A 72,089-nucleotide genomic window follows, 5' to 3' on the forward strand; every position below is an offset into this window, starting at 1 on the left:
CCTTGTCCCAAGAGTTCAGGCTTTCTCTAGGTTGTGAGTCCAACTATGTTCTAGCTCTGTCTCTTACAGCAAAGGGGAAAAGCATAAGTCTGTATACCTCGGGATCAACCCCATTGGTCTTAACAGTATCACAGATATGCAAGAATTCAGATAAGAACTGATGAGGATCTTCTTATAGAAGTCCATGAAACTTGCAGTTCTGCTACATTAGAGAAACTAATTGAGGCTTAAGCTTAAAGTTGTTTGCTCCAATGGCAGGAATTGAGATGCTTCTTCCATAGAAGTTGGAAGTTGGTGTAGCATAGTCACCAAGCATCTTCCTTGCATTGTTGTTATTATTTTCGGCTGCCATGTCTTCTTCTTTTTCGAAAATTTCTGTCAGGTCCTCTCCAGAGAGTTGTGCTTTAGCTTCTCTTAGCTTCATCTTCAGAGTCCTTTCAGGTTCAGGATCGGCTTCAACAAGAAGATCCTTATCCTTGTTCCTGGTCATGTGAAAAAGAAGAGAACAGAAAAGAAGGAATCCTCTATGTCACAGTATAGAGATTCCTTTATATGAGTAGAAGAAAAGAAGAATAGAAAAATGAGGTAGAGAGAAAATAAAGAGAATTCGAACACAGAGAGGGAGAGAGGGTTCGAATTTTAAGAAGAAGAGAGGCGTTAGTAATTAAATAAATAAATAGAAAGAGATGAGAAAGAAGAGAAATTCGAAAATTAATTACAAGAAAAGAAAAATATTTTTATTTTTATTTTAATTATTGGTTAGTATTCGAAAATTAAGAAAAGGAATAAAATAAAATTAGAGTTTAAAATAGTTAGTTAATTAAAAAGATTTTTGAAAAGAGGAAGGTGATTTTCGAAAATGAGAAGTGAAAAAGCAGTTAGGTGGTTTTGAAAAAGATAAGAAATAGTAAGTTTTGAAAAGATAAGAAGTTAGAAAAAGATTTTGAAATTAAGTTTTGAAAAAGATATGATTGAAATCTAATTTGAAAAAGAAATTTAAAAAGATTTGATTTTGAAAATCAAAGTTGATGACTTGACTAACAAGAAACTAAAAGATATGATTCTAGAATTTAAAGATTGAACCTTTCTTAACAAGAAAGTAACAAACTTGAAATTTTTTGAATCAAATCCTTATTTGTTAGCAACGTTTTCGAAAATATGATATAAAAATAAGAAAAAGATTTTGAAAATCAATTTTTAAAATTTTTGAAAATATTAAGAAGAAAAAATGAAAAAGATTTGATTTTTGAAAAAGATTTGAAAAGATAGAATTTTTAAATTGAAATTTTGACTTGACTAACAAGAAACAACTAAATTTTAAAAAATCTTTGACTAAGTCAACCCAAAATTTCAAATTTTATGAGTGAAATAAGAAAAAGATATTATTATTATTTTTTTGAATTAAAGATGAGAGAGAAAAACACAAGATTGACACAAGACATAAAAATTTAAGATAAAAAATACATAATGCATGCAAGAACACTTTGAATGTCAAGATGAACACCAAGAACACTTTGAAGATCATGATGAACATCAAGAACATATTTTTAAAAAATTTTTAAGAAAAGAAACACATGCAAGACACCAAACTTAGAAATTTTTAATGCTTAGACACTAACAAATAAAAAATGCATATGAAAAACAAGAAAAGACACAAAACAAGAAAATCACAAGATCAAACAAAGACAATCATCAAGAACAACTTGAAGATCAAGAAGAACATATGCATGAGTTTTCGAAAAATGCTAAAAAAAATAAACACATGCAATTGACACCAAACTTAAAATTTGACTCTAGACTCAAACAAAAAACACAAAAAATTTTTATTTTATGATTTTATTAAATATATATATATTTATATATTTTTTTTTTTGAAAAAATTTCGAAAATTAGAAAAAAAAAATTATTGAAAGATTTTTGAAAATTTTTTTGAAAATAGAACAAGAAGAAAATTACCTAATCTAAGCAACAAGATGTACCGTCAGTTGTCCAAACTCGAACAATTCCCGGCAACAGTGCCAAAAATTTGGTACACGAAATCGTGAGTTCACACTTTTCTCACAACTCCGCGCAGCTGACCAGCAAGTGCACTGGGTCGTCCAAGTAATACCTTACGTGAATAAGGGTCAATCCCACGGAGATTGTCGGCTTGAAGCAAGCTACAGTCATCTTGTAAATCTCAGTCAGGTGGATTCAAATAGTTATGAGGTTTTGATGATTAAAAAAAGAAATAAAACATAAAATAGGATAGAGATACTTATGCAATTCATTAGTGGGAATTTCAGATAAGCGTATGGAGATGTTTTGTTCCCTCTGAGCCTCTGCTTTCCTATTGTCCTTAACCAATCATGCGTACTCCCTTCCATGTCAAGCTGTATGTTGGTGGATCACCGTTTTCAATGACTACCATCCGTCCTCTCAGTGAAAACATATCCGCTACGATTTCCCACATGGCTAATCAGCTGTCCGTCTCGATCGTATTGGAATAAGATCCATTGATCCTTTTGCACACTGTAACTGCGTCCAACAGTCACGAGTTTGAAGCTCGTCACAGTCATCCCATCCCAGATCCTACTCGGAATACCACAGACAAGGTTTAGACTTTCCGGATCTCAATGCTGCCAATTGATTCTAGCTTATACCACGAAAACTCTGATCTCACAGAATGGAAGGCTCTGTTGTTAGGAGAGGCAACCATGCGTCGTGAACCAGGAGGCCAAGAGATACACACTCAGGCTCTTGCAGATAGAACGGAGGTGGTTGTCAGGCACGCGTTCATAAGGGAGGATGATGATGAGTGTCACGGATCATCACATCCATTAGGTTGAAGTACGAGTGAATATCTTAGAACAAGAATAAGCGTGAATTGAATAGAAAAATAATAGTACTTTGCATTAATTCATGAGGAACAGCAGAGCTCCACACCTTAATCTATGAGGTGTAGAAACTCCACCGTTGAAAATACATAAGTGATGAAGGTTCAAGCATGGCCAAATGGCCAGCCCCCAAAACGTGATCAAGAGATCAAAAGTGATCCAAAGATAGTCTCAAAAATGATCTAAAGATATGAATACAATAGTAAAAAGTGCTATTTATACTAAACTAGTAAATTAGGTTTACAGAAATCCACTTCTGGGGCCCACTTGGTGTGTGTTTGGGCTGAGCATTGAAGCTTTCACGTGCATAGGCTCTTCTTGGAGTTTAAACACCAGTTTTGGTGCTAGTTTGGGCGTTTAACTCCAGCTTTGGTGCCAGCTCTGGTGTTTTACGCTAGAAAAGGGTCTCTGGTGGACGTTTGGCCGCCAGTTTGGGCCATCAAATCTCAGGCAAAGTATAGACTCTTATACGTTGCTGGAAAGCGCAAGATGTCTACTTTCCAACGCAATTGAGAGCGCGCCAATTGGGCTTCTATAGCTCCAGAAAATACACTTCGAGTGCAGAGAGGTCAGAATCCAACAGCATCTTCAGTCCTTTCTCAACCTCTGGATCAGATTTTTTTTCAAGTCCCTCAATTTCAGCCAGAAAATACCTGAAGTCACAAAAAAATACACAAACTCATAGTAAAGTCCAGAAATGTGATTTTTACATAAAAACTAATAAAAATATACTGAAAAGTAACTAAAACATATTAAAAACTATGTAAAAACAATGTCAAAAAGCGTATAAATTATCCGCTCATCAATAACAGCTGCTTACACGTTACTCTCTTTCTTCCTCTTACTCAGGGAAGAGCCTTGGAGCTTATCATATGATTAAGTCATGGGAAGAACAAGCAAATGTCACTCGTTCTTACCTCGACAAAGCTGCCAAGAGGATGAAAAAATGGGCAGATAAGAAGAGGAGGCATGCAAGCTATCAAGTGGGAGACAAGGTAATGATCAAATTTCTTCCACAACAATTCAAAGCCTTTCGCGAAGTTCATAAGGGTTTAATCCGCAAATACGAAGGGCCATTTGAGATCATTGGACGTGTTGGAGAGGTTGCTTACAAAGTACAACTCCCTCCCTCTATGAAGATCTACCCAGTCTTCCATGTGAGTATGCTTAAACTATATCATGGAGACCAAGACGAATCGAGTGGAGGTGACTCGAGTCGTGCTCCGCACGTGGTAATTAGATCCTTTGATAAAGAAATCGAAGAGATCTTAGCTAATCGCATCGTGCGACGAAGAGGGGTACCACCAAGTATCCAATACTTAATCAAGTGGAAAGGGCTCTTGATAACCGAAGCTAGTTGGGAAGCTCATGAAGATCTGTGGCAATTCCAAGAACACCTAGAGCGCTATCATGAACGGAACGCGACGAGGACGTATGCACATTAGGTGGGAGAGAATGTCACGGTAAATTTTAGAAGGTTAAATTTAACAGTGTTTGTAGAGTTTTCTAGAATATTTGAGAATGCTCTAAATGATTCCGGAACGTTCTACAATGTCCTAGAAGATCCCGGAATACCCTAGAAGGTTCTAAAAGACTCTAGAAGATCATAGAATATTCTAGAAGAGTGTGGATGTATATAGAAGTATGAAAAGTAGTATGGAACAATCTAGAAGTATTTAGAAAGTAGTGGTAGGATAGATATTTGTAAAGAAGGTTCTAGATGATTAATCTAGACAGTTGATTAGATTTAATCTTAACCATCCATTGAGGAGGTGGATGGCTATAAATAGGAGGTGAGAGTTAGTGTGAGTCATGGATGAATCATTTGTAATAAACACTTAAGCAATAAAGTGTTTTTCCACCAAAACTTCCTTTCTCTTGTGTTCTCTTGTATTCTTAACTTTTTTGCTAAGTATTGAGGGTTAGGCTGACTTGGTCTTAACTCAAGAAATTGAATAAGTTCGAATGCCGGCACGGTAGCGTTGGAGTGTGTCCAAAGCCGTGACAATATGATATCTACAGTTATCACCAATTATCACCATTTTGCCACCATCGGCCGCCACCAAACCAACATCATACCACCACTAACTGCCGTCGGACAAGCACCTGACCTCCGTTGACCACGTCTTTTTCTTTTCCCAAAACCCTTCTTTCATATTAAGGCTAAACATCTCGTCTTTGCAGACCTATTTTGGTAGCCAAAACCCACCTATTTAAGTGGTTAAACAGGCCTATCCAACGGGCTCGACCCATTTTGACAGCCCTAAGGGAGCCGAGAAAAACTGCTCATTTAGGCCCATCTTGCCTGCAACCGTTAGTAACTTATTTACATGGCAATACAAAAAAAAAAAAAAAACTTATTTACATGGCAATTATATCAGTTATCTGGGACTAGCTTAAGCTGACGAGGACGAGGACGAGGACGATTGGTTGTTGTTATTATAATATTGGTTGTTGGATTGGTGTAAGAGAGGTCATGGTGGGTAACCTTTCATAATAGGAAAAGTCTAGGGGACCAGCAGTTTTGTTGAATTTTGGCCAGCATGTAACCAGCAGAGGAAGGTGAGCCATTGGATGAAATCTTACACCAATCTCACACCATCAAATCATTATTGATGGCTAATTGATGGCTAACAATCACAAAAATTGCTGGCCCCCTAGCATTGCTCTTCATAATAATATCATAAAGTTTTGTTCATATCAATTGGATGCAGCACTAACTCGCAAGCCTGTTTCCAAACTCCTTACTATATACATGAATCAAACCACTGTCATCTGCCATATGAAGCTTATCATTCAACAATTTCTTGTATTGATCATCTCTAGCCTCTAAACAACGCACCAACTCAACCTGCAAAATCAAATTAACCAAAAGAAAAAAAGGTTACAATTGACAAGAGAGGAGAATCAGCTAGCTTTATGGCAACAAACCAGAAAATGGTATTTACGTAGAAAGAAATATCCATTCACAAATGATCTATTCACCAATTAGTATAATTGTCACAATTTTCTGAAAAGGGCACGAAGATGCAAAGAATAACATAGAATAATCAAAGATTTCCCTATTCATGAAAGAGTATGAAATCACCTGCTTTTGGAACATATGGAATTCATCAGAGCTCAGGGAGCCATCACTGTTTGAATCAAGGAGTTGCATCATCTCTCGGGCATCTTCTCCTGGTGCACCGAGCTCTTCTATTACCTCTGTAAGTTCCTCTATGCTAATTTTACCATCTCCATTCTTATCAAGAAGCCGAAACACTCTATCCCTCTGGTCAATCTCAATCCCCTTATGGTTTGTGTTTGGAAGATCTTTAAGTCGCAGAGCTGCCAGCTCAGCTGCAGCTAGCATGATTGTCTTCAGACGCCTTGCCTAAGCACCAACAAATAACTTACATGAGTTCCCAAATAGTTCTCACAGTAAATTCTTTTAGTAAGTAAAATAAGTCATTTAAGTTTAAAGAATCCATGCAAAGTTACATATTTAATTATTAGACGTGCAAAAGACACCGACCTCCACCGGATCAGTAAGTCCTGCCTTGTATAATGAATGTGATGCCGTTCCGCCAACAGCTAACCTGTCCATCTGAGTTGTTCTGATCTGTATTTCCATCAATGGTCTGGTCCTACCATTGTCACTTGCATCTACCGCCATATGTAAGCTTTTATATCCATTAGGTTTGGGGCTGGCAATATAATCTTTTGTCCGATGAGGAATTTCTTTCCACATAGATTGGATGATTTGATGAGCTCTGTAGCATGCCCTCTCACCAGCTTCCGATGCACTATCTCCAGCTCCAGCTCCAGGCTTTGGATTTAATATCACTCGCAGGCCAAGCACGTCATTTACATCTTCTGGCTTCCGACCATCCTTCAAGAGCTTCTTCATTGTACTGTAACGACTTTTATACCGACCTTCAACTGATATATCATCAACCAGTGCTGTGAGCAAGGTATCGGCTTTTAGCGCTTGGAATAGCTCTTCCCTATATATATCAATAATTGATCTACCCCCTGTTTCATGACTTTGCAACCAGGTATCAACATACAGATAAGAATAAGGAAATAGGTACTGAAATGAGAGATCTTCCAATTCAAGTGATAAGTGATTAGTTCCCACAGCATGAGCAAGAGGAGCATATATTTTCATAACCTCCAGAGAAAGGATCTGCTGCTTATATCTTGGTAGATAATCGAGATGCCTCATCATGTCAAGCTTCAGAGCCAAGTCCAAAATCAGGGCCCTAATGTCATAGTAAATCAAGCAGAACTTCCTCAACGCAGCAGCATTATCATCATCCAGAACATCAACTCTGTATGGGATGTTCTTCAAACGCAAACTCTCGTGCAGCAGGTGCGCAGTGCCAGTACCGATTTGGTTGCGGATTTCATGTATAGTCACTTCACCCGCCTCGAAGACCTCTCTCAAAATCCCAGCAGAGATAACCTCAGCATCCATCTGTATTCACATTAACTATAAAGAGACAATAAAAAGGGCAACGATATAACAGATTGCTCAAAAACATAAGTAGTCACAACTCAGCTAAAAGGGAAATAAATGCACTGATATGTAAAATTGCCAAACATGTTCACCTCAGCATTCCTTAACCGAACACATTCGAGAATATTGCTAAGTCCAAAACAAAGAAGTTCAATCACTATATCGATTTAATTTTGTTTACCTGGAGATCGGCGAGGACGATGGCAACGGATAAGGCTTTGGAGAGAGGGGAACGGCCATCAGGGGAAAGAGGGCAATTTTGCAAGATTGGAATGGAGAGTTTCAGGGACTTGAACAGCACACGAGATGAGCTCGTTGACAACACGTTCATCCTTTCCGTCAGCTCATTGAATGCTCCGATGAGTTCCACCACCATCTTCCCGCCGGCGTGCTCGGGCACCGCTATCGACGGAAGAGGCAGGGCGGCGTCAACGTCGGCCGAGCATGCTTCCGGAGGCGGGAAACGGCGGCGGCGGAGGGAGAGTAGGTGGTAGGTGGGGAGAAGAGAGGAGGTGGAGGTGGAGTTGGAGAGACAAGAGTGAACGGGGACATCACGAGCAGGGTGCAGGTGCAACCGCAGTAGCTCCATTAAACTCGATCTCTCTCTCCCCTTGAAGAAGATGATTACAGTTTCCGATTACAAGTTATGTGGTGGCTACCGTTTCCGTTTCCATTTTCGTTTTCTGGCTTCAGCTTCGGTTTATTGGTTATCTCAAAATATTGACGTTATACTGGGCCATACTGAATTCTCTTTCCATGGTCTGTTTTTTACCTCATAAATAAATATACTTTTTTAAATAAATCATATTTAATGATGTATGAATTATAAATATATATTTTTGTATTTGATTTGTTATCAAGTTTGCATAGCGCCTGAAAAAAAAAAATTACACGTATCTTGTTTTTCTTTTTTGGTGACTTTTCTAGTGATTTTTCTTTTTTACTTGCATATCTTGTTTATATGGTAAACATGATAAACGATAATTTTATGTATTTTATTTGAAAACAAGTAATGGACAGTTGCTACTTATCTTATTGTGATTGATAGCGAAGAAAAAGTCAAAACTTTTTCATTTATAATGATACTAAAATATCAATGGTTAAATTTTTTTAACCAACTCAGCCAAAATTACACACACCAACTCACCAAATTTTTCTCCTCCTCATTCTTACAAATGGTTAGTAACGAATATTATCCTAATAACAGCAGACTTTAGGGTTAACGAGGATAGAGTTTTATTTAAAGGGAGAGTCTATGGTGTTTATTCTAAAAATTAATATATTATATTGTCACTATATGGTATATTAAGAGACTGCTACGTATATAAATTTTAGAGCTATTTAAAATGTGGTTTATAGTTTTAGTATGATGGATCAAGAAATTATTTTTTCTGTTAATTATTAAATATAAATTAAAAACTAATATTTTAAAAAAATAAAATAATAAATTATATAAATTATACCTTTGTAGTTATGTGAATTTGGGCTACATTATAGAAATCATATGTAATTATGTATTATTTTTTTAGATACGATTAAATATAGAAAAATTTTTTTGAAACACCAATAAATAAAATCAATTTTAATAGTTTGAATTAGATTTATTTTAAAATTATCTCAAATTATCTCCAACGATAGCTTTCTATTTTTTTTTCTTTTCCTTTGATTTTGCCTTTTTTTATACTTCAAAATTACATTTTTTTTTTTTTTTGCTTTTGTTGGTTTGGACTTAAAATCAAGCATTATTTAATTGAGCTCCGTTAGAAAACCAACTAGAATCCAGCCAACTTCTGCTAACTTTCTAATGGATTGGATCTTGAAATTCATTTTAAAAAAAATAAGTTGATATATATGGATGTTTCTTCTGCTAAGCATTATGATAGTTTCTTTTTCATACTAAATAGATATTTTTTAATGTATTTTTTGAATTTTTTGTATTGCAAATGTGGATATTTATATTTTTTTAAGAATTATATAATTTTTTTAATCCTATAGCTGGACATTTCTTTTGTTAAACATTATGATGTTTTTTTTATATTAAATGAATTTTTTTATATATATTTTTGTAATTGTTTAAAAACAGCCCGTGCTCCACCATTCCTTATTTTTTGAAGGACTCCTGAAGCTCCGCAAAACTGCACCACTGCAAAACTGCACCATTTGTGGACAGATCTTGTGAACTTTGAATGTGGTAAATACTAATTCAATATCACAATTTGGTGTTGTTTATGTTCATTGAGTACTCTTTGATAGCGGGACTATGGAGGTGTGGTGATATCATTTGCTTTTCAAGTGAGAAAGCCAAAAGAAAAGAAAGTGAATTGACATCATTGACTTTGAATCTATGTTATGGAATCAATGCCATTGCTTTGTTTATTGCAGTTGCAGATTTGATACTGTGGAGACAGAAGAATATTAGTGTGGAAATATTATTAGTCAGAGAATAGGAGGAAGGGGATTGAGAATATTGTTACTTAGTGTGGGAATATTGTTACTTATGTGGGACCGGGTTAACCGGTTCAACCAGTGGCCCACCGATTGAACCAATGACCCAGTGATCCAGTAGTCTGACCGGTTCGATCACCGGTTCGGTTCTGACAACTATGGTTTGAATGTCAGTTTGCGTCGTCAAAACTCGAGCAAAGTATAAACTATTATATATTGCTGAAAAGCTCTTGATGTCTACTTTTCAACGCAATTAAGAGCGCGCCATTTGGAGTTCTGTAGCTCCAGAAAATCCACTTCGAATGCAGGGAGGTCAGAATCTAACAGCATCAGCAGTCCTTTGTCAGCCTCTGAATCAGATTTTTGCTCAGGTCCCTCAATTTCAGCCAGAAAATACCTGAAATCACAGAAAAATACACAAACTCATAGTAAAGTCCAGAAATATGAATTTTGCATAAAAACTAATAAAAACATCCCAAAAAATAGCTAGATCCTACTAAAAACTACCAAAAAACAATACCAAAAAGCGTATAAATTATCCGCTCATCACAACACCAAACTTAAATTGTTGCTTGTCCCCAAGCAACTGAAAACAAAATAGGATAAAAAGAAGAGAATATACAATGAATCCCACAGTATCAATGAAACTTAGTTCTAATTAGATGAGCGGGGCTTGTAGCTTTTTCCTTCTGAACAGTTTTGGCATTTCACTTTTTCCTTTGAAACTCAGAATGATTGGAATCTATAGGAACTTAGAATTTTAGATAGTGTTATTGATTCTCCTAGTTCAGTACGTTGATTCTTGAACACAGCTACTTTATGAATCTTGGCCATGACCCTAAGCACTTTATTTTTCAGTATTACCACCGGATACATAAATGCCACAGACACATAACTGGGTGAACCTTTTCAGATTGTGACTCAGCTTTGCTAAAGTCCCCAGTTAGAGGTGTCCTGAGTTCTTAAGCACACTCTTTTGCGATTTTAACCACTCAGTCTCAAGTTTTTCACTTGGACCTGCATGCCACAAGCACGTGGTTAGGGACAGCTTGATTTAGCCGCTTAGGCCAGGATTTTACTCCTTTAGGCCCTCCTATCCATTAATGCTCAAAGCCTTGGATCCTTTTTACCCTTGCCTTTTGGTTTAAAGGGCTATTAGCTTTTTCTTCTTGTTTTTTCTTTTTCTTTCTTTCTCTTTTTTTTTCGCCAAATTTTTTCACTGCTTTTTCTTACTTCAAGAACCAATTTCATGATTTTTTAGATTATCAATAACATTTCTCTTTGTTCATCATTCTTTCAAGAGCCAACAATTTTAACATTCATAAACAACAAGATCAAAAATATGCATTGTTCAAGCATTCATTCAGAGAACAAAAAGTATTGCCACCACATCAAAATAATTAAACTAGTTTCAAGATAAAATTTGAAATCCAAGTACTTCTTGTTCTGTTGTAGTTAAGCACATTTTTCATGTAAGAGAGGTGAAGGATTCATGGAGTTATTCATAGCTTTAAGACATGGACACTAGACACTAATGATCATGTAGTGAAGACACAAGCATAGATAGAACATACAGCATAAAGCCGAAAAACAGAAAATAAATAGACAAGGAGATTAAGGAATGAGTCCACCTTAGTGAGGGTGGCGTCTTCCTCCTCTTGAAGAACCAATGGTGCTCTTGAGCTCCTCTATGTCTCTTCCTTACCTTTGTTGCTCCTCCCTCATAGCTCTTTGATCTTCTCTAATCTCATGGAGAATGATGGAGTGCTCTTGGTGTTCCACCCTTAATTGGTCCATGTTGTAACTCAAACTTTCTAAAGAAGTGTTGAGTTGCTCCCCATTAATTGTGTGGAGGAAATTGCATCCCTTGAGGCATCTCAGGGATTTCTTGATGAGGGACTTCCTCATGCTCTTGTTGAGTGCCATGAATGGGCTTGTGAGATGAATCTCTCCATCTCCCATGACTCAGAGGTGGAAGCAATTGCCTTCCCTTTCCTCTTTTCAGAGGTTTCTCTGGCCTTAGGTGCCATAAATGGTTATGGAAAAACAAAAAGCAATGCTTTTACCACACCAAACTTAAAATATTTGCTCGTCCCCGAGCAAAAGAAGAAAGAAAGATATAGAAGAAGAAGAAAATAGAGGAGATGGAGGGTGTATAGGGTTCGGCCAAGAGGGGAAGAAGCTATTTGTGATGTGTAAAAATGAAGGAGTGAGGGGGATAGTTATAGGGAAGAGGTATGGAGGTGATTGGTGAAGGGTATTTGGGGAAGAGTGTTGTAGAAAGGTGTAAAGAGGAGAGAGAGTGAGTTGAGGTTTGTGGGGATCCTGTGGGGTCCACAGATCCTGAAGGGTCACTACAAGAAAAATACCCATTCAGCCACACTTTTTTTAGGCTACATTTGAAAAGCGTAGCCTATTCATAGAATAGGCTACGCTTTTCTCTGTGTTGCCTTTTTATAAGAGAAAAGGATACACAAATGCAGCATCATTTAAAAAGCGTAGCCTTAGGTATTAAAGATATCACTTAAAAAGCGTAGCCGTAGGTTGATATCTATAGGTTCACTTTTCATATCAAAGGAGACGCTTTTAAAAGATAGCCTATTTGTTAAGTTTTGGGTGCGTTTCAAAAGTGATGCCTAATGTCTCTAGAGCCAAAAACTTTAACACTTAGTAATTTTTTTCCTTGTTTTTCCTGAAAGACCTTATTAACACTTAGTAAATTAAAACTAAGGAAATCAAACTTCTGAGTCTCAGTCACCTTCATCCTCGAGCAACAAACCCTCCATAGCACCCTCTCACTCTCGGTCTCGATAGCTAACCATCGTCGCCCCCCACTCTCGGTCTCGATAGCTCGCCATTGACCCTCTCACTCTCGGTCTCGCCATTCACCCTCTCAGTCTCGCCATTGACCGCCTCACTACAAGCGGAAACCCTCTCACTGTCGCCGTTGAGAGTCATCGCCTCCCACTCACGACTCACCTGCTCTACTCTCCACAGTGACCATCGTCATCTCCTCTTCGCCATCACTTGCACTGATCGTCGCTGTGCGACCCTCACCATCGTCGGTGTGCGACCGTCACCATCGTCGCTGCGCCGCTCTCACCATCATCATCTCCGTGCTTCTCATCATCGTCTTCGCTGTGCTCACATCATTGAATAGGTATGTATTGATTTCTATTTGCTTCTGAAATTGATCAGTGGCTTAGGGTTCCTATTTTAGGGGTTTTAATTTGGGGTTTTTAATCTCTGAAATATGGGTCTGTGAACTGTAATTTGATAACATGCATGCTGTTATTGATGAAGATGTGTGGTATTTTAGGGTTTGTGAACTGTGATTCAATATACAGCTTGTCTATTTTCTCTGTATTTTTGTTTCTGAGACTGAATCCAAATGCAGCGTTAATAAGCTTTTGTTTCTGTGATTTCTCAATGAATAAGTTGGCTTTCGTTTCTCTGTTTTCAGCTTCCTGTTTTCAGCTTCCTGTTTCCAACAGAGTTCTTACAGTTTGAACGGTTTCTTGGTTAGCCAGAAACAGAAATGGTGTGAAGAATGTAAAGAATGAAAAGAAGACAAGGAGTAGAGAAGAAGTAGAAGAGGAAGAAGAAAGGTGAGCTGAATTGTAAGTTGAATTGAAAACTCACATATACATGCTTAGAAGAATTTCTTAATTCGTCAATTTCGTTGTACTGCAAGGATCTGTTTTTGGATAAGGTATAAGTTGCAGCTTTTTCCTCAGAGTTCATGCTTTTATTAGTTATATGTCTAACAGGACTGATAAATAGTCTTTTGCAATCTCCTAGGTAATTCTGCTGCACAACATACCTTGTAGAAAACCTTTTAACTACTGAATTTATTGACTTTGTCTGCACATAACCATTAAAAGAGCTCAAAATACTTAGCTAATGTGGTCTAATCTGGAGAGAAAATAACTCAAGTTGTAGAGTACTTCAACTGTATCTATATTATCCAAAATTTGTGACAAAATTTTCTCCGCAAAGAAGGCTTGGTTTTGGAAAGAAATTAACCCCACTCAAACCCTCAACTTTTCACAAATTAACAGGCCATGAATATTGTTGCCAATAACTTTATAGTTAGAGAAAAAACGTCATTTATGCTTAGTCCTACTATAGTGTTATCTCTATATTACATATTAGATGCGTAGATCCCTTTTCCTAAATATAATCAATTTGTCACCCACCGGTCATTTTCAATATTTTTCCAAGACGATGCTAAAAAGAACCAGCAATATATTTTATAAGCTAAGCATTAATTTCTACTAAAGCTAGTTATAAACTAGCTCAATTGCCAACCTATATTCTCAGTTTTATAATGGGCAGCTTAATAAGTATTTCCCCAGAATAAGAATAAGACAAATAAAGCCAAGAGACTAATTTAAAGTAATGGACATAAGAGTTTTCTTACACTTTTAAATCCTTTATGCTTCCAAGAAATAGCCTAATATGACATCATTATTTCATGAAAGAAGACAAACCTTGTGTGTATTTGATAAGCTGCCAAAATGTTGCTTAAACATATCACTGTCTTCATCACAATTTAAACTGCCAATGTTAGCTTCAAGAATCGGTTTTGACTCACTTACAGATTCATCTAAATTGAGCTACTCTGCTTTTATATCAGAAATTTCTTCAGAAGACAAAGAAGAAATACAACTATTATTGAAGTCAACTTGCTCTTCTGAAACAACACCCAACTCTTCTGAAACAGAAATGGTGTGAAGAATATAAAGAATGAAAAGAAGACAAGGAGTAGAGAAGAAGTAGAAGAGGAAGAAAAAAGGTGAGCTGAATTGTAAATTGAATTGAAAGAAAGAAATCTGATTAACATGAAAACCAATCATATACAATCCTGGTAAGGTGAACAAAGAATGAAAGGGTTATGGATGGGTAAAACTATATAAGAAAATTGAGTTTTCTAAGAGTAAATATTTATAATTTACTTTTTTAATTTATCAATTTCTCCACTTTAATTAACAATCAAATCCTTGTATACACACCTGTATACACACTTCTGATATGTCAAGCTAAACTATATAATTATTTTAAACATGTTTTGAGACTTCACTCAATAATTAATTTTAAGTATTGGTTGTTGAATAGCTTAAATGTTATTAGATTAAGAAGCAGTTACGTTCACATGGTCATAGCCTCCATTTTTCTTTGTTTGACTTCATGACTTTTATGTTAGTCCAAGTCTTACACACGGTCCATTTCTTTCAGATTAATATAAAATAATATGAAATATGAACATGAAACGTTTTTTCTTTTCATGATGTCACCGTTTTTTATAAGATTATATTCATTCATGCAATCATCTATCTATATTATTTAATTAATTAATGAATTTGTGTGGTTTCTTTGTAGGAAAGGGAGATTTAATAACATGTTCTAAGCAAAAGAATTCAGAGTTATTTCACACGGTTCTTGGAGGCTTAGGACAATTTGGAGTTATAACAAGAGCAAGAATTTCTCTTCACCCAGCACCCACAAAGGTACGTTTTCATTTTAAAAAATATAAAAAAAATCATTTATTTTTAATTTTATCTTTTTTAAATTAAGATTTAAAGCTTAAATTTAAGAAATTTAAAATTTAAAGTTAAAAATAATTTCAAGAAAATAATTTATAATTAATTGACAGAAAAAATTTAACTATCTAATTGACAGAAATCTGATTGTTTGACATCTCCATTGTAGAAATCTAGGTAGTCATCTATAAAAATGGGGACATTGTAGTTACTTATACCCCTTTTGAGTAAAACTACAATTTTTCCCTCAGTTGCTGATTCTTATGGTAATATTCTTCTGAGACTGAAGTTGATTTCTTGAATAGGTGAATGATTTAATGTGTTATGTGTTTAATATTGAAACACTTTTTGTTTTGAAAGTTTTTGTAGATAAATTTAACTTTGATGAATTTTGAGTTTGTGCTATTAATGCTGCTGCATTCTTGTACCAGTTACATCAATTTCTGAATGTGATATATGCTCAATGTGTGAGTTTAAACTGTGATTGCTGCTGAAGCTTTATTCCTATTTGCACTTCATGGTTGGAGTCAGTTATGAGTAATTCATTGAATTAATGCTACTGCAAGCATAATAGTTGTTGTTTAGAAATGATCATTGCAGGTTGAATTCAATAAAGAAATATTGATTGAGTCCATTATTTTTATCCCTTTCTGCTATCGTAGTGCTGTATTGTTGCTCTTGCTAAATTTTAGCTCACTTTTTGAATTCCTATGAAGCTATGTATATGGTTTTTGTGAGTTTAAGTGTATATGGGTTCATAGGAAAGTTAATTTGTTTGACTGCGCTTGCTGCCCCTATTTGAATATGCATATCAGCTCATATGAAATTATAGTTGCTGCTTTGTCTGAAGTGTTTTGAACTCATATGAGCTGTATATTTCTGCTCTGCTACTCTAGCTTAATGTTATCTGAATCATATGAATTTACTGTTCGCTGTATCTGTTTGAATTTCTCTAAATTCATATGAATTGTTGTTTGCTGCTGTTTTAATTTGGGAATGCTCAATTTACTACCGGAATGCTGTCAAATTTTTCTAAAATCTTTATGGTATCAATTTCCAATTGTGAACTGAATTTGGCACATTTTGACTTTACACCTACTTTATTACGGCCAAATTCAATTCATGAATTGGTCGGCTAGCATTTCCACCTCTTCTTTGCTTCCCTTTATCTTAAATACTTGTTTGATGGAAACAAGGAACTATTTGACAAAATTCTGTGTCAAATAGATATAAAAATAGACATCTGAATAGCGGCCATGGATCAACACATTTTCCGAACTTAGATGTGGTATGTCCTTATCTATTCCTTATTCCATAGTTTTTACTTGCATTTACATTAATTGCTATGGCTGAAAATGTTTGTTGGCTTTATTAACACTAAAGTTGTATTGCTATGGCTGAAATTTGTTTGTGTAATTCTGGTGGTTGTATCTTTGATTTTGTGCACTTGGTACATATGAATTTGTCCCTATATCTAATTTAAGTGTGAAAGTCTGGTTAATTAGTGCATGAAAAATGCTATAGGGACATATCAGGATTGTGTTAAAGGAAATGGAAGGAAGAAACACCAGTAGATTTTCATAGTTTGAATGAAACAAGATAATACATAATTTCTTGAATTCACCTCTTCTGCCGTGACCATGTTATTTTTTTAGTATATATGCTTTCTTGGCTTACTATGACTACGTGTTCCATTTAATTTTTATAATTACGAATGTCATTATGAATATTTTTTTAACTACTTATCTATATAATTATGCAGGATAACAATGAAGATTAAGCAATGAAGAGTAAGCTGACTATTATTGTGGTTTTTTGGCTAAGATAGAGTGCTATTTAGGATCTTTACATGTATGGTTGACTAATGATTTTTATTAGAAGATACCTTTATTGGCCAAGTGATATTATGGTTTTGATATGGCTATGCTTACTTTAATTTGAGTTGTATGAATTTTTCCAGTTAATTTCATTCTAGTACTTTTGGATCAATGTTATAAATATATTTTGGTTTGAGACAATTTTTATTATATAAAGAAATTATTTAGTATAATTATGTTTTTATTTTTATTTTGTAATATTCAATTCATTTATACATGTAATCATATTAACTATTATGTTGTATTAATAATTATTAGATAATTATATATATATACAGAAGAAAAAAAAAAGACCAAAGGCTACACTTATATGTACAGTAGCTATAGTATACAGAAAAAAAAAGAGACCTAAGGCTACGCTTATATACAGTAGCTATAGTATACAGAAAAAAAAAACGAGACCTAAGGCTACGCTTATATACAGTAGCTATAGTATACCAAAAAAAAAAAAGAGGGACCTAAGGCTACGCTTATAAAAAGTAGCTATGGTATACAATGGGCTACGCTTTACAAGTGATGCAGTAGCATTGAAAAGCGTAGCCTATTCTGGAAGAATGAAAGCTGAAAAGCGTAGCCTTTGGTCCTGAACAGCATCACTTGAAAAGCGTAGCCTATTCCCAAACGCCAAAAGCGTAGCCCTTGGTGTAGAAAAGCGTAGCCTTTGAGAATAGGCAACGGCCGAATAGGAATCACTCCAAAAAGCGTAGCCGTAGCCCTAAAAGCGTAGCCGTAGCCTAAGGCATCATTTTTTTTCACTTTTGGCTACACTTTTCAAGTGTACTTGAATGGGTGTTTTTCTTGTAGTGGGTCAATGAATTCTTCATCCCTGCTCCAATTGGGCGTTCAAAACGCCTTGGAGTGCAATTCTGGCGTTTAAACGCCAGTCTGTTGCCCTGTTCTGGCGTCTAAACGCCAGTTTGTTGCCCTATTCTGGCGTTTAAACACCCAGAAACGTGCCAGATTGGGCATTTAAACGCCCATTTTGCTACCTTTACTGGCGTTTAAACGCCAGTAAGTCCTTCCTCCAGGGTGTGCTGTTTTCAATGCTATTTTTGATTTTTTCTTTATTTTTGTAATTGTCTTTGTGACTTCACATGATCATCAACCTAAAAGAAAACAAAATAATATAGATAAAATTAAAATAAAATTGGGTTGCCTCCCAATAAGCGCTTCTTTAATGTCAATAGCTTGACAGTGAGCTCTCATGGAGCCTCACAGATGATCAGAGTATGGTTGAGATCTCTCAACACCAAACTTAGAGTTTGGCTGTAGCCTCCCAACACCAAACTTAGAGTTTGAATGTGGGGGCTCTGTTTGACTCTGTAATTGGAGAAGCTCTTCATGCTTACTCTACATGGTTACAGATGGAGAATCTTGAGTCTTTACTACAAGACATTCTTCATTCACATGAAGGATCAACTCTCCTCTGTCAACATCAATCACAGCTCTTGTTGTGGTTAGGAAGGGTCTTCCAAGGATGATGGATTCATCCTCATCCCTCCTAGTATCTAGGATTATGAAATCAGTAAGGAAGTAAAGGCCTTCAATCTTCACTAGCACGTCCTCTACTAGTCCATAAGCCTTTTTCATAGATTTATCTGCCATCTCCAATGAGAATTTGGCAGCTTGTACCTCATAAATTCTCAGTCTCTCCATTACAGAGAGGGGCATCATGTTTATCCCTGACCCCAAGTCACACAGAGATTTTTCAAAGGTCATGGTGCCTATGGTACAGGGTATTAAGAATTTACCAGGATCCTGTTTCTTTTGAGGTAAATTTTGCTAAACCAATGCATTCAATTCATTGGTGAGCAAGGGAGGTTCTTCCTCCTAAGTCTCATTACCAAACAGCTTGGTATTCAGCTTCATGATTGCTCCTAAATATTGGGCAACTTGCCCTTCAACAATGTATTCATCCTCTTCAGAAGATGAATAGTTATCAGAGCTCATGAATGGTAAAATGATATCCAAGGGAATCTCTCTGGTCTCTGTATGAGTCTCAGATTCTTTTGGTTCTTCATTAGGGTATTCCGTACTGACACTTAATTGAAAGTAATTTCTACAAATTTTATGACCAAAACTAGGAATAAATTCATTGATGACTCGAATTGTCGCACAAGCACAAAACAAAATATACATCGACACATTTTATATTTGTTTTTTATTTTTACCTACCATATCATACACAATAAAATAGCAAACATTAATTACACAATAATTTTTTTGGTATTGCCATCAAGATAATTGTGAATTAGAATTTTATTACTATTCACCACGTGAATTAGAATTTTATTACTATTCACCACGTACAAAAACACCATAGCTGAGGTAAAATAGAAAATCCAATTTCTAATAGAAAATCCAATTTCTAATGATATTACGTGAGAAAAACCAAATACTAAAGGCGTTAGAAAAATAAAACTAATAAGAAAATAAATAAAGAATTAATTGCCTAATCAATTATAATCTTAATGATTAAGTTATGTAAAATCAACATTATTTTCATATCTATTTCTTGTGTAAAAAAATTGTATTTTTTGAATTATTTATCCAAATCGCTACAACTTTAAAATAAGTATTTCTATAACAAAATCCAAATGTAAAATAATTTATTTATAAACTACTATTAATAAAAGTCCTTATCATTTAAACTCTTCTTCCAAAAGAACTTATTTAAGTTATTTATCCAAATTGGACCTAAGTAGAAAATGAAGAGCTGCGTTTTAGTCTAGGTAGACAACTTGTGCCTTGATGGCCTCCGTTTGAAATGCCGCTCGTCATCACTGGACTCATATTCAGAAATCGTGCTGCTCTTCCTGCCTTCATGGTAGCCTTTCGGTGCTGCCTTGAGATGCGCTGAAGATGTGGCAGTGGGACCAGCTGAAGCAGCTTCATTTGTGGGAAAGGCAGATATCTTCCTCTTCTTGGCCATTTCTTCCTCAGCGGGAAAGCTTATGCGGGAGAAAACACTGGCCTTCTGCTTGCGGTCTGCAGCTGCAGCTGCAGATGATGGTGCAGTTGAGGAGGTTTTGGTCACCGGTTCAGATGACATCCAGGAAGAGGATTCTGACCGGTGGTGGCGATGGTGGTGATGGCCTCTTTCTCGATCACGGTGGTCCCTCTGGTCACGATCATGATCATGGTCACGTTCACATTCCCGTTCCCGTTCCACATGATAGTCAGCTTTTCTCTTGATAGGACGTGGAGGCTCCACCTCACGTGGAGACCGATCAGGTGACACACGTTCCGCACGGTAACAATGGGGTTGGGGATGATGGTACTCACTACTTGGAGGTGCTGGAAGTGATTTCTGCATTAGAAAAAGAAACAAAAATTATTGTTTGAAACATGTACGGTTTTAGTTTTTTTAATCATTATTATTATTTTGACATTCCTCAGATCTATGACATGACAAGAATGACAAATAACACATTTAACTGCCACAGAACAGACTAACAATATACTGACCCCATTTGTTTGTTTTATGTTCGAAAAATAAATAATGCAGTATAGACCATGTATTAGTTATTAAAACCATATAGACAAAAATTAGGAATGTTAAATTTTAATCACTATACCCTGCCCTCATTAGTGGACAACAATTATGAACAGAACCCTTACAACCAGGATAAAAGGCACAAATCTAAAGATATCATGCGTCAAAGAATATCGAAAAACAATAGTCCATAAATGATCGCTAAAGAGACTCTGAACCCAGGGAGAGCATATAAATTTAATCACATTACTGTTACCATCCAAGTGCAGCAATGCAACTCTAATCTATTTATACCAATTTCCTTTTAATCAAACTTTAAACCAACCGGTGGCTGTTGATTAGAGATATATGGTTCTGAGTGGGCACTGCTCCCTCAACCATATATGACCAACAAGAATAGTAATCTGTAAAACAAGCAAGACTAACTGCTAAAGACTACTATCATCATTTAAGAAGCCAAAACAGTGAATGGCATCATCTAAAGCAATTACTGTTCAAGCTCAAGGTTCACGTTTCTACCAAAATTTAGTGGGAAAAACCTAGAAAGGTAAATGATGCATACAAGTTCACAGATAAATGAAGGCAAAATAAGAGAACAAAAAGCACATACAGTTTTTGATTTCATAGGAACATCCCCAATACTGCTCGCTTCCTTACCAAAATCTCGATCTTTGGAGAAATCCCTATTTCATTAAAGAAACAAACTCATTAACAATGATAAACAAACTACAGAAATACCTCGAAAATAACCCACATAAAATTACAAGCAACAAGAACCACAATAACATTGGAAATTTTGGCAACAAAAAATTCATTAGACAACGTCAATAAAAAATAGATTATCTTGTAAACCAAAGCTTTTGCTAAGATTAACATGCGACCCTTGTCCTTTATTAACCCAAGAAAAAGGATAGCCGTACCCGCTACAAATCATAACTATTAGAAAGTAAAATTATATTAAATCGTAAACAAAACAGAGTCAAAATACAGAAGAAATATGCAAAAGATCACATAGACGAGCAATCATGTCTAAAACAGTTATAACCCAGTGGTAACAGACATTTCACTTTTAAGTTCAAATTCCATATATATATATATATATATATATATATATATATACACGGAATGACATGGGTGTCAGTTTAAATGAAGTTACAGTGATCATAACTATTTGTCTCTTCATTGCATAATCTAATTCATTTTTTGGAATATATCCAATGGCATAAATCCCTTATCTAGAACTTCCGCCCTATTTAGAATTTCATTGCTCAGGTTTTTTCCCCTTCATTTTGAGAGTTCCAACAATTATTGAATTCATCATAGAAGATTTTTTCTCTTGTTAAAGAGTCTATTCTTTTTCCATCATTTTTAGAGAAGTCGACAAATTGAATGGCGCTCATAACTATTTATAGGATATATATTTTTCGATCCAACTATTGGATCACACTAACAAATAATAAAGATCATCTATAAGACATTTTACCAAAATCAAACATTAACAAACATGTAATTGAAGACCTCTTTATCTATGTATATTTTGAACAAACATATTACATTATTTTCAAGTGCATAAAAGATATAACAAATGATTTTAGATTGACAAAATGTTTTTAAGATGATCTATAATATATAAGTTTCTAATCCAATGGTTGATTTTTTCAAAAATTACAAGAATAAAAAGTTGAACAGTGAATATTTACTTAGATCGACACTGGTGTCAATTGATTATATATATATAATGAATCGCCATCCAAGAGGAATTCTATTTTACCTATCAATCCGTTTCTCATTTTCACGCTTTCTCCAACGATCAGCTTTCCGAGCTTCAAACTCCTCTCTACTCATAACTGGAGGTGGAACATTCATCCCCATGCCATACTCAGCAGCAAGATCCCTAAACAATAATTTAGCTTTCTAAAATAGTAATTATCTAAATATGCAAGGCAAATTTTGATAATCAAAAAAGGTACATACCTATGAGGTGGAACAACAGGCATCATGTAACCCTGCATTCCAAATGGATCATGAGGCAGACCACCTGCAAATGGCATGTCCAATGGGCCCAGGCCATAACCCATCATTTGCATCGGGCCACCATATGGTCCCATAAATCCTTCCATACAAGGTTGCATGCCATTCCAGTATGAATTGTAACCAGGTGCTGGGCCCATTGGCATCATGTAGCTCTCAGCCCCAAGGTCGTGTGGGGTTTTCCACTGAAAATCTGCAAGAGATAAAAATAATTTGACATTGTTACAAATAACATAAATAGAGGTAAAAAACAAAAGACCTCTGTATTGTACTCCTCCCCCGAATGTTCAAGCAGCAATTCGTTTTGCAAAGTTTAATATAAAGGAAAAGTTACAGATACATGTCCAGATTTGAACATAAATATATAGATTCGAATGCAGGAGAGTAGATTTACCATTTGCAGGCAAACGGACTTTCTTCCTTTTTTTCTTCTTTCCTGCAAAGTTGAAAGTTGAAACTACAAATGAGATTGTCATCAAAGAAAATAAATTATTACATGTCTTACACACGATGACATAAGCAATCTACATTACCTGCCTCGGCAGGAACCATTTTTTGCTGGACTTCCTCCTCAACCAACTGAGCACTCCCTTGTGAGGCTGGTTCCTTTACACTCATCGACTCATGTGTAGCTTCACTTACATCAGGCATTCTGGGCTTCACTTGCTCGGATGTTTGCAATGGAGCTGGAGCAGAAACTGTTTTTTTATCATCAACAGTTTCCGGCACATTTGTCATTCCTTCATGAACAAGTGAAACCTTTGGTTCTCCCTTAGATGCAGCTGATGAGGTTGGAGATGGAAGCTTCAGTTGTGGACAACGAGCAGACTCCATATCTGGAAAGGAGGAGAAAACAATTGCAATTTGCATGTTAGTTTCAATAAATTTTTAACCAAATAAAGTCCACGTAAGAGTCACATGATAAATAGTTTCAATAACCTTGAACTTGAAAGGTGCTCCCAGCGTTTTCAGCACTACTATTGCCTGACTCCAATATACGATTAATAGTATCTCTTAGGGTCTTATTTGGTAAAAGATCATCTGCAAGAATATTTGTTGCACCACATATGCACATGGACTTGGAGATAATATAGTCCCTAATACCTGAAAAGAATTTTCAGAATGATATTTACAAAACTTCATCTGAGATGTTTCTACATCGGGAAGAAATGCTGAGGAGAGATTATATCATCTAAAGCATTCTTTACTTGCTTAATGAAGAATTATAAGCTTAAAAACGTAAGTATTTACTCAAATTCTAAGAACCAGGACTTCTTCAGGAAGACGAAGAAACATACATTTGTCACAAAAACTTTTAAAACAGCACTTGCTTGTCAGCACAGCATCTTTCATCACATCATTGCACAAGGGGCAGTGGAGCTCAGGTGGTAGATCCCCAACAGAACGTGTGGTAGAAGGTAAACCTTCTATTTCTTTCTCAAAAGCAGCCCTGTTTAGCATGATTAGGTGAGAAATACATTAGTCCTACATGTGACAGAATGGAGAAGAAGAACCAACATGTACTCACTCATTTGGCTTCAATACAGCTACTGAACCATTTGGTAGTGCATAGGAACCTTGTGGGTTGACCATCAGCATGGATCTCGGAATACCAGTAGGTTGTTTAACTCTCTTGATGTCATAATTTGGATCACCGTTTGTAGGGCAGTGCTGAATAAAATGGCCTACAAAAAAATTTTCATAAGTAAGCTAAGCATAACCGACAATGCCATCCAGCAATTTAAGCAGATTTAGAGCCCCTTTTTCTCCCTGATAATAATAATAAGAGTCTAGGAAATACCAGGAACCTTGCACCTGTGACATACATAGCCTTGGGGAGGTGTTTTCCGCTCCAGCCCTGCTCAGTAAATGAATAAGCATTAGAACAGCAATATCAAAATCTGTATTCAAAGCAGGCAGTGACTCAAACTCGTATAGAATACGAAAAGGAGACTCACCAAAACCACGACCACCCCCCATCCGTCCACCCATACCTCTTCCAAAACCTCTACCAGCACCAAAGTCCGATCCTTGACTGCATGCCAAAAGGAAACTTTAGATATGGCAAAGTCTAGAGTGACAATGATTTCACCAAAACAAAGCACATTTGGTATGTGAAATGAAATTTTCTGCAGAAATCCTTATGCAGGAATGACGGTAAATAAGAAACAACTGCTCCTCTAGTACAGGTGCTGATTCCAGAATGAGCAATCGCTTCCACCAGAGATTATTGACCATATTATTGCTCCAGTAATGCATATTCATATTTACAGTCATCATCCCTTTTTATGCTGATTCCAAGAATAAAGAAAGACAACTGAAGGAAAGTGGATAGTTTACTCACCGTTGCCAATCCAAGGCAGGAGTATCAATCAAAGCCTTTATCTTACTTTCTTCATCAGCTTTGTTGGTTGGAGGAGCTTCAGGAATTAAGTTGCTTGATTGAATGGGTGGTACATCAGGAATTGCATACAAATCATTTCCAAATTCATCCCAATCTGAATCTTCTGGCTGTCATGTTATGAGAAGGTAAATAAAATAGGAATGAAGTGGAATTGTTTATTAAATAAAACACATGAAAAGCAAAAAGGGACTTACATATTTTACAGCAGATGCATCTTCAGCTGGTAAGCTGCTGTTTTCTGGTTCGGCTTCCGTAGCCGTATTTTCCACCTTTTTTTGCCTGCAAAAGCCAAGGAAAGTAGCAACTCAACACAGAATTTTTTTCACAAAACAAAAGGGTAGTTTCTTGGGAAAATTGTGTGAATACAACGTGAAGTATCAAGATGAGAATAGCAAGCCCATGACTGCCCATTTCAAGAACCAACATGCATGATGCATGACAATAGTCCAAAAACCAACAACAGTAATAAGATTAAAGGTTAGAGATAATACTCTAGTTCAGTAACAATTGGTAAACGTGGCCGACCAGGAACCCGACGAATTAACACTGAGGTATTTTTAGGAATCAGCATTGCTTCATCAAGATATTCTGAAATTCCAAAGAGACAGAGCAGCTATAAAACACTGAATATGCCATTCATCAAGGCAATTATATATATTAACTACCATGCTCCAAATCCTGCAAGGTTTGGGCGCTTGTAATTCCTACAACTAGCTTACAACCTCCCTGGAACTCAAATTCTCAACACCCTGGCCTACATTCTAAGCATTTTAACTTTGAGGATTTCCTTTTCTCTCGTTGTCTTTTCGTTTGATATTTGCAATAGAAGAGGTGGAGGCTAATGTTAGTCAAATAAAAAACACTACAAAACCAAGAATTTCATCGTAAAGTAATTCTCATGTACTGACAGTGTAATCTTATATATTTATTAACCAATAGAATTCATGAGAATTGCCTATTTAACTGTCAATCACAACACAACAATTCCCTGATTTTTATTGGACATCAGTGTAAAACAACACTGTCAGTGCATGAAAATAAAACATCAAACTCAACTTCAACACCATGAACTCCTGAAAGCCAAGACTAGCAAAAATGTTTACTTTGAGAGGAACATGATAAACACTGAGAGTTTAACCACGAAAGCCCTTCTCAAAGGCAAAGGGAATGCAATAGTTCCATATTTTAATTTTACAATTAACCCCCCAAACTCATGGTATCGCCACCCAAACAGCTATCTGAATGAGAATAACAATAGTTTTAATTAAAAAGTCTCAGAACCAACCTTCATTGGTCTGGGCGTTGGTTACCACGAGATCAAAATCAGTACCCCTGCCTAAATGCTTGGATTCAAATATTTTTTCTTTCAATGTACCAACAGAGATGAAAGGACCGTCCATGGGAATTGAATCATAATCTCTTGCACTCTTAAATTTATAATACACCGCCATGGTATATTTATTCTTTCTATTTTAAAAAAAATTAAGATCAATGATAACAAAAATAAACGATGAATTAAAAGGGCCTATGAAATTCCAAAACTAGAATGGCCCTTGATATTAAAGAAATCAAAACAAAACACAGTACAATACTATATCCAAAGCTCTATTTCTTTTTTCTTCTTTTCTCTGTTTTTGTCCTCCACTTGCAAATTACTAGGGTTAAGATCGATCAAATCAAACCCACAAGGCCGAGGCCGAGGCCGAGGCCGAGAGCACGAACACTACTAGAATTCTCTTCTGCCAGCAAAAATCAACGCGGAATCTTGAACTTCTTCACAAAATTCCGTTACGCATTCAGAACCTCCGCTAATTCAGATTCCGTTGCAGCTGCTCTCAATGAAAACCATCACAAATCAGAGTATTCCAAATACGACCGATCCAAGAGAAGAATCTCCGTCGAAGCCCTCTATGGAAACAGAAACCACCGTAGCACCGGCACAGCGACAGTTAGGAGCTGAGCGATGCAATCGTCGAATCGATAGCAGGAAGAACAGCAACAATTTCCAACGGTCGCGCTTCGACAACCGACCCAACTCGGGGAAGAACGTGAAGGAGGCGAAACTGCTAACTCGGATTTGGACGAGCCTCTGCGATCGAAACTCTCGAATAAGAGAATCACGAACAACTTCGCGTGCGGTTGCAGAGCTGGAATCGGAGATCGATGGTGGAGGATTGAAGGAGAAAAATCAGTGGTTAGAGAGATTGGAACAGCTTGGAAAAGGGGAAGGAGAGAATGATTAATTAGGGTTAGGGTTGGGAAAGGTTTGGCTTTGGGGTGTGGAAAGAGAAGGGCATAATCAAGTGTAGAAAGAATGCAAGGAGATGAAAGAAAAGCAATTTGGGATGGAAATTTTGGGGATTTCTGAGACAAAGGCCGAGAAATCGCGTGGCTTGATTTTGAGGTTAGAGAAAATTGTTTTATTATTATAGTATATAGTACGCTCTTTCCGTCTATCCGCTCTAGCATGGACTATGGAATGGATCCTCTAATTTATAGTATAGGAAGTGGTTCTGGTATGCGGTGTACGAAGCAGAACGTGATGTTCCATTAATATCGGTCCATAAAGATATGATATAAATTATGTGAATGGTCAAGATTTTGATTTTTGATACGGTATTTTGAGTGTACAAGAAGATTAGAAGCTCACAATAGGTTTGCAAGGGGTTTAATAGTTAAGAGGTATATATATACGCTGACAAAAAAAATAGCTGTTTCAAGGCGTAATCTTTAAGCGAAGCTATTTTGTTGGATTAACCATTTTTTATATGTATGGAATGAAATTTTGTTTTTGTTAGTAAAAAACAAATATATATATATATATATATATATATATATATATATATATATATAAACAAGTATATACACGCTGATAATTTTATTTATAAAGAACAAATTTTTTTATAAGGAAAAAAAATCAGGTGAGGTCAATCCAAATTTAATTTTAATTTTGGTTGGACTTTACCCATACAATTTTGTTTTATTTTTGTTGTTTCTAAAATATATATTTATATTATTTAAATATATATTTTAGAAACAACATATATATATATATATATTAGTAATTTTTTTATAATGTTACTTGATATATAAATTCTTTTTTTATTGTATATTTGCATAATTTGTAAAAAGTAAGAGTGATATTATTAAAATAGAAGTGATAATATACTTTTTTAAATTCAATTTAATAATTTAACACGTAAAAAGAATTTATTAAAAATAATTTAACAATTACCTGTTAAGGCAAAATATCATCAATCATAATTAATTAAAAATTGTTGTCCATGTCATATGCATAAATTTTTTTTCTACCCTTACTGTCTTTTATCTTTTTTTATTATTTTATTCTTAATATTTAGATTAAATTTTAATTTAATTTTTAATATTTTAAATATTTTATTTTAATTTTAAAAAATTTTAAACAAATTTAATATTGTCAAGTTTTAAATTTGACATAAATAATAAATAAAGTGAACGACATAAATATTAACAATATTATTAGTTATGTCATATATTTTTTATTTTGCTTATTAGAAAAGCAATCCAAAACTGTTTTATAATAATTTTTTTTCCTTCTTCTTTTTGTACAAAAATTTTAAACCCTAGCAATCATCAACGTTCCAAAATCAACTAAATTTATAAATATGAAACTTGTCACATATAAAAGTACACTTAGAAAAGATTTTTTTTGTTTATTTGTACAATTATTATATTATAAAAATAAATAACCGTGCTTTTTTTCAATATTTTTATTTAATCACAAATTATTCTAATATTATAAGTCACCAAAAAAAATTTATTCTAATATTATTTTTGTTTCAAATTTGTATTTAATTACTGTTTAATTATATTTTAAACTTTTCGTTACATCTTTAAAGGTTGAGATTATTAATAATGGAGAGATGAACGGTTAATTTACTGTTACCAATAATACAATTTGTTATGTTATATAAATATTAATATCTAGAAATATAATTAAAATAATTCTTAAATAAAATATATTAAAACATTAAAAGTACTATTAAAATTAAACCAAATATGACATAAATATTAAGGATAAAAATATAATTATTAAGTATTTTTTTATTAAATTGTGTTTGTGATATTTAAAAGAAACATATATAAAATGCAAAATTTGTGTTTTTCTATTGAAATTGACTAAAAAATAAAAAATTAGTAATAAAAATTATGTTAAATTGTGTTCATGAATGGCCTGGGTTTAGATTTTTCTATCCATGTAGTTAAGTATTGTCGGTTTCTGGGGAAGAAATATAAGATTAATAATTAAATGTGATTTTTTAAAAATATGTGAAAATATGTGAATAGATTTGTGTGAATAATTCTTTGGCGCAAGAGTCAAATTATTGTTGACTTTAGCAGCTTCACTTTTAAGCCAAGATCCAACGAAATTGGTAACTTCAGTTCTAAGAATGTTCGCGGTGCGGTTGGTTCGGTTTTTGAAGAAAAAATCATCCGATCCGATCGTTTAATTAAGTTACGATTCAGTTTGGTTTGATTTTTTTTAAGGTCATCGGAACTAAACTAAACCAATTAAAATCGATTTGGTTTGGTTCGGTTTTTTCGGTTTTTTTAATCAAATCAAAAAAAATTCTACTATACTATTATGCAAAGTCATAACATTGAAATCGACAAACCGAAATACACAATAGCTAACAAAGTCTTGATCTAATGAAATATAACGACAACAGAATTCAAATACGACAATTAAAGAAGTTTAATAGTTCAACAGTCAACACAACTGAAAATAAAAATAAATTGTCATTAAACTGATAGCAAAGTTATGGCGTCTTCGCCAACAAAATAGCTAAACTTCTTAATGCGAACCAACCTGAAATTAAAAAAAAAACAGTTACATAATAAGAACAACAAGAACAACAACAACAATAATAATTATAATAATAATAATAATAATATAAGGAGAACAATTCCTACCATAACAACTTAACAAGATGTACTCTCAATCAGACTCAACACCAGAATATTTTTCATTGGGATCACAAATGGGTGCAACTTCTACAAAATATATAAAACAAGAAACAATCTTAACAAATAATATATATTAATAAAAATTAGATTAAAATAAAGAAAATTATTAGTAGAAACTTAACCATACCTAATTCCAACTTCTCTAATTCCTCGATGATTTCCTCAAGGACAAGTTTTGGAGAGTTTCGGAGCCAATTTTGGGTACAAATTAACGCTTCAGCTGTCATCGGAGTTAGAGAACTCCTATAATTATTCAACACCCTTCCTCCAGTACTAAATGCCGATTCTGAAGCAACTGTGGAAACTGACATGGTTAAGACGTCTCTTGCAATAATTGGAAATTTAGTGGAATTCACTTTCCACCAATTTAGAATGTTAAATTGCACGCCACTCTTCTCTAATGCCTTCATAAGATATAACTCCACCTCATTATTGTTAATACTCTCATTGAATTGCATTTCCTTCTCAAATTTCATAGCAAAAGAAGTTTCATGTGCCTCAAACTCTTGTGTGCTAATTTCAGGAGGATCTTGCCGAGTAGACCTTTGATAGTTACCACCAAACAGCTTGTAGCTATCAAACACCTTGAAAAGCATCTCCTTCACCTTTGAAGTTAAGAATTCAGCATCTTCTTTTTCATACAACTTTTTAAAACTCCACTTAATCAATTGAAGCTTATACATAGGATCAAGAACAACTGTAATAAAAATCATTATGTTTGTGTTATTTATATTTTTCCAATACTTATCATACTTGGACTTCATTTTCTCAACCATGCTTGAAAGTACCGTATCTAAGCTTTCCATCCAATGCTTAAGTGTAGACAATATTTTACAAAAGTCATTAAAGTGTTAAGAAGATGTCACAAACGTTGAACCAAAAACTTTGTTAGTAACCTCATAAAATATTTTTAAAAACTTGACAAAATGCTTGCATTCTCCCAACACCCTTCAACTTAATTTTTTCATTCAAATAAAGCTTCCAACAATTCCTAGCAACTGTGAGCCTTCCAGGAATTGGAAACTTGGGTTGCAAACAACTCGTATAATAACGAAAATCCTTCCCCTCAACATGCGAAAAAGGCAATTCATCCACAATAATCATTCTAGCAAGCGCTTGTCTACAACGATCAACATCAAATGACACTGCAGAAAGTGAACTACTGATGATTGGATTTTTGATGGTTTAGAATTTCACAAATGAATTCTTGTTGCAAGTATAGTTCCTAAACCAAACAATAATCTTTTCACACAAAAAGTTGTTTGTCACTAAAACAAAACCCTAAATTTATAAACCGAAGTATTGAAACCTCGGGTCGTTCTCCCTAGGAATTACAATAAAGTGTCTTGTTATTGGTTGTGAGTTATTTTGGGGTTTTGATATGAAGCATGAAAGATAAATGGCAAGAAAGTAAACTAAGGCCTAAAAAGGTCTTGACAAGGGTTGGTGGTCAAGGATCTCTATCCTAATCACTAACCACAATATGAGAATTGGCAAGGATTAATCTCATTAAATCATCATCTAACTAGTAGTAAAGGAAAGTCAAATGAGCTATATCAATCCTAGTCCATAAGTCCTAACTCTCCACTAATTCAATTAGTGAGAACTAGAGTAAATGGCTCCCAATCATCAATTACTTGGATATTAGTAACTCAAGAGTTCCTAAGTTACCTTTCCAAGCCAAGAGTATAAAATTCTACTCTAAAATCCAACCAAGCATTTCATCAAACACTTGGAAGGCATAAAAGGAAAACATAGTAAATCAACAACAAGAACAAAATCTAACAACAATTATTGAAAGGAATTAACAACAACAAATCAAAAGGAACACAATTATTATGATTTACCTTGAATTGAATTGAAAGAGAAAGGAAGGAACAAAAGTAGATCTACAACAAAATACAAGAACAACATAAAAGAGATTACAACAAAAGAATGGAAGAAGAATGAATGTAACTACAAGGAATTGAGAAGATAGAAGTAGAAGAAGATGAAAGCAAAGATTAAAATCTAGATCTAAGATTATTGAACTAAACATAATCCTAATTCTAGAGAGAAGTGAGAGCTTCTCTCTCTAGAAACTAACTCTAACTATTAAAACTAAGCTAAACTAAACTAATGGTAACTAACTTCTAAAGTATGAAAAGTATCTTCATTCCCCCTTTAATCCTTGGCTTAAATAGCATCAGAAATAAGTTGGATTGGGCCCACAAGGCTTTTAAAATCGCTGGTCACGTATTGCTTTAAGTGGACCATATGGCAGCAACGACACGTGCACGTACAGTGCACGTACGCGTCACCATACGTGTAGCAACTATGGCAAATCCTATATCGTTTTGAATCCCCGGATGTTAGCTTTCCAACCCAACTGTAACCGCATCATTTGGACCTCTGTAGCTCAAGTTATGGTCGTTTAAGTGCAAAGAGGTCGGCTTGACAGCTTTCCGGTTCTTTCATTTCTTCATGAGTTCTCCAAATTTTCATGCTTTCTTTCTTCATTCCCTTGATCCAATCTTTACCTCCTAAACCTTAAATCACTTAACAAACATATCAAGACATCTAATGGAATCAAGGTGAATTAAATTTATTTATTTTAAGACCTAAAAAGCATGTTTTCACTCTTAAGCATAATTAAAGGAGAATATACAAAACCATGCTAATTCATTGGGTAAATGTGAGAAAAGGTCTACAAAATACTCTAAATTCAATACAAGATAAACCGTCAAATTGGGGTTTATCAACCTCCCCACACTTAAACCTTAGCATGTCCTCATGCTAAACCAAGAATGAAATAAGGGATATGACACTTATTCAAAGCAAAGAAACTATATGCATGCAACTAAATGCAAAATGATTCTACCTACTTGGTTAAAAATAAATCAATCTCCAAGATATGCACAAGTAGGGTTTAAGATCATATAACGATTCATGAGTCCTACCAATTGAAGTATAAACATGAAGTTCACATAGACTTGCAAGAAGAACGCTCGTGAAAGCCGGGAATCAAGGAATTGAGCATCGAACCCTCACCGGAAGTATTTGCACTCTAGTCGCTCGGTGTTTGGGGTTGATTCACTCAATTCTCCCCTAATCATGCTTTCCAAGATTTGTTTTTCATCTAACAATCAACAATTATTCAATACACACATACAATTATCATGAGGTCTTTTCTTTAGGTTGTAATGGGGCTAGGGTTAAGGTAGGGCATATATGGCTAGTGGACTAGGGTTTGAATCTTTGATTAACCTAGACTTTCCCACATAACCTATATAATGACCTAATACAATTAAGTACTAATCTAACTACCCATTCCTCAATTTTCACATACTCATGCATTTTCTTTTTGATTCACATTCCATATGCATTGATTCTTTATTGTTTGAGCTTCACTTTGGGGCATTTTGTCCCCTTTTTATTGTTTTTCTTTTTCTTTTCTTTTTCTTTTTCAAATTCATATATATATATATATATATATATATATATATATATATTTTCTTTCTTTTTCTTTTGTTTTTCTCATTTTTTTTATACAAGAGCATCAATGCATAAGGTTTTACATTTGATTAATACATGAGTATGTACCCAATTCCCAATATTTTCAATAAAAATACAAAACTACCCTTTTATTCACCCAATGTCCCAAGATTCCCACACTTGAATGATACTCTCACACACTAGCCTAAGCTAATCAAAGATCCAAATTAAGGACATTTATTGTTTTCCGCTTTAGGCTTGTAATGTGCTAAAATTAAGAACAAGTGGGTTAATCGTAGGCTCAAATTTGGCTAACAAAGGAAGATAAAAGGTAGGCTATATGGGCGAGTGAGCTAATGAAATGATGGCCTCAATCGTATAAATGCATAAATACACAAAATAATGGATATAAAGAATCAAACAAATCAAATATTACAATCATAGGAAGAGAATAATGCACACAAGAAGGAAAAATAAGTGGTTATAAGATGTAACCACACCATTAGGCTCGAATCTCGCAAGCTTGTGTTCTTAGCTCAAAAACCATGTTCCAAAATACATTCTTTCAAGCAAGTTCAACAAAAATTTTACAAATTGGTAGGTTGCGCTAAAACGGTTTCTTGGGAAAGAAATCATCACCCTAACCAAGTAGTCCTAACAAAAAAAAAAGAAGTGGTAAAAATATGTACAAATTCTAACTAACATGCAACCTATCATGCAATGCAATAACTAATCTAATAAAGAAAACTAAGAATTGGTGTTGGACAAGGAGATTGTTACCTGATGAGCGGATATTTTATACGCTTTTTGGGGGTAATTTCATGTAGATTTTAGCATGTTTTAATTAGTTTTTAGTAAAATATTATTAGTTTTTAAGCAAAATTCATATTTCTGGACTTTACTATGAGTGTGTGTATTTTTCTGTGATTTCAGGTATTTTCTGACAGAAATTGAGCAAGCTGAGCAGAAATCTGACTTAGGCTGAAAAAGGACTGCTGATGCTGTTGGATCCTGACCTCCCTGCACTCGAAATGGATTTTCTGGAGCTACAGGAGTCCAATTGACGCGCTCTCAACGGCGTTGGAAAGTAGACATCCAGGGCTTTCCAGCAATATATAATAGTCCATACTTTGCGCGAAGATAGACGACGTAACTTGGCGTTGAACGCCAAGTACACGCTGCTGTCTGGAGTTAAACGCCAGAAAAACGTCATGATCCGGAGTTGAACGCCCAAAACACGTCATAACCTGGAGTTTAACGCCAATAAAGGCCTCTACTCGTGGATAGCTTTAATCTCAGCCCCAGCACACACCAAGTGGGCCCCAGAAGTGGATTTCTGCACCAATTATCTTAGTTTATTCATTTTCTGTAAACCTAGGTTACTAGTTTACTATTTAAACAACTTTTACAGACTTATCTTGTACCTCATGACATTTTCAAATCTGAATTACATACTTTGTGACGGCATGAGTCTCTAAACTCCATTGTTGGGGGTGAGGAGCTCTGCAGCGTCTCGATGATTTAATACAATTCCTTTGTTTTCCATTCAAACACGCTTGTTCTTATCTAAGATGTTTATTCGTGCTCAATTGTGAAGAAGGTGATGATCCGTGACACTCATCACCTTCCTCAATCCATGAACGTGTGCCTGACAACCACCTCCGTTCTACATCAGATTGAATGAATGTCTCTTAGATTCCCTAATCAGAATCTTCGTGGTATAAGCTGGATTGATGGCGGCATTCATGAGAATCCGGAAAGTCTAAACCTTGTCTGTGGTATTCCAAGTAGGATTCCGGGATTGAATGACTGTGACGTGCTTCAAACTCCTGAGGGCTGGGCGTTAGTGACAGACGCAAAAGAATCAAGGGATTCTATTCCAACCTGATTGAGAACCGACAGATGATTAGCCGTGCTGTGACAGAGCATAGGAACGTTTTCACTGAGAGGATGGGAGGTAGCCATTGACAACGGTGACACCCTACAGAGAGCTTGCCATGGAAGGAACCTGCGTGTGAGAAGAGGATTTCAAGGAAGAGTTGAAGTCAACGGACAAAGCATCTCCAAAACTCCAACATGTTCTCCATTACTGCACAACAAGTAACGCTAGTATTCTTTATTATTCCAACTTACAATTTTAAGTAGTTTGACTTTTCACAAGTAACTCTATTGTTCAAGTAATCCAAACAATTTTGTTGACATCCTGACTAAGACAAATAAAATAAACATTGATTGCTTCAAGCCAATAATCTCCGTGGGATCGACCCTTACTCACGTAAGGTATTACTTGGACGACCCAGTGCACTTGCTGGTTAGTTGAACGGAATTGTGAAAAGAAAGTAATCAGTTAGTTGAATTAGTTCTCTTTGGCACATGCCAAAGAGTCATTAATTAAGGATCACAATTTCGTCCACCAAGTTTTTGGCGCCGTTGCCGGGGATTATTGAGTTTGGACAATTGAAGGCTTATTTTATTTTTTAGATTAGGAATATTTTATTTTTATTTTTATAGAGTCATTAAATCTTGATAGGATAGTTTCTTTTCAAAAATTTCTTTTCAAAATTTATTATTTTTATTTTAATTAATTGCTAATTTTCGTGAAGTTTAGTGTCTTGTTCTAAGTTTGGTGTCAATTGCATATCTCATATTTTTCTTTAAAATTTTCGACTTGTGTTCTTTGTTCTTCATTGATCTTCAAGTTGTTCTTGTTTATTTTTCTTGTCTGATCTTGAGTTTTTCTTGCTTTGTGTCTTTTCTTGTTTTACTTGTGTTCTTTTTAAAGCACTAATTGGAATATCTAGAACAAGTGTTATATTTATTCCCAAATGGCTAAAGCATTGGCTTATATTTTTGATGAGGGAGCACCAGTACTTTTGAAAATCTTTTTCAAAAATAATTTTTCTTGATTTAATCTTGTGCCAAACTTTAAGTTTGGTGTTTTCTTGTTAATCTTTCATAATTTTCGAAAATTTTATTAAAGTTTTCTAAAAATTTTAAGTTTGGTGTTCTTTCTTTTGTTCTTGGTGTTCTTGTGAATCTTCAAGGTGTTCTTGAATTTTTCTTGTGTCTTGATCTTAAAATTTTTAAGTTTGGTGTTCCTTGGTGTTTTCCCTCCAAAAATTTTCGAAAATAAGGAGCACTAAATCTAAAAATTTTAAATCTTGTGTCTTTTGTGTGTTTTTCTCTTTCATCATAAAATTCAAAATTCAAAAAAAAAATTTTTATTTTCTAACCAATTTTAAAACTACTTCTTCGAAATTTTTAATTTCAATTTCAAATTTTTTTTGAAAAAAAAAATAATAATAATTTTCTCTCACAAAATATCTTCAAAATATTTTTTTATATCTATATCCCATTTTTTGTTATTCCATTACTATAAAATAAATAATTATTAACATATAAATTCTCAACTTGTATTCCAATATGGAAGCAAGTAGGAATGAACAGTCCAAGAGGACTTTGGGGTCATATGCTAACCCCACTACTGCTTCATATGGGAGTAGTATCTGTATACCCTCCATTGGAGTTAGTAGCTTTGAGCTGAATCCTCAGCTCATTATCATGGTGCAGCAAAACTGCCAGTATTCTGGTCTTCCACATGAAGAACCTACAGAGTTTCTGGCACAATTTCTGCAAATTGCTGATACAGTACATGATAAGGAAGTAGATCAGGATGTCTACAGACTATTACTGTTTCCATTTGCTGTAAAAGATCAAGCTAAGAGGTGGTTAAATAACCAGCCTAAGAACAGCATAAAAACATGGAAACAGCTGTCAGAAAAATTCCTGAATCACTATTTCCCTCCCAAACGGATGACACAGCTAAGGCTAAACATCCAAGGCTTCAAACAAGGAGATAATGAATCCCTTTATGATGCTTGGGAGAGATACAGAGAGATGCTAAGAAAATGCCCCTCTGAAATGTTTTCAAAATGGGTGCAATTAGACATCTTCTACTATGGGCTTACAGAAAAAGCTCAGATTTCTCTAGACCAATCAGCTGGTGGATCTATACACATGAGAAAAATAATTGAAGAAGCTCAAGAGCTTATTGATACAGTTGCCAGAAATCAGCATCTGTACCTAAGCAGTGAATCCTCTATGAAAGAAGAAGCTAAAACAGTAACTGCAGAACTCAGTCCAGTGGATCAGGCTAATGAATTCAATCAGCAATTAGATTTTCTAACTCAGCAGCTAGCCGAATTCAAGGAAATATTACAGGAAACAAGAATGGCCAACAGGAACATGGAAGCACAATTAAAGCAGACAGAAAAGCAACTGTCAAAACAAATAACAGAAGAATGCCAAGCAGTTCAATTAAGAAGTGGGAAAACATTAAATACCTCACTTCAAAGCAGCAGGAAACCAAGAAATGAACAAGAGGATGCTCAAAATCCCTCTGAGGACAATCAGAGCCCAGAGAGGAACAAAGCTGGCGCTGAACGCCCAGACCATGCTCATTCCTGGCGTTCAACGCCAGAAACAAGCATGAATCCGGCGTTGAACGCCCAAACGGAGCATGGTTCTGGCGTTCAAACGCCAGTAACAAACAAGGAAGTGGCGTCTAACGCCACTCCAGCTCCCACCACTGGCATTCAAATGCCAGTGGGTGATCAGTCACATACAAGTGCTGACCTTTCTAAAAAGGCTTCCCAACCCACTTCTGTAGGTAATAAACCTGCAGCAACTAAGGTTGAGGAATACAAAGCCAAAATGCCTTATCCTCAAAAACTCCGCCAAGCGGAACAGGATAAGCAATTTGCTCGCTTTGCAGACTATCTCAGGACTCTTGAAATAAAGATTCCGTTTGCAGAAGCACTTGAGCAAATACCCTCTTATGCTAAGTTCATGAAAGAAATCTTAAGTCATAAGAAGGATTGGAGGGAAACTGAAAAAGTCTACCTCACTGAAGAATGCAGTGCAGTCATTCTGAAAAGCTTACCTGAGAAGCTTAAAGATCCTGGGAGCTTTATGATACCATACACATTAGAGGGTAATTGTACCAAGCAAGCTTTATGTGATCTTGGGGCAAGCATCAACTTAATACCTGCATCTACTATCAGAAAGCTTGGTTTAACTGAAGAAATTAAACCAACCAGAATATGTCTTCAACTTGCTGATGGCTCCATTAAGTACCCATCAGGCGTGATTGAAGACATGATTGTCAAGGTTGGGCCATTCGCCTTTCCTACTGACTTTGTGGTGCTGGAAATGGAGGAGCACAAGAGTGCAACTCTCATTCTAGGAAGACCTTTCCTAGCAACTGGCCGAACCCTCATTGATGTCCAAAAAGGGGAAGTAACCTTGAGAGTCAATGAGGAGGAGTTCAAATTGAATGTTGTCAAAGCAATGCAACATCCAGACACCCCAAATGACTGCATGAGTGTTGATATTATTGATTCTCTGGTAAGAGAGGTCAATATGGCTGAGAGTTTGGAATCAGAGCTAGAGGACATCTTTAAAGATGTTCAGCCTGATTTGGAGGAGTCAGAGAAGATAATAGAACCTCTGAAAATCCCTCAAGAAGAGGAGAAACCTCCAAAACCCGAACTCAAACCATTACCACCATCCCTAAATATGCATTTCTGGGAGAAGGTGATACCTTTCCTGTAATTATAAGCTCTACCTTAGAGCCACAGGAAGAGGAAGCACTAATTCAAGTGCTCAGGACGCACAAGACAGCTCTTGGGTGGTCCATTAGTGATCTTAAGGGCATTAGCCCAGCCAGATGCATGCACAAAATCTTGCTGGAAGATGACGCCAAGCCAGTGGTTCAACCACAAAGGCGGCTGAATCCAGCTATGAAAGAAGTGGTGCAGAAAGAGGTCACTAAATTACTAGAGGCTGGGATTATTTATCCTATTTCTGACAGCCCCTGGGTGAGTCCTGTCCAAGTTGTCCCTAAGAAAGGTGGCATGACAGTGATTCATAATGAAAAAAATGAACTGGTTCCTACAAGAACAGTTACAGGGTGGCGTATGTGTATTGATTATAGAAGGCTCAATACATCCACCAGAAATGATCATTTTCCTTTACCATTCATAGACCAGATGCTAGAAAGACTAGCAGGTCATGAATACTACTGCTTCCTGGATGGATATTCAGGTTATAATCAAATTGCAGTAGATCCCCAGGATCAAGAGAAAACGGCACTCACATGCCCATCTGGAGTATTTGCATACAGAAGGATGCCATTTGGCCTGTGCAATGCACCTGCAACCTTTCAGAGGTGCATGCTCTCCATTTTCTCTGATATGGTGGAAAAATTTCTGGAAGTCTTCATGGATGACTTTTCAGTATTTGGAGACTCATTCAGCTCCTGCCTTAACCATTTAGCACTTGTTCTGAAAAGATGCCAAGAGACTAACTTGGTTTTAAACTGGGAAAAATGTCACTTTATGGTGACTGAAGGAATTGTCCTTGGGCACAAAATTTCGAACAAGGGAATAGAGGTGGACCAAGCTAAAGTTGAAGTAATTGAAAAATTACCACCACCCACCAATGTTAAGGCAATCAGAAGCTTTCTGGGGCATGCAGGATTCTATAGGAGGTTTATAAAGGATTTTTCAAAAATCGCCAAACCTCTAAGCAACCTGCTAGCTGCTGACACGCCATTTATCTTTGATAAAGAGTGTCTGCAGGCATTTGAGACTCTGAAAGCTAAATTGGTTACAGCACCAATCATCTCTGCACCAGACTGGACATTACCATTTGAATTGATGTGTGATGCCAGTGACCATGCCATTGGTGCAGTGTTGGGACAAAGGCATGACAAGCTTCTGCACGTCATTTACTATGCTAGCCGTGTTCTAAATGATGCACAGAAGAATTACACAACCACAGAAAAAGAGCTACTTGCAGTGGTTTACGCCATTGACAAATTCAGATCCTATTTAGTAGGATCAAAAGTGATTGTGTACACTGATCATGCTGCTCTTAAATATCTACTCACAAAGCAGGATTCAAAACCCAGACTCATCAGATGGGTGTTGCTTCTGCAAGAGTTTGATATAGAAATAAAAGACAGAAAAGGGACAGAAAATCAAGTAGCAGATCACCTGTCCCGAATAGAACCAGTGGAAGGGGCGTCCCTCCCTCTCACTGAGATCTCTGAAACTTTTCCGGATGAGCAACTGTTTGCCATCCAGGAAGTGCCATGGTTTGCAGACATTGCAAACTACAAGGCAGTGAGATTCATACCCAAAGAGTACAGTAGGATGCAATCAAAGAAATTAATCACAGATGCAAAGTACTATCTTTGGGATGAACCATATCTCTTTAAGAGATGTGCAGACGAAATAATCCGTAGATGTGTGCCTAAAGAGGAAGCACAGAAGATCCTTTGGCATTGCCATGGATCACAGTATGGAGGACATTTTGGAAGTGAGCGAACAGCCACAAGAGTCCTCCAAAGTGGCTTCTACTGGCCTACTCTCTATAAAGATTCCCGAGCATTTGTGCTTAATTGTGACAGTTGCCAAAGATCAGGCAACCTACCTCACAGTTATGCCATGCCTCAACAAGGAATCTTGGAGATTGAGTTGTTTGATGTATGGGGTATTGACTTCATGGGACCTTTCCCACCATCATACTCAAACACTTATATTCTGGTGGCAGTGGATTATGTATCCAAATGGGTGGAGGCTATTGCAACACCCACCAATGACACTAAAACAGTGTTAAAATTCCTCCAGAAACACATCTTCAGCAGATTTGGTGTCCCTAGAGTGTTAATCAGTGATGGGGGCACTTATTTCTGTAATAAACAGCTTTACTCTGCTCTGGTACGTTATAGAGTCAACCACAGGGTGGCTACTCCATATCATCCACAAACTAATGGGCAAGCTGAGGTCTCAAATAGAGAACTCAAAAGAATACTGGAACGGACTGTAATTAACCGTAGAAAGGATTGGGCAAGGAGCTTAGATGATGCTCTGTGGGCATACAGAACAGCATTTAAGACCCCTATAGGGACCTCTCCATACCAGCTTGTGTATGGAAAGGCGTGTCACTTGCCAGTGGAACTGGAACACAAGGCCTACTGGGCAACCAGATTCCTGAACCTTGATGCCAAGTTAGCTGGAGAAAGACGATTACTCCAGTTAAATGAGCTAGAGGAATTTAGACTCAATGCTTTCGAAAATGCAAAAATTTACAAAGAGAAAGCAAAAAGATGGCATGATAAGAAATTGTCATCCAGAGTCTTTGAGCCAGGACAGAAAGTTCTGTTATTTAATTCAAGGCTCAAATTATTCCCTGGGAAATTAAAATCCCGGTGGAGAGGTCCATATGTAATTACAAGCGTATCACCATATGGATACATAGAACTTCAGGATAGTGACTCTAACAAAAAGTTCATTGTTAATGGACAAAGAGTCAAACATTATCTTGAAGGCAACTTTGAGCAAGAATGCTCAAAACTGAGACTTGATTAAAACTCAGTAATAGTCCAGCTAATGACATTAAAGAAGCGCTTGCTGGGAGGCAACCCAGCCATTTACAAAGTTTATTTACTAATTAAATAAATTTTCTTTTTTTACAGGTATATGTCAAAGTCTCTTCAAGGTAAAACAGCAATTGGTTGAAGTCACAGAGTTACAAGGAAAATTGGAAGCTCACTGGCATGAAAAAGTCAGTAAGAAATACTTTGGGCGTTAAACGCCCAAAAGAAGCTCCCACTGGGCGTTTAACGCCAGTAAGGGTAGCCATCTGGGCGTTTAACGCCAGAAAGGAGCATCTTCTGGGCGTTAAACGCCAGAAAGATGCACCTTCTGGGCGTTTAACGCCAGTCTGCTAGCATCCTGGGCGTTCAGAAAAACGCCCAGTGACAAAGGACTTTCTGGCGTTCAACGCCAGAAAGAAGCACCAAATGGGCGTTGAACGCCCAGGAGAAGCAACATGTGGGCGTTGAACGCCCAAAACATGCACCATGTGGGCGTTCAACGCCAGGATGGTGGGGAGGAGGTAATTTTCGTTTCTCTTTACAAATTTTCTAATTTTTTATGTTCCAATTCATGATTTCTTGCATAAACATATTTTAAATTATCACCTTCAAAATCAAATTGGTTTTCTAAGAACCCTAATTTCTAAAATCCCTTTTTCAAAAATATCAAATATATCTTAATTCATAAACACAAATCTTTTTCCAATCCAATTCTTTTTCAAATATTTTTAATTTCTTCTCATATCTTTTTCAACTCATCTTATCTTTATTTGAAAATGCCTTTCCTTCTACTCCTCTCCTTTCCTTTCTTTTGCTTGAGGACAAGCAAACCTCTAAGTTTGGTGTGATTTGCCATGATCACTGAGCTAAAACTCATTAAGATCATGGCACCTAAGAGAGCAGGAAGAGCAAGGATGTGAACTTAAGGGAGCTGAAGCGTCAGAAATTAATTCTTGAAGACACCCCACAGACTAGAGGAACATCCACTTCCCAAAATACAGGTTGTTAAGTTCTAATTCCAACTTTAACTCTGTGATAGTATTATTATAGGATTTTACCTTAGAAGTTATATAGGAGTAGTAGTAATTAGCATGTCTATTTTGATTTTATTTCCAATTAAGCTATAATTTATTTGTCTCATCATCATCAGGCATAAATAAAGTAGTAGATTTTTTCTTTTAGAATAAAGAAGTAATTTATATTTTTGAGTTCTTAGTAATAAAGACTATAATTAATTATATGTGGTGGCAATACTTTTTGTTCTCTGAATGAATGCTTGAACAGTGCATAAATTGTACTTTGAATTTGATGAATATTGGCTCCTGAAAGGATGAGGAACACGAAAAATATTATTGATGATCTGAAAAATCATGAAATTGATTCTTGAAGCAAGAAAAAGCAGTCAAAAAAAAAAAGAGATTTATATATATATATATATATATATATATATATATACAATCAAAAGGAATAAAAGCCAAGCAGCCCTTAAAACCAAAAGGCAAGGGTAAAAAGGATCCAAGGCTTTGAGCATCAATGGAGAGGAGGGCCCAAGGAAATAAAATCCAGGCCTAAGCGGCTAAACCAAGCTGTCCCTAACCATGTGCTTGTGGCATGCAGGTCCAAGTTACAAACTTGAGACTGAGTGGTTAAAGTCGTGATCCAAAGCAAAAGAGTGTGCTTAAGAGCTCTGGATACCACTAACTGGGGACTTTAGCAAAGCTAAGTCACAATCTGAAAAGGTTCACCCAGTTATGTGTCTGTGGCATTTATGTATCTGGTGGTAATACTGGAAAACAAAATGCTTAGGGCCACAGCCAAGACTCATAAAATAACTGTGTTCAAGAATCAACATACTACACTAGGAGAGTCAATAATACTATCTGAATTCTGAGTTCCTAAGGATGCCAATTATTCTGAAAATTTAAAGATACACGGGGATGCCAAAACTGTTCAGAAACAAAAAGCTACCAGCCCCGCTCATCTAATAAGAATATGAGCTTCATTTAAAACTCTAAAATATTATTACTTCTTAATTTCTGTTAAAACCTATTTTATTTATCTAGTTGCTTGAGGACAAGCAACAGTTTAAGTTTGGTGTTGTGATGAGCGGATATTTTATACGCTTTTTGGGGGTAATTTCATGTAGATTTTAGCATGTTTTAATTAGTTTTTAGTAAAATATTATTAGTTTTTAAGCAAAATTCATATTTCTGGACTTTACTATGAGTGTGTGTATTTTTCTGTGATTTCAGGTATTTTCTGACAGAAATTGAGCAAGCTGAGCAGAAATCTGACTTAGGCTGAAAAAGGACTGCTGATGCTGTTGGATCCTGACCTCCCTGCACTCGAAATGGATTTTCTGGAGCTACAGGAGTCCAATTGACGCGCTCTCAACGGCGTTGGAAAGTAGACATCCAGGGCTTTCCAGCAATATATAATAGTCCATACTTTGCGCGAAGATAGACGACGTAACTTGGCGTTGAACGCCAAGTACACGCTGCTGTCTGGAGTTAAACGCCAGAAAAACGTCATGATCCGGAGTTGAACGCCCAAAACACGTCATAACCTGGAGTTTAACGCCAATAAAGGCCTCTACTCGTGGATAGCTTTAATCTCAGCCCCAGCACACACCAAGTGGGCCCCAGAAGTGGATTTCTGCACCAATTATCTTAGTTTATTCATTTTCTGTAAACCTAGGTTACTAGTTTACTATTTAAACAACTTTTACAGACTTATCTTGTACCTCATGACATTTTCAAATCTGAATTACATACTTTGTGACGGCATGAGTCTCTAAACTCCATTGTTGGGGGTGAGGAGCTCTGCAGCGTCTCGATGATTTAATACAATTCCTTTGTTTTCCATTCAAACACGCTTGTTCTTATCTAAGATGTTTATTCGTGCTCAATTGTGAAGAAGGTGATGATCCGTGACACTCATCACCTTCCTCAATCCATGAACGTGTGCCTGACAACCACCTCCGTTCTACATCAGATTGAATGAATGTCTCTTAGATTCCCTAATCAGAATCTTCGTGGTATAAGCTGGATTGATGGCGGCATTCATGAGAATCCGGAAAGTCTAAACCTTGTCTGTGGTATTCCAAGTAGGATTCCGGGATTGAATGACTGTGACGTGCTTCAAACTCCTGAGGGCTGGGCGTTAGTGACAGACGCAAAAGAATCAAGGGATTCTATTCCAACCTGATTGAGAACCGACAGATGATTAGCCGTGCTGTGACAGAGCATAGGAACGTTTTCACTGAGAGGATGGGAGGTAGCCATTGACAACGGTGACACCCTACAGAGAGCTTGCCATGGAAGGAACCTGCGTGTGAGAAGAGGATTTCAAGGAAGAGTTGAAGTCAACGGACAAAGCATCTCCAAAACTCCAACATGTTCTCCATTACTGCACAACAAGTAACGCTAGTATTCTTTATTATTCCAACTTACAATTTTAAGTAGTTTGACTTTTCACAAGTAACTCTATTGTTCAAGTAATCCAAACAATTTTGTTGACATCCTGACTAAGACAAATAAAATAAACATTGATTGCTTCAAGCCAATAATCTCCGTGGGATCGACCCTTACTCACGTAAGGTATTACTTGGACGACCCAGTGCACTTGCTGGTTAGTTGAACGGAATTGTGAAAAGAAAGTAATCAGTTAGTTGAATTAGTTCTCTTTGGCACATGCCAAAGAGTCATTAATTAAGGATCACAATTTCGTCCACCATTACCCACGGAGATCGGTCAGACGACCTCCCCACACTTGAAGATTGCACCGTCCTCGGTGCATGCAAAGAAGAGCAAGGTGGACGGGTTGCTACAATTGATGAGCTTCTTCACAAGGTTGCGTGGAGGACTTGTTTGTTGCCCCATTTAAAAGCTTTTCCTTTCTCCCTCCTTGGTGGCCAACCTAAAAGGATAGAAAAGGAAAGGAATATTAAGCCTATGACAAGGATATCAAAGCAAATAGAACGTAGGCGGGGGTTAATGCTAAGTAGGAGTATGGTTCTCTACTACATGGTAGCTACAACATGTAGAGGAGGAAACAATAAGAGAAAATGGCATATCAATGATACTTGATGCAAGAGTAAGGTCAAAGCATGAAGAGCATGATGAGCATCAAGTTCGAACAAGAGAGAGTGAGCCATGAAAGACAATATAAGGTCATATCAATGCACAAAGAACACAAGTGCATAAAAGATTGAGCATTGATTTGAAGAGAAACATCACCCAACAATATGAAACAAGTCAAGAGGCACCAAAGTAATGCAAGGAATCTTCAACAATTGAGTAGGAAGATGCAACACCATTATTAAAATCACTTAAAAAAAACGAAAACATGCTACAAAAACTAAATGAAAATGGGAAGAGTAGAAGTATGCGAATGTGATAAGCAAAAGAAAATGGAAGGGGAGAAAAAAAACTCTTTTTTTTTTAACCGACGCGGACGCGTCATGCGTGCTTACGCGTCGATGTGCATATTGGCCTAAGGACGTGTACGCGCCAGATGCGCGCACGCGTGCGTCAAGTTAGGCGAGAGGCATAATGTTGGCCCAAAAGTGGCACAACTCTCGGGTAAAAGTACCGGGGGTGCAGATTGTGCAATCGACGCGCGCGCGCACAGTGTGCGTGCGCGTGCATTACGAATTTAAGATCATGTGCGCGTACGCGCCAGGTGCGCGCACGCGTGCATAGACTTGTGCCTTAGGCCCAATGTTCGCACAGTGCAGGCCTAACTCTCGGATTTTTTGGCTGGAGGTGAAATTTTGCATCCACGCGTACGCGTACAGTGCGCGTGCGCGTGGATTGGTGCTCTATTTTTCAAAATTTTTTTTTCAAGTTCTTGCACCTATTCAAGCCTTCCAAACCTGCAAACACCTACCAAAACACACTAGAACCTTATTCAACATACTATACTACTAACTAAACTTAATAAAACAATAAAAACAAGAAATTAAACTAATTCTACCAATATTTACAAAAGATGAAAATGAGAATCTACCTACAATGGCAACTCAATTCACTTATTAACAAAACTAAAAGAGTATGGAAAGAGTTTACCATGGTGGGGTGTCTCCCACCTAGCACTTTTATTTATTGTCCTTAAGTTGAACTTATGGGGAGCTTCTTATCAAGGTGGCTTGTGCTTGTACTCATCTTGGAACATCCACCAATGCTTGGTCTTCCAATAAGCTCCATCATTCAAGATTAATAACTTCAAGCATGGGTGGAGTTCCTCACAAGCTATGAGCTCCCAAAGGCAATCCTCATGTATTCCGGGATCCCATATCTTGTTTCTACACCCATCTTTGAGTTGATTATCATTATTCCACTTGGGTGGCATAATCTTGGAATTCTCATTTAAGCAACCAAACATCATCCTAGACCCAAGCAATCTAGCTCTATACCAAACCTTGCAATTGAGCTTTGAACATGCAACCATAATGAACCTAGAATGATGTTTCCAACCACTAACCATCTCCTTTTTACTCTTAAAGCCACAAACATGTCTAAGTTGACCATCCGTTTCAATCAAACCATATTCAAGGGGAATAATAAAGCTTAAGTATAAAGAATTTACCCACTTGAATGAAAGGATGGATGGTGGTGGCTTGGGGAGAGGTATTCCCAATGTGCTAGCAAGATTTACTCCCTTGTTTTCTTCCTTATCAATCTCCACCTCTTGACAACTTTCTTCAATTTCAATCATTTGTTCATCAATTTCGTCTACTTCTTATCCATCACTCAAGTCATAAATTGGAGGATGAGAAAAATCTACCTCCACATCACTTTCAAATTCATTAGGAGAAGGTTCTTCAAATTCAAAGGATTCACCACCAAGAAGGTTTGATGCTTGTCTTCATCTCCAAGAAAACTCAATTCTTGCTTCATCCCTTCCAAGTCTTCATTCAAAAATTGTTTTGGAGGTTGTGCACACTCCTCCTCAACATCAAATTCAATCTTCTTGGAGGAAATCTCTATGATTTTAGCTTCCCATGGAGGTTCCTCATCTCCTATGTCTTCAACCACTTCTTCCTTTTCTTCACTGGTAATAGGTTCCTTCAATTGTTCTAACACAAAGTAGCCTTCCTCCTTGTCCACCGGGGTTTCCAATATCTCCTTCTTGCTATACTCTTCCTTAGATTCTCCACATGTAGCCATGGGAGTTCCTTGAGTGTCCAAAAGTTGGGATGCTAGCCGGTTTATCACCTCGTCCAAGGCGGTCATGAATTGTTGCACATCTGATGAGCGGATAATTTATACGCTTTTTGGCATTGTTTTTAGGTAGTTTTTAGTAAGTTCAAGCTACTTTTAGGGATGTTTTCATTAGTTTTTATGTTAAATTCACATTTCTGGACTTTACTATGAGTTTGTGTATTTTTCTGTGATTTCAGGTAATTTCTGGCTGAAATTGAGGGATTTGAGCAAAACTCTGAAAAAGGCTGACAAAAGGACTGCTGATGCTGTTGGAATCTGACCTCCATGCACTCGAAATGGATTTTCTGGAGCTACAGAACTCCAAATGGCGCGCTCTCAACGGCGTTGGAAAGTAGACATCCAGGGCTTTCCAGCAATATATAATAGTCCATACTTTATTCGGAAATCGACGACGTAACTTGGCGTTGAACGCCAAGTTCATGCTGCTGTCTGGAGTTAAACGCCAGAAAAACGTCATGATCCGGAGTTGAACGCCCAAAACACGTCATAACTCGGAGTTCAACTCCAAGAGAAGCCTCAGCTCATGGATTCATCAAGCTCAGCCCAAACATACACCAAGTGGGCCCCGGAAGTGGATTTATGCATCAATTACTTACTCATGTAAACCCTAAGAGCTAGTTTATTATAAATAGAACATTTAACTAATGTATTTGAAGTCTTTGATCATTCGGTCTTGTGACCACATGGGGGCTGGCCATTCGGCCATGCCTGAACCTTCTACTTATGTATTTTCAACGGTGGAGTTTCTGCACACCATAGATTAAGGGTGTGGAGCTCTGCTGTACCTCAAGTATTAATGCAGTTCTATTTTCTTTTATTCAATTCTCTCTTATTCTTATTCCAAGATATTCATTCGCACCCAAGAACATGATGAATGTGATGATTAGATAACCCTCATTATCATTCTCACTTATGAACGCACGTGATTGACAACCACTCTCGTTCTACATGCAACAGAGCTTGAATGTGTATCTCTTAGATTCCCCAACAGAATCTTCGTGGTATAAGTTAGATAGATGGCGGCATTCATGAGAGTCCGGAAAGTCTAAACCTTGTCTATGGTATTCCGAGTAGGATTCTAGGATTGAATGACTGTGACGAGCTTCAAACTCCTGAAGGCTGGGCGTGATGACAAGCGCAAAAGAATCAATGGATTCTATTCCAACCTGATTGAGAACCGACAGATGATTAGCCATGCGAGTGACAGCCGCAGAGGACCATTTTCACTGAGAGGATGGGATGTAGCCACTGACAACGGTGATGCCCTACATACAGCTTGCCATGGAAAGGAGTAAGAAGGATTGAGTTGAAGCAGTAGGAGAGCAGGCGTCCTTGAGCCATACAGTACCTCCATATGCTTATCTGAAATTTCCACCAATGAATCTGCATAAGTGTTCTATCCCTTTTATTATTTTATCTATTTTCTTCTTTATTAATTTTCGAACCCATAAACAATTTAATCTGCCTAACTGAGATTTACAAGGTGACCATGGCTTGCTTCATACCAACAATCTCTGTGGGATCGACCCTTACTCACGTAAGGTTTATTACTTGGACGACCCAGTACACTTGCTGGTTAGTTGAACGGAGTTGTGAATTCAACTGGTGCCATAATAATGATTTCATCCCAAAATAGTTAGAACATTGATCACAATTTCGTCCACCAAGTTTTTGGCGCCGTTGCCGGGGAACAATCAATTTCGAACAACAATTTCACAATTGTTTCCAGACCACAATGGTGCCAAGTTTTAATCCGGCAACAACACCAAGTTTTTGGCGCCGTTGCCGGGGATTGTTCGAGTATGGACAACTGACGGTTCATCTTGTTGCTTAGATTAGGTAATTTTCTTTTCAAAAATCTTTTTCAAAATTTTTCTTTTATTTTTCGTTTTTCTAAACTTTATTTTCGAAAAAATTAATAAAAATTCAAAAAAAATTCATAAAATCATAAAAATAAAAATTATTTTGTGTTTCTTGTTTGAGTCTTGAGTCAATTTTTAAGTTTGGTGTCAATTGCATGCTTTAAAAATTTTTCTTGCATTTTTTTGAAAATCCCATGCATTCATAGTGTTCTTCATGATCTTCAAGTTGTTCTTGATAAGTCCTCTTGTTTGATCTTGATGTTTTCTTGTTTTGTGTTGTTTGTTGTTTTTCATATGCATTTTTTGTTTGTTAGAGTCCATGCATTAAAGATTTCTAAGTTTGGTGTCTTGCATGTTTTCTTTGCATCAAAAATTTTTCAAAATTATGTTTTTGATGTTCATCATGATCTTCAAAGTGTTCTTGGTGTTCATCTTAACATTCATAGCATTCTTGCATGCATTCATTGTTTTGATCTAAAAATTTCATGCATTAAGTATTTTTGTTGTTTTTCTCTCTCATAATTAAAAATTCAAAAGTCAAAAAAAATATCTTTTTCTTATTTCCCTCCAAAATTTCGAAATTTTGGGATTGACTTGGTCAAAAATTTTTAAAATTAGTTGTTTCTTACAAGTCAAGTCAAAATTTCAATTTTAAAAATCTTATCTTTTCAAAATCTTTTTCAAAAATCATATCTTTTTCTATTTTTCGAAAATTTCAAAAAAATTTTTCGAATTATTTTCAAAATCTTTTTCTTATCTTTACATCTAATTTTCGAAAATTCACTAATAATTAATGTGATTGGTTCAAAAATTTGAAGTTTGTTACTTTCTTGTTAAGAAAGGTTTAATCTTTAAGTTCTAGAATCTTATCTTGTAGTTTCTTGTTAGTGAAGTAAATAATTTTAAAATTTTTGTTTGAATTAAATCTTTTTATCTTTTATTTTATCTTTTTCAAAAAAATTTTATCTTTTTCAAAATTTGATTTCAAAATATCTTATCTAACTTAATATCTTCTTATCCTTTTCAATTTTGATTTCAAATCTTTTTCAATCAACTAACTAACTTTTTTGTTTGTTTCTTATCTTTTTCAAAACCACCTAACTACTTCTCCCTCTTCTATTTTCGAAAATATCTCTCTCTTTTTCAAAAATTATTTTTAATTAACTAATTGTTTCATGTTTTAATTTTAATAACAATTTATCTCTAATTTTCGAAAATCACTAACCCCTTTTCAAAATTATTTTCGAAATTTCTCCTCTCTCTCTTCTTATTCTATTTAATTATTTAATTATTAACACTTCTCTTCACATCTCTTATCCAAAAATCCGAATCTCCTTCCTCATTCTTCTACTCCCTTCTTTTTCTACTAACATAAAGGAATCTCTATACTGTGACATAGAGGATTCCTCTTTCTTTTCTTGTTTTCTTCTCTTTCATATGAGTAGGAACAGGGAAAAAGGCACTCTTGTTGAAATTGATCCAGAACCTGAAAGGACTCTGAAGAGGAAATTAAGAGAAGCTAAATTAAATTATTCTAAAGGTAACCTTTCAGAAACATTAGAACAAGAGAAGGAGATGGCAGCCGAAAATAATAATAATAATGCAAGGAGAATGCTTGGTGACTTCACAAAGCCAACGTCCAAGTTTGATGGAAGAAGCATCTCCATTCCTGCCATTGGAGCCAACAACTTTGAGCTTAAGCCTCAACTAGTTGCATTAATGCAACAAAACTGCAAGTTTTATGGACTTCCATCTGAAGATCCTTATCAGTTTTTAACTGAGTTCTTGCAAATCTGTGAGATTGTAAAGACGAATGGAGTTGATTCTGAAGTCTACAGACTCATGCTTTTCCCTTTTGCTGTAAGAGACAGAGCTAGAATATGGTTGGATTCACAACCCAAGGATAGCCTGGACTCATGGGATAAGCTGGTTACTGCCTTCTTGGATAAATTCTTTCCTCCTCAAAAGCTGAGCAAGCTGAGAGTGGATGTTCAAACCTTCAAACAAAAAGATGGTGAATCCCTCTATGAAGCTTGGGAAAGATACAAGCAGCTGACCAAAAGATGTCCATTTGACATGTTTTCAGAATGGACCATATTAGATATATTCTATTATGGTCTCTCTGAATTTTCAAAAATGTCATTGGACCATTCTGCAGGTGGATCTATTCACCTGAAGAAAACGCCTGAATAGGCTCAAGAACTCATTGACATGGTTGCAAACAACTAATTCATGTACACTTCTAAGAGAAATTCCGTGAATAATGGGATACCTCAAAAAAAAGGAGTTCTTGAAATTGATGCTCTGAATGCCATATTGGCTCAGAACAAAGTGTTGACTCAACAGGTCAACATGATCTCTCAAAATCTGAATGGATGGCAACATGCATCCAACAGTACTAGAGAGGCAGCTTCTGAAGAAGCTTATGATCCTGAGAACCCTGCCATGGCAGAGGTTAATTACATGAGTAAACCTTATGGAAACACCTATAACTCATCATGGAGAAATCATCCAAATTTCTCATGGAAGGATCAACAAAAACCTCAACAAGGTTTTAACAATGGTGGACATAATAAGCTGGGCAATAGCAAGCCATATCCATCATCTTCTCAGCAACAGACAGAGAATTCTGAACAAAATACTTCTAATTTAGCTAATATAGTCTCTGATCTGTCAAAGGCCACTTTCAGTTTCATGAGTGAAACAAGATCCTCCATTAGAAATCTGGAGGCACAAGTGGGCCAGCTGAGTAAGAAAGTCATTGAAACTCCTCCCAGTATTCTCCCAAGCAATACAGAAGAGAATCCAAAAGGAGAGTGCAAAGCCATTGACATAGTCAATATGGCCGAATGCACAAGGGAGGAGGAGGACGAAAATCCTAGTGAGGAAGACCTCCTGGGACGTTCCTCAAGTAAGAAGGAGTTTTCTATTAAGGATCCAGAGGAATCTGAGGCTCATACAGAGACCATAGAGATTCCATTGAATCTCCTTCTGCCATTCATGAGCTCTGAAGACTATTCATCCTCTGAAGAGGATGAAGATGTGAATGGAGAGCAAGTTGCTCAATATTTAGGAGCTATCATGAAGCTGAATGCCAAGTTATTTGGTAATGAGACTTGGGAAAGTGAACCTCCCTTGCTCATTAATGAACTGGATACTTGGATTCAGAAAATTCTACCTCAAAAGAAACAAGATCCTGACAAGTTCTTAATACCCTGTACCATAGGCACCATGATCTTTGAAAAAGCTCTGTGTGATCTGGGGTCAGGGATAAATCTTATGCCACTCTCTGTAATGGAGAAGCTGGGGATCATTGAGGTACAACCTGCCTTGTTCTCATTACAACTGGCAGACAAGTCATTGAGACAAGCTTATGGATTAGTAGAGGACGTGCTAGTAAAGGTAGAAGGCCTTTACATCCCTGCTGATTTCATAATCTTAGACACTAGGAAAGAAGAGAATGACTGCATCATCCTTGGAAGACCTTTCCTAGCCACAGCAGGAGCTGTGATAGATGTCAACAGAGGTGAATTAGTCCTTCAATTGAATGGGGACTACCTTGTGTTTAAGGCACATGGTCACCCCTCTGTGACAAAAGAGAGTAAGCATGAAGAGCTTCTCTCAGTTCAGAGTCAAGAAAAGCCCACACAGTCAAACTCTAAGTTTGGTGTTGTGAGGCCACAACCAAACTCTAAGTTTGGTGTTAAGACCCCATATCCAAACTCTAAGTTTGGTGTTGGGACTATACAACATTGACCTGATCACCTTGTGGTTCCATGAGAGCCACTGTCAAGCTATTGACATTAAAGAAGCGCTTGATGGGAGGCAACCCAATTTTATTTATCTAATTTTTATTTTTTTGTTATTTTGTGTTTTATTAGGTACATGATCATGAGGAGTCACGAAAAAATCATAAAAATTAAAAACAGAGTCAAAAACAGCAGAAGAAAAAATTTTACCCTGGAGGATGCACGGGCTGGCGTTCAACGCCAGTAAGATGCATCTGGCTGGCGTTCAACGCCAGAACAGAGCACCATTCTGGCGCTGAACGCCAGAAACAAGCAACATCCTGGCGCTGAACGCCAGGAATGTGCCCAGAGAAGAAAAGCTGGCGCTGAACGCCAGTAACAAGCATGAAACTGGCGTTCAACGCCAGAAACATGCTTTACATGGGCGTTGAACGCCCAGAATGTGCACCAATGGGCGTTTAAACACCAGAATGATGTGCAAAGGCATTTTACATGCCTATTTGGTGCAGGGATGGAATTCCTTGACACCTCAGGATCTGTGGATCCCACAGGATCACCTCAGGATCTGTGAACCTCACAGGATCCCCACCTACCTCGCCCTCTCTCTCCATTCATGGTCATCCCTTCTGTTTTTCATTCACCACCTACATTTATCCACTCTTCCCCATACACCCCACCTACCTTTACAATTCATATTCTCATTCCCACCCAATCCCACCCATATAGCCGAATCCATCTCCCCTCACTCTCCTCCATTTTCTTCTTCTTCTTCTTCTTCTTCTCTTCTTTCTTCTCTTGCTCGAGGGCGAGCAATATTTTAAGTTTGGTGTGGTAAAAGCATAGCTTTTTGCTTTTCCATTACCATTAATGGCACCTAAGACCAGAGAAACCTCAAAGGGAAGACAAAAGCTTCCACCTCTGAGTCATGGGAGATGGAAAGACTCATATAAAGCCGTCATAGCTCAGTGGTAGAACTTGTGGCTGCAAATCAAGAGATCCCTGAGATACCTCAGGGGATAAGTTGTCCTCCACACAAATATTGGAAGCAACTAAGGGTAGGAACACCAAAATTACTAGGAATCATTCAACAGAAGCAAGGAAGAGACATAAAGGAGCTCAAAAAGCACCATTGGACCTTCAAGAAGGCGCCACCTTCACTCAGGTGGATTCATTCCTTGTTCTTATTTCTTTCTGTTTTTCGGTTTTTAATGTTGTGTATCTATGTCTTGTGTCTTTATTTCATGATCATTAGTATGTAGTAACCATGCCTTAAAGCTATGAATAAAATCCATTAATCCTTCACCTCTCTTAAATGAAAAATATTTTAATTCAAAAGAACAAGAAGTACATAAATTTCGAAAATAGCTCTTGAATTTAGTTTAATTATATTGATGTGGTGACAATACTTTTTGTTTTCTGAATGAATGCTTGAACAGTGCATATATCTTTTGATCTTGTTGTTTATGAATATTAAAATTATTGGCTCTTGAAAGAATGATGAACAAAGAGAAATTTTATTGATGATCTGAAAAATCATGAAATTGATTCTTGAAGCAAGAAAAAGCAGTGAAAAAGAAGAAGCATTCGAAAAAAAAAAAAGAGTATATAGAAAAAGAAGGAGCAGTAGAAAAAGCCAATAGCCCTTAAAACCAAAAGGCAAGGGTAAAAAGGATCCAAGGCTTTGAGCATCAATGGATAGGAGGGCCCAAGGAAATAAAATCCAGGCCTAAGCAGCTAAATCAAGCTGTCCCTAACCATGTGCTTGTGTCATGAAGGTCCAAGCAAAAAGCTTGAGACTAAGTGGTTAAAGTCGTGATCCAAGGCAAAAGAGTGTGCTTAAGAGCTCTGGACACCACTAACTGGGGACTTTAGCAAAGCTAAGTCACAATCTGAAAAGGTTCACCCAGTTATGTGTCTGTGGCATTTATGTATCCGGTGGTAATACTGGAAAACAAAGTGCTTAGGGCCACAGCCAAGACTCATAAGTAGCTGTGTTCAAGAATCAACATGCTTAACTAGGAAAGTCAATAGCACTATCCGAAATTATAAGTTCCTAGAGAAGCCAATCATTCTAAACTTCAAAGGAAAAAGTGAGATGCCAAAACTGTTCAGAAGCAAAAAGCTACAAGTCCCGCTCATCTAATTATAATTAATATTCATTGATATTCTGGAATTTATAGTATATTCTCTTCTTTTTATCCTAATTGATTTTCAGTTGCTTGGGGACAAGCAACAATTTAAGTTTGGTGTTGTGATGAGCGGATAATTTATATGCTTTTTGGCATTGTTTTTAGGTAGTTTTTAGTAAGTTTAAGCTACTTTTAGGGATGTTTTCATTAGTTTTTATGTTAAATTTACATTTCTGGACTTTACTATGAGTTTGTGTGTTTTTCTGTGATTTCAGGTAATTTCTGGCTGAAATTGAGGGATTTGAGCAAAACTCTGAAAAAGGCTGACAAAAGGACTGCTGATGCTGTTGGAATCTGACCTCCCTGCACTCGAAATGGATTTTCTGGAGCTACAGAACTTCAAATGGCGCGCTCTCAACGGCGTTGGAAAGTAGACATCCAAGGCTTTCCAGCAATATATAATAGTCCATACTTTATTCGGAAATCGATGACGTAACTTGGCGTTGAACGCCAAGTTCATGCTGTTGTCTGGAGTTAAACGCCAGAAAAACGTCATGATCCGGAGTTGAACGCCCAAAACACGTCATAACTCGGAGTTCAACTCCAAGAGAAGCCTCAGCTCATGGATTCATCAAGCTCAGCCCAAACATACACCAAGTGGGCCCCGGAAGTGGATTTATGCATCAATTACTTACTCATGTAAACCCTAGGAGCTAGTTTATTATAAATAGAACATTTAACTAATGTATTTGAAGTCTTTGATCATTCGGTCTTGTGACCACATGGGGGCTGGCCATTCAGCCATGCATGAACCTTCTACTTATGTATTTTCAACGGTGGAGTTTCTGCACACCATAGATTAAGGGTGTGGAGCTCTGCTGTACCTCAAGTATTAATGCAGTTCTATTTTCTTTTATTCAATTCTCTCTTATTCTTATTCCAAGATATTCATTCGCACCCAAGAACATGATGAATGTGATGATTAGATAACCCTCATTATCATTCTCACTTATGAACGCACGTGATTGACAACTACTCTCGTTCTACATGCAACAGAGCTTGAATGTGTATCTCTTAGATTCCCCAACAGAATCTTCGTGGTATAAGTTAGATAGATGGCGGCATTCATGAGAGTCCGGAAAGTCTAAACCTTGTCTATGGTATTCCGAGTAGGATTCTAGGATTGAATGACTGTGACGAGCTTCAAACTCCTGAAGGCTGGGCGTGATGACAAGCGCAAAAGAATCAATGGATTCTATTCCAACCTGATTGAGAACCGACAGATGATTAGCCATGCGAGTGACAGCCGCAGAGGACCATTTTCACTGAGAGGATGGGATGTAGCCACTGACAACGGTGATGCCCTACATACAGCTTGCCATGGAAAGGAGTAAGAAGGATTGAGTTGAAGCAGTAGGAGAGCAGGCATCCTTGAGCCATACAGTACCTCCATATGCTTATCTGAAATTTCCACCAATGAATCTGCATAAGTGTTCTATCCCTTTTATTATTTTATCTATTTTCTTCTTTATTAATTTTCGAACCCATAAACAATTTAATCTGCCTAACTGAGATTTACAAGGTGACCATGGCTTGCTTCATACCAACAATCTCTATGGGATCGACCCTTACTCACGTAAGGTTTATTACTTGGACGACCCAGTACACTTGCTGGTTAGTTGAACGGAGTTGTAAATTCAACTAGTGCCATAATAATGATTTCATCCCAAAATAGTTAGAACATTGATCACAATTTTGTCCACCAACATCCCTTGTCATCTCTTCTTGTCCTTGAAGAAGGACACCAAGGGTTTCATCCATTAGAGGTTGGGGTGGATGGAAGGGTTCATCATTTTGGGGGAAGTGTTCATAATAGGAAGGTGGTTCATCATAATTATGGTGTGGTGGTTTAACATTCTCCACTTTTTCCACTTATTGCACAACATGCTCCATGGTTGCTTGAAATTGATCCAATGCTTCCTTGAGATGATCCCTTGACTCTTGTTCCTCTTGGATAATATGATTAGGATCATGTGGCTCTTGATTCAATGGATATGAGTATTCTTCCTTGGGAGGTTGTGGTGAAAAGTAGTATTCATCTTGTGGTTGAAAATTTTCATTTATTGGAGGTGGTTCACCTTGGTAATAATGTGGAGGAGGTGGCTCTTGAAAATATTGATGTTGGAATGGTGGTGGCTCTATATGTGGTTCATATGGCTCATATGGTTGTTGGTAGGATGGATATGGATTAGGGTCATATGAAGGTTGTTGGTAAGAAGGGGCTTGTGAGTATGGTTGAGAGTTATGTTGAGGATATGGTTCATAGGCATATGGTGGTGGTTCTTGAAAGTCACAAGGTGATTCACCATAGCCATTGGATTGATATGCATCACAGAATGGCTCTTCTTCATAGTGCATTGGTGGAGGTTGTTGCCATGAGGATTGATCATAAGCATATGGCTCCTCCCACCTTTGGTTGTCCCATCCTTGATACACATTCTCATTGAAGCTCTCATTTCCTACAACATAATTAGAACCAAACTCATAGCCAAAGTGAGAATTCATAATGGAAAAGCAAAATAAAACTAACAAAAACTAGAAAATAAAGAAAAAAGCAAGATATTCACACTATTCACATATATACAATAACCAATAACATAACACCATTGCAACTCCTCGGCAACGGCGCCATTTTTGATGATTGGATTTTTGATGGTTTAGAATTTCACAAATGAATTCTCGTTGCAAGTATAGTTCCTAAACCAAACAATAATCTTTTGACACAAAAAGTTATTTGTCACTAAAACAAACCCCTAAATTTATAAACCGAAGTATTGAAACCTCGGGTCGTTCTCCCTAGGAATTACAATAAAGTGTCTTGTTATTGGTTGTGAGTTATTTTGGGGTTTTGATATGAAGCATGAAAGATAAATGGCAAGAAAGTAAACTAAGGCCTAAAAAGGTCTTGGCAAGGGTTGGTGGTCAAGGATCTCTATCCTAATCACTAACCACAATATGAGAATTGGCAAGGATTAATCTCATTAAATCATCCTCTAACTAGTAGTAAAGGAAAGTCAAATGAGCTATATCAATCCTAGTCCATAAGTCCTAACTCTCCACTAATTCAATTAGTGAGAACTAGAGTAAATGGCTCCCAATCATCAATTACTTAGACATTAGTAACTCAAGAGTTCCTAAGTTACCTTTCCAAGCCAAGAGTATAAAATTCTACTCTAAAATCCAACCAAGCATTTCATCAAATACTTGGAAGGCATAAAAGGAAGACATAGTAAATCAACAACAAGAACAAAATCTAACAAAAATTATTGAAAGGAATTAACAACAACAAATCAAAAGGAACACAATTATTATGATTTACCTTGAATTGAATTGAAAGAGAAAGGAAGGAACAAAAGTAGATCTACAACAAAATACAAGAACAACATAAAAGAGATTACAACAAAAGAATGGAAGAAGAATGAATGTAACTACAAGGAATTGAGAAGATAGAAGTAGAAGAAGATGAAAGCAAAGATTAAAATCTAGATCTAAGATCATTGAACTAAACCTAATCCTAATTCTAGAGAGAAGTGAGAGCTTCTCTCTCTAGAAACTAACTCTAACTACTAAAACTAAACTAAACTAAACTAATGGTAACTAACTTCTAAAGTATGAAAAGTATCTTCATTCCCCCTTTAATCCTTGGCTTAAATAGCATCAGAAATGAGTTGGATTGGGCCCACAGGGCTTTTAAAATTGCTGGCCACGTATTGCTTTAAGTGGACCATATGGTAGCAATGACGCGTGCGCGTACAGTGCATGTACGCGTCACCATACGTGTAGCAACTATGGCAAATTCTATATCGTTTCGAAGCCCCAGATGTTAGCTTTCCAACCCAACTGGAACCACATCATTTGAACTTCTGTTGCTCAAGTTATGGTCGTTTAAGTGCGAAGAGGTCGGCTTGACAACTTTCCGGTTCTTTCATTTCTTCATGAGTTCTCCAACTTTTCATGCTTTCTTTCTTCATTCCCTTGATCCAATCTTTGCCTCCTAAACCTTAAATCACTTAACAAACATATCAAGGTATCTAATGGAATCAAGGTGAATTAAATTTATTTATTTTAAGACCTAAAAGGCATGTTTTCACTCTTAAGCATAATTAAAGAAGAATATACAAAACCATGCTAATTCATTGGGTAAATGTGAGAAAAGGTCTACAAAATACTCTAAATTCAATACAAGATAAATTGTCAAATTGGGGTTTATCAACTACCTATTCCTTTCCTATCATCTTTTACCACGTCTTGAAAACAAAGAATCTTTTGGGTAAGATCTAATGCCTCCTTCGAAAATTTTTTGCATTGCGACAACAAGTGATTTTTCATGTTACTAGTGCCATTTTTATGTGTATCACAAGCATAACTAGCCCCACACCAATTACATTTAGCTCTAGGATACTGTGGATTACTAGTTTCATCTTTAGTAAAGTGATCCCATGTCCAAGACCTAGGTCTATAAGGTTTTTTCTTACCTTCGACGGTCTCAGTTTCAACAGAGTCATCAACGGGAGCTTCTTCAACAGCCCGCCTTTTCCCTCGGCCTCTACTAGCAAGCTTCTTTGTGTTTCGATGAGGAGCTAGCACAGGAGGCAATGCAGTCGGAGATCTAATGTTTGTTGATTCATTCGGAATAGGAACTGAAGGCAATCCAGTGTCGCCCATATTCTCACTTGAACTGATGTCAAACTACATAAACAAATACAATAAATCAAGGACAGAAACCAGCAATAAACTGAACAATAAATCAATAACTAGCAAGAATAAACTGAACAAAACCTGATAATCTGAACAATAAATCAAGGACAGAAACCAGCAATTAATTGAAGTTTAAATCAATAACCAGCAATAAACAAGCAATAAACTGAACAAAACCTGATAATCTGAACAATAAATCAAGGACAGAAACCAGCAATAAACTGAAGTTTAAATCAATAACCAGAAATAAACAAACAATAAACTTAACAAAACCTGTTAATCTGAACAATAAATTAAGAACAGAAACCAGCAATAAACTGAAGTTTAAATCAATAACCAGCAATAAACAATAAACTGATAACCCTAAACTGAACAATAAATTAGCAAAACCAAATTACCAACAATAAACTGAATAGATGGTAAACAATAATACCAACAATAACCCTAAACTGGATAAACTGTACAATAACCAGCAATACCAACAATGCATCAGTAAAGTTTACTTGAATAGATGACTTGAGCTCCATATGCACTTGAATCGGTGGCTGGGTGGGAGACTGGGAGGGGCTGTCTTGATCGTGGGTGACCCTACAGAACCCAGAAATGCTGCTGGGTGGAGGCGGCGAGGTCGGAGGTGGCGAGGTCGGAGGTCCTTTGTTGATCGTCGCCCGTCGGTGCTGTCTGCTGTGCTGTCCTGTGGCTTTTGGGTCAGTGGGTGACTGGGTGGTGGCGAGCCAGGCGAGGTGCTGTGTTGAGCTGGGTCTTCGTCTTCGTGGTGCACCGGCGGTGGGGGATCTGCTCTGTTCAGCGGTGGGATTTGGAGGAAGGTTTCGAGACTCAAGGAGGTGCGTGGCTCAAGCTGACTCTGTGGTTGGGTGAGTGGGTGCGTAGGTCACAGAGGGCGAGATATGGTGGCTCAGGCTGGCTCCGATCTGGGATTTGGGGTTAGGTTTCCATGGGAGATTTTGGGAGGGACTCGCGCAGCAGTAAGGTAACACACCACTAGGACGCATTTAGGGGGGTGGGGGTCTGGGGGTGGGTTGGTAGTTTTTAATTTTTAGGGTTTTGGGAAGAACCGGTTCAATTCGGTTCGGTTAGGATTTTGGTGGTAAGAACCGAAATCCGAATCGAACTGCAAAAAAACAGCAAAATATCATTTTTTTATTTTTTCGATTTTTAGTTAATTCGATTTTTAATTTTTTTTTTTTGGTTTGGTTCATCGGTTTAATTCGATATGAATTGGTTTTGAACACCCCTATTCAATTCAACTGCAGTGGATTAATTACGTCAATACACTCGTACAATGACAAACATTTTTGCTATTTCATAATTCATTATAGGTCAAAAGTACTCTTAACAACCTAATAATACCATAGAACATTATATTTTATTTTTTGTCAAAAAACCTGATAATTTTTCTATAGTATATTATGTAAAATCTTTTCACACGTTTTTTTTTAATATCTCATTTAAAAAATAATATCAAATTTCTTTAAAACAAATAAATTAGTAAAATAAAAAAGTAAAATCATTATTATATCACGAGTTATATATTTATATTAGAGGATTATCAAATTATTTTTCACATCAATTAGCAATTAATATTTAAAAATGTGGATTAAAATATATTTTTGAATTATTAAACTAAAGAAATTAGATTGATCACTAAAAATAATGGACAAAAATAATAAATTTTGATAGTCCTCTAACATTCAAGGCATAGTATTCTAGCATCAAACATGTTAGACGCTAGCTTTCATGGGTCTCTATTTCCAACATTATTTTTGAAAAGTATTATATCATCTAGGCTGCGTTTGTTTCTAAGAACATGATAGGACAAGATATTGAGAATAGGACAGGACAAGACACTGATGAACAGAGACACAAAATTTTGTGTTCTTATATTCTGTTTGGTGATAAACTAGAACAAATTATAAAAATTCAATTTATTCTTATTTTTTTCATTCAAAAAATTTGAGATGAAAAATATAACAATAAAAAATTTAATTATGAAAAATTAACAAAAAGAAAAAAAGAAAAAATAAAAAATAAGTTGTGTTCCTTGTTAGTGTCTCCGTGTCCTTCCTAGCAGGATGGACACAAAATACACTAATTCAGTGTCTCTGGACACATTGTCTCTGTCCATGTCTTCTCTGCAAAACACGATTTTGTGTCTCAGTGTCCCTGTCTTAATGTCATGTCTCTATAAACAAACGCAGCCCTAGAGATGGCAACCGGGCAGGGCGAGGAATACCTTCTCGCTCCTCGTCCCCACCATTAGATTTGCTCCTCGTTTTTGCCCCAATATCCATCGTGAAAGAATATTGCCTCCCATCTCTGCTCCCCGCGGATCCCCATTCTTCGTAGGGCCTCATTCCCCATCTTCCTATATTGATCATTTATATGAAAGTTCTAATGAAAAATTAAAAAATAAATCAGAAAAAATATTATTACAATATATAAGGATACAGTCATGCAGTGGTGAAAAGGGAAAATAATGCCGTGATAATAGACAATGAGATAGTGAAGGGGTGACGACACGATGAATACTGAGCAGGAGTGGTGAGGAATATGGTTATGATGCTATGGGAGATTGCGATTTGTGAGTTCTGGCCTTCTGAGGTGATTGAGGAGTAGGACGATACAGTATTAGTATTATGGAGAGAAGGAAAGACACTTTTAAAATTGAGGTATATATATATATGGTATGTAAAATAACTAAAAAATTTATTATAGAAATAAATTATTAAGGGTATTTAAATAAATTTAATAATTCGGAGATTAAAGAGGACGAGGCGGGAATCCCTGCTCAGGTTCCTACATCTACCTCGAAAGAATTTTTGCCCTCATTCTTATTTTCGCCGAAAAAATTTTTCGCCTTTGAGATTCTTTTGAGGTGGTCCTCGCAGGAATCTTTGTGCTTCGAAGAGTTTTGTCATTCTTAATATCATCTATTATCTTATAACATGCAGTATTTGGATACTAAAAATATTAACATAATGTATTATGATATTAGTATACGTATTTCTCTTTTCTCATAATATTTTAAAAAAATATCTTTTTTAAAATTATATAAAAATTAATATTTAATGACTAAAATTTTATTAATTATCAATTATAGCTAATAAATCTAAACCATATTTTTCTTATGCTGTGTAATAGAAATAATATTCATTTAGTTATAAGGTGAATCATATTTTATACCTTTAATAATTAATAGAAATTATAAACACTACTCAAATTTCTTAGTTAATTTTAGTTGAAATACACAATTCATTTTCCCATGATTGAATGTATCTGTAGGTCCAATTCTTTATCCAATTTTTATTATTAATTTTCATAGAATTAAATGTTATATATAATGTTTTTTTATCGTTTATAAATATAAATTTTAGAGTCAAAGTATTTTATTTAATTTTTAATTTTTTTTACTACTTCATAGACTGAGAATATATTTTTCTTTTTTATGAAAATCAATTTTTTTGAGGTACAATTTATAGTATTTTTAATCTTTTATTGATATAATCATACTCTTATTCTTTTGATCATTTGATGATTGTTCTTACTCAAAACTTTTTTTTATCTAACCTTGCAAGACAATTGTTTTTTACCGCAATTATTTACAATGCATCACATCTATTAAATATCATATTGAGTTATGTTCACTGGTCTAGGTTCTAATTACAGATATAAGAGTCAACGAAAACGTTGGATCTACTTATATATTATAACCAACCTAATGGAATATGAGGAGCTTGATTTTTGATTGTACAATTGCTTGTAAAGAGTTTTACAAGTTAAGTTCAAATTCTATCTCTTCTATACTTTCTAGGTCTATTAGAAAATCTTTAAAGTAAAGCATATAATGAGATTGAGTTCCTTCATTTTAGGTTCAACTTTTGAATAATTGTGTTAGATTTAAAGATGCAATTTAAAAAATGGTTATCATATTTAAAAATCTTCATTGATTTTTCAGCAACCTCGCATTACAATGTTGAAGGTGAAGGTCTCTAGATGAAGTTGCAATCTCATAAGCTCCATAAGTAAACAAACAGTATCATCTAATTTTTTTTATTTACCAATACATTCAACAAGCTATTATAAATAATAGCATTCACAGGTGCCTTATTAGAATGAGATTTAACAAGTAATTCCCTTGACATATCAAATTTATTTCTCAGTGCATAAGAAAAAATAAAAAATCTTAACAACTTACTCTCATGCAATTTTCCATCAAATTTTATACAATTATATATTAATGTTGCTGAATGTGAAGGCCTGCTTGACAAAGGGATCTTAATAGCACATTATAAGTCAAGTATGTGTGAGATATGTTCAACCTTTTCCTACTAAAGTGAAAGAACTTCAAACGCAAGGTGGGATTGTTCAGCCGTCTGATAACCTCTAATTCAACTGGAGGAGTTAAATGATCACTAAAATAACCAAAAAATTTATCCAATAAATTTGACCAAACAAAAAGGGTTGTCGCAACCTTCACAAACCAAATCTTAGGTCTTATGATCAGCCCTTTCTCATGCTATGTTTGTTTGAGTGGAAAATGGAAGGAAAGAAAAGGGAGGAAAGAAAATGGGAAGGAAAATGGTTATTTTTCATTGTTTGGTTGAAGAGGAAAATTGAGGGGAAAGAAAATGGATGAAAAAAAAACTGGTGGGACCCACCAATTTTTTTTCTCTCCAACATTGGAAAGAAAATGGAGAGAAAACTAATGTTTCTCTCTCTACTTCCAATACTACCCCTTCACTTTTTTCAATATATATTATAATATAGGGGTAAAATTATCTTTTTATAATATTTCTTTCCTTCTTATTTTCCTTCCAACCAAACACATCTAAAGAAAATAAAAATCCACTCAATTTCTTTCCTTTCTTTTCTTTCCTTTCTATTTCCTTCCTCTCTATTTCTTTCCTTTCAACCAAACATAGCCTAAGTGGTACGGGAGGGAGCAGATCTTCAGTGAGCATGAGTATAACTATGCGCAAGGGCTACCTTGGAAACTCGCACAGCAGCAGAAGGGTTTGTGAACATAATTGTTAAACTTGAACCTGTGACTGTCTTCACCAAAGATATTGTATCACTGTTATGTTGTTATTTATATCTCATATCTCAATGAGAGAGTGGAGAGGAAAAAAGAGAGAAGGTGAGGGGGTGGGGAGTGGTGAGTAGCACACAGTGAGATATCCTAGAAGCCATTGAAAAACACTGCAACCAACCACACGCTTCACTGGTCTAGATAAGAGGATAACATATGTCAAGAAGAATAGACCGTTTGATAGAAAAACTCTAGAGAAAGGAGCAATAACGGGTTTTACAGACAACCTTCCACCGAACACTACCATAGAGTGGTGTGGAGAATCTTTGGGAGGGAAACAAAAGTAATTGATGTTTTCCTATTAAAAAAAAAAAGAGAAACTCAAACCCATTAAAGTTTGTGTTTGTTAAGTTTGAGAAAATAACCGAGGCGATTAAGGTGATATAGCAGATTGATGGATGAAAAGTATGGGGATGTAGGCTAAGTTTGTCCAAGGCAAAGTATAAGAGGAAGGAGATGGGAAAAATGGAGAACAAGGTGGAAGGAGGTGGGGAGGTGTAAGAACCAAATTTTTAGTAAATAGACTTTTTTGTTTGGAAAAAAAAGAAGAAAAAAAAAAGAGAGTTACGAGGTCAAACTTAGATTTATGAGGGTAATTAATCCCTCTAAGTTAAATTTGACTAATATATATTAAATATTATCTTACCATTGACTTATTTACCACAGCAGAAACTTTTGAGCCGCAAAAACGCTTTTAGTGACGATTGTGCGTGCACCGAGAAAAATTCTCGTAACCGAAAATCACAGAACCAGTGGTAAAAGTAATTTCTATTCAAGTAAATGTGTCATAGATTTATATTGGCAATCTCTTCATGATTTACTTCTTTAAGAATAGTTATTAGCCATTAATTGTTTTACTGTCTAGTAAAAGTTATCCGAATCGAATTTCTGCCTAGTATTCCGCAAATGACTCCCAGAGGCCCCAAATCCTCTTGCTTGCTACCCTAGTAACTCGGCCCCACTCTCTTAGCCGCTGGACTAAGATTACCTCAACCTCTCACCCTTCCCTGCTGTGTTTTTAACAACAAGTAATTAACCGCGGTTAACTGCAGATAAACATGTTATTATGACGCTGACTGTGTTTTCTAGAAATCACGCCCCTTCTCTCTTGCTATCAGTCCATTTCTCTCTAATTTTTCCAACCTTCTTTTATCACATTTAATTAGATTAGACTTCAGATTTTTTATTTAAGAAAATTACCAAGCAAAATTCAATAACATTTTACCATAAAGAGAGAGATAAGAACCATAAGTGAGAAAGCAAGAACAGAGAAAATTCTGCACATACTACCTGTGTTTTTAGTCCCTTATATCACCATTCATACACTATTCTTCAAGTGTTCTTCAAGGATTCAAACCATACAAGCACAAACTCTTGTCCGTTTTCGCCAATCTTCGAGTTTATACCGAATTCAGTTAGGTAAACTCTTGTTCTTTCTCCTTTTCTTTTTCTTTTAAAAAGAAACAGTAACCATGATGAATCTTTATTCTCCTCCATATATAGAGAACTCCTCTTGAAGTACCCATGGAGCACGCCTAAGGAGTTAAGGAGTTTCGAGCTCACAGTGGTTGAATTTTGATGTTTTGCGACACTTTAGGCCCAAAAACAAAAGTCACCACCACCAGCTGTGTTTCTGCCCTTATATGCACATTTTCTAGTGTGAGAAAGATTTACCAACTGAATTACATAAAAGTAAGGGTTAGGATTAGTTAGAGTATGGTTGTGCTTGCTTTCGGTGCTTATATGAGCCACTTTGTGGTGAATTTATGCTTGTTTTGAATTTCTGGAAATTTTATGAGTTACCACTGTTTTGACTTGATAAATATGTGTAAAATACTATTATATTGCCTCTGAATTTTATGTGAAAACAGCCGGAAACATGGAAGTGCTTGGGGTTTAAGTTTCAAGCTTTAAACGTCACAAAATGTGAAGAAAAACATAAAAACTGCATCTCTGAAATTTCAGTCACTAAGGTAGCGTTTGTTTTGAGGTACTAAGACAGAGACTGAGAAACTGAGACTCAGTATCATGTTTGTTAGTTCAGATACTGGTACTAAAATTTCTATCTCTGTCTCTAAAATTTCAGTATTTCAGTACCTCCAAAAAGTAGGGACACACGGGACGGAAATTTTTAGAGACGGAGACTAAAACTTTAATAATATTTTATACCTAAAATACTTTCACTTCAATTAATTAATTTCGATTTTACCTTTTGTGCAAATTAAATTAGAGTTTCATTCTTGTTTTAATTTCTGTCTCCCACTTTGCACCAAATAGAATACTGAGATTTATTTCAATCCCTGTCTCTTAGTCTCTGTCTCTCAGTCTCAGTCTTTCTGTCTCTGTCTCTCCACCAAACGCTAAGAGCACAAAAATCATGGTAGAAAAGAGTTAAAAAGTAGTTACAAAAGTAGTTTTAATCCTATGGAATGTAGGTGAAAAGATAAAAAGGGTGTTATGGTCATTTTTGGGTAAAAAGAAAGTTAAAAATGTAATTTAAATAAAAATAAATAAAATTCTGAATTTAGTGTCATTAGGGGTAAAATAGTAATTATATAAATTATTTGGGTCAAAATTATTAATATAAAAAAGTTTCGAGCCTAAATAAAAGTTTTAGTAAAAGTTAGAAGTAAAACAGTAAAAAGCAGTAACTAGAATAAGTAAAAAAAATAAAGGGTGTTGAGTTAAGAAATTAACTAAATTAATTAATGATGACAAACATTATTTTTGAGCAAAATAAATAATTAGTGTTGATTAATTATATCTACTTATTAACTAATTGTTTATTGTTGCAGGCCAAATGTTAATAGCCCAAATGGAATAAAAGGCATTCAGCAAAGAATATTGGGCTGAAAGCAAAATAAAGAGCCCAAGCAAAAGCTAAGGAAGAACCAAAGGAATTAAATCGGCCATGCATACTAATACCCGATCCAAGCCCGAACTGGTTTCAGAATTGAAATTTCCTCTCTCTTGCTTAACTAAAGCAACGTTCTTCTTCCTTCTAATCAAGTCACATCAAGATTTCAGAAAAAGCAAGAAAGAGAAAGAGAAAAAGCTTCTTCCATAAGCCATTAACCAAAGAAGCAAGAGAGAGAGAGTTGAAGCTTGTAGCACAGAAGCTAAATCAAGCTTAAGAAAGGTAAACCATATCATCTTGCATGCATCAGATCTTCATCCTTTCTTCCCTACTCTCTGCTCTATCCAAAAATGGCTTTGAAGGGAAAGTTGTTCTCTGCCCTATTCTGTTGTGTATCTACGGTCTTAATCAAAACTTGGGGACCAAGCTGGTGTTCAGGGTCCAGATTTGGTTGACCATTGGAAAACAATTTTGATTACTCCTTTGTGGCTTTCGGTCAAGTTGGAAAAGTCAGAAGGAAAGGTGCTGCTTTGATGATTGAGAAGAAAAAGTAAGCTTATGGGTTAGTGAAGCTCAAGGCTCAAGATGTTGACCTTGGAGGAAGAACCAAGGAACATGCAAGGAGATAAAAAGAAGCTTGTTGTTCATTCTGAAGTAAGGAGAGATAACCAGTGAACTTGAGGTGTTTGTTCTGAGAGAGCTCTTTGAAGAAGTTCAACTAACTGGACAGTGTAACCAAATCAAAGGTGCATTCCGCCAGTATGAAGAACTGAATCAGAGGCTTGCTAATCTGGTTTTTCGCATAGCACAGAGGCTGTTGATGAAATCAATCTCCTTCATGTTTTACTGATTGTAATGTAATTTTCTAAGCTTATCTTTCTGTAATTTCTTGAGAGAAAAGGCATTGTGAGAAAGCTTGAGAAAAAGCCATGAGTGGAAAAATGCTGAGAGATACACTTGAGAGAAAAGCTTAGAGTTATTTTCTGATTTCTTTAGGTTGGTTAAGTGTCTTGTATCTTGTACCTGAAAGGTATCCCTTTCTTAGTTGGGTTAGCACTAAGAGGTATAGTTAGGTATTAGCATAGCCAATGTCAAGTTAGGTTAGAACTTGAGTGTGAAATTGGTGTATGTAATACAGTTAACTATAGTGAAATTCTTCCACATTTGTGGAGGAGACTGGATGTAGGTTGCATAGCATAAAGCAACCGAACCAGGATATATGCTGGTATTAGCCTTTTCTTCTCTGTCATGTTCTGTTTTCTGATATTCATGAGACAAAAATAATTTGTCTCATAAATTTCCGCTGCTGAGTTCAAACAGATTCAGATTTGTAACTTTGATTAAAAGGGGTCAAAACAACAACTCAAAAGGAAGGCATAGATTCAACCCCCCTTCTCTAAGCCTACCACAACCTTCAATTGGTATCAGGAGCTAAGGTCTCAAGAATCAAGCTTAACCGCTTGGAGCAAAGATCCAATGGCGAACAACTTGGGCACAACCACAGTTGCCTACACCCTCACTGAAGGTCAGTCAAACAACCGACCACCTTTCTTCAACAGGAAGAACTATTCCTACTGGAAAGAAAGGATAAGGATCTTCATCAAATCCATTGACTACAACCTATGGAAGATCGTTGTGAGCGGTCCAAAGATCCCAACAAAAACAAGTGCTGATGGAGTGGTGACTCCAAAAGAAGAAGCTGAATGGAATGAAGACGATAAAAAGAAGATAGAGCTGAATGCTAAAGCAATCAACCTTCTTCACTGTGCTATCAGCTTTGAAGAATACCGGAAGGTGTCTAGATGCAAGACAGCCAAAGAAATCTGGGAAAAACTCCAGGTTACACACGAAGGCACTAAACAAGTCAAAGAAACGAGGATTGATATGCTGCGAAAAGAGTACGAGATGTTTAGCATGAATGATGGAGAAAGCATTGATGACGCGTTTGAGAGATTCTCAATCATAATCAACAACCTTGATGCTATGGGTACAAACTATGCAGAACAAACCTTAGTGAGAAAACTCCTTAGAAGCCTCACAAAAGAGTGGGAAAACACTGCCACTATCCTAACCGAGAGTAACAACATAAGTCCCATAACCTATGATGAGCTGAGAGGAAAACTCCTTGCCTATGAAGCCACACACACAAACACAGACTCAAAGAAAAAGGGAATAGCCCTCAAGTCACAAATAGAACCGAAAGAGAGTGAGTCTAGTGATGGTATTTCAGATGACGAACTTTTGTTTTTTGCTAGGAGATTTAGAAGGATGATGAAGAACAAGGGCAAATACAAGGGTTCAAGTTCAAAGGAGCACAAGATAGACTTGAGCAAAGTGACGTGCCATTATTGCAAGGAGGCTGGACACTTCAAATCAAACTGTCCAAAGCTCAAAAAGGAAGACAAAGGGAAGAAGGAAAGGAAGAGAGTACTCATGGCAGCTTGGGAAGATCTTGAGAATGACTCAAATGAAGAAGAAGAATCTGAAGGAGATGACAAAGACTGTTTCATGGCTGGAAACAACAATCTTGATGAGGTAAATTATTATTATTTGACCATTGAGGACTTGCATGTTATTATTGATGATCTCACTTTAAATACCTCAAAACTGCTTGATAAATACAATGGTTGCAGATCTGAAAGAGATGTGTTAAGAGCTGAAAATAAATTTTTAAAAGAAAAAGTAAAGGAAACTGAATGTGCTTTGGACATCATTGAAGAAAACAGATTTTTAAAATCTGAACTTGAAAAATTAAAAGGAAAGCACATTGTGGATCCTTCTCATGAGTTAATTGCTGAAAATGAAAGATTAAATGATATGATTAAAAGACTGAATGGTGACTTGGCGAAATTTGCACAAGGTTCTAGTAACTTGGACAAATTACTTGCAAGTCAAAGACCATTGTTTGAAAAATCTGGTTTAGGCTACATAGCCAAGGAAGATGTTGTTTCCAACACTTCCTCTATAAAATTTGTGGCCTCTTCATCAAATACTAAATCCATACCAAATAAATCAGGTATCAGATATGTTTCCACTTGTGAAGAAAAATCTGATGAAGAATACACAAATGAAACTGAAATTTCACCAAGAACTGGTCCGAGTTCAAACCGACCAGGTTTGGGCTATGTTTCAAAAAATGAGGTTGATTTCAAGAAACCAACATTTCACAACAAAACCTCATATTTGAAAGGCAATAATGTTCAAAAAAATTCTGGTGAAAATACTTTTGCAAAGAGGAAAAACTCTAATAAAAATCAGTTTGTTAAAAGAAATGCATCTCCTCCAAAAACCAGAAAATTT

At 36.2% G+C, this 72,089-nt stretch overlaps 2 protein-coding genes across 3 annotated transcripts; both read right to left on the reverse strand.

Annotated features, from left to right (window-relative positions):
* Positions 1–2,873: 2,873 nt before the first annotated feature.
* Positions 2,874–8,107, reverse strand: LOC130941479 (probable GTP diphosphokinase CRSH, chloroplastic). Of its 2 annotated transcripts, XR_009070649.1 has the most exons (5): positions 7,559–8,107; positions 6,391–7,335; positions 5,965–6,249; positions 3,697–5,727; positions 2,874–3,529 (listed from the first exon to the last, which is right to left on the reverse strand). XR_009070649.1 is itself a non-coding variant. In XM_057870003.1 (4 exons), exons 1-4 carry the CDS (start codon positions 7,964–7,966, stop codon positions 5,593–5,595), a joined length of 1,773 nt encoding a protein of 590 aa, XP_057725986.1. In that variant the 5' UTR covers positions 7,967–8,107; the 3' UTR covers positions 2,874–5,592. The 2 variants fall into 2 exon arrangements, 1 of the variants encoding a protein (XP_057725986.1); XM_057870003.1 differs by having other exon boundaries at positions 2,874–5,727.
* An 11,650-nt stretch (positions 8,108–19,757) lies between these two features.
* On the reverse strand, positions 19,758–27,644 carry LOC130940819 (E3 ubiquitin ligase PQT3-like). Its single transcript, XM_057869067.1, has 15 exons — positions 26,459–27,644; positions 25,665–25,761; positions 25,368–25,452; positions 25,114–25,280; positions 24,728–24,804; positions 24,571–24,627; positions 24,298–24,454; positions 24,068–24,219; positions 23,709–23,873; positions 23,303–23,605; positions 23,164–23,205; positions 22,713–22,962; positions 22,510–22,632; positions 21,349–21,421; positions 19,758–20,552 (listed from the first exon to the last, which is right to left on the reverse strand). The coding sequence occupies exons 1-15, from the start codon at positions 26,622–26,624 to the stop codon at positions 19,971–19,973; spliced, it is 2,496 nt and encodes an 831-aa protein (XP_057725050.1). The 5' UTR covers positions 26,625–27,644; the 3' UTR covers positions 19,758–19,970.
* Positions 27,645–72,089: the final 44,445 nt, after the last annotated feature.

Source organism: Arachis stenosperma, chromosome 7, assembly GCF_014773155.1.
Source record: "Arachis stenosperma cultivar V10309 chromosome 7, arast.V10309.gnm1.PFL2, whole genome shotgun sequence".
In the NCBI taxonomy this organism is placed as follows: Eukaryota; Viridiplantae; Streptophyta; class Magnoliopsida; order Fabales; family Fabaceae; genus Arachis; species Arachis stenosperma.

What these genes read in the sequence shown, in the direction of transcription:
- LOC130941479 (XM_057870003.1), bottom strand. Translation starts at nt 7,966, where the DNA reads ATGGAGCTACTGCGGTTGCACCTGCACCCTGCTCGTGATGTCCCCGTT. An exon ending in GACTTACTGATCCGGTGGAG is followed by an intron (nt 6,250 to 6,390) that starts GTCGGTGTCTTT and finishes GTTGGTGCTTAG; the next exon opens with GCAAGGCGTCTGAAGACAAT. An exon ending in TCCATATGTTCCAAAAGCAG is followed by an intron (nt 5,728 to 5,964) that starts GTGATTTCATAC and finishes TTGATTTTGCAG; the next exon opens with GTTGAGTTGGTGCGTTGTTT.
- LOC130940819 (XM_057869067.1), bottom strand. Translation starts at nt 26,624, where the DNA reads ATGGCGGTGTATTATAAATTTAAGAGTGCAAGAGATTATGATTCAATT. An exon ending in GGGGGGTGGTCGTGGTTTTG is followed by an intron (nt 24,628 to 24,727) that starts GTGAGTCTCCTT and finishes TTTACTGAGCAG; the next exon opens with GGCTGGAGCGGAAAACACCT. An exon ending in GCTGTATTGAAGCCAAATGA is followed by an intron (nt 24,220 to 24,297) that starts GTGAGTACATGT and finishes CATGCTAAACAG; the next exon opens with GGCTGCTTTTGAGAAAGAAA.